The sequence below is a fragment of the Puma concolor genome, unplaced genomic scaffold, assembly GCF_028749965.1.
Source record: "Puma concolor isolate L17-30 unplaced genomic scaffold, mPumCon1.1.hap2 unalloc_scaffold_46, whole genome shotgun sequence".
Classification (NCBI taxonomy): domain Eukaryota; kingdom Metazoa; phylum Chordata; class Mammalia; order Carnivora; family Felidae; genus Puma; species Puma concolor.
The window spans coordinates 1-70,255 of record NW_028240254.1 but is presented as its reverse complement, the minus strand read 5'-3'; the positions used below and the strand labels follow the sequence as shown (position 1 = coordinate 70,255).

The 70,255-nt window shown below is 45.0% G+C and overlaps 1 protein-coding gene, 5 long non-coding RNA genes and 1 pseudogene across 20 annotated transcripts in view; 4 read left to right on the top strand and 3 right to left on the bottom strand.

Moving 5' to 3' along the window:
- LOC147571190 (uncharacterized) overlaps positions 1-1,074 on the bottom strand; it is a 5,090-nt gene extending 4,016 nt beyond the window's left edge. Inside the window, exons 1-2 of the long non-coding RNA XR_015247631.1 lie at positions 903-1,074; positions 1-615 (exon numbers count right to left, since the gene is read on the bottom strand). The exon at positions 1-615 is cut by the window's left edge and continues 3,185 nt beyond it. This is a non-coding gene — a long non-coding RNA (uncharacterized LOC147571190). The remainder of the gene's footprint in view (positions 616-902) is intronic.
- Positions 1-24,351, top strand: part of LOC147571188 (pleckstrin homology domain-containing family M member 1-like) — a 66,425-nt pseudogene extending 42,074 nt beyond the window's left edge.
- Positions 1,376-4,013, top strand: LOC147571189 (uncharacterized). Its single transcript, XR_015247633.1, has 2 exons — positions 1,376-3,128; positions 3,750-4,013. It is a non-coding gene; the product is annotated as an uncharacterized LOC147571189 (long non-coding RNA).
- A 4,054-nt stretch (positions 24,352-28,405) lies between the features above and the next one.
- On the bottom strand, positions 28,406-39,202 carry LOC147571186 (uncharacterized). 10 transcript variants are annotated; one of them, XR_015247639.1, is made up of 7 exons: positions 37,707-37,781; positions 34,574-34,617; positions 34,105-34,237; positions 33,010-33,151; positions 32,559-32,912; positions 30,206-30,633; positions 29,620-30,094 (listed from the first exon to the last, which is right to left on the bottom strand). It is a non-coding gene; the product is annotated as an uncharacterized LOC147571186 (long non-coding RNA). The 10 variants fall into 10 exon arrangements; XR_015247643.1 differs by lacking the exon at positions 29,620-30,094 and adding an exon at positions 28,406-29,185 and having other exon boundaries at positions 32,559-33,151; XR_015247638.1 differs by lacking the exon at positions 37,707-37,781 and adding an exon at positions 38,856-39,202 and having other exon boundaries at positions 32,559-33,151.
- Positions 33,139-36,533, top strand: LOC147571187 (uncharacterized). 2 transcript variants are annotated; one of them, XR_015247644.1, is made up of 2 exons: positions 33,139-33,311; positions 36,153-36,533. It is a non-coding gene; the product is annotated as an uncharacterized LOC147571187 (long non-coding RNA). The 2 variants fall into 2 exon arrangements; XR_015247645.1 differs by lacking the exon at positions 33,139-33,311 and adding an exon at positions 34,606-34,795.
- On the top strand, positions 37,827-70,249 carry LOC147571184 (pleckstrin homology domain-containing family M member 1-like). 5 transcript variants are annotated; one of them, XM_086696550.1, is made up of 8 exons: positions 37,856-37,944; positions 39,629-39,796; positions 40,376-40,518; positions 43,686-43,774; positions 47,008-47,255; positions 48,991-49,617; positions 56,082-56,493; positions 69,081-70,249. In XM_086696550.1, the coding sequence occupies exons 4-8, from the start codon at positions 43,727-43,729 to the stop codon at positions 69,138-69,140; spliced, it is 1,395 nt and encodes a 464-aa protein (XP_086552676.1). In that variant the 5' UTR covers positions 37,856-37,944; positions 39,629-39,796; positions 40,376-40,518; positions 43,686-43,726; the 3' UTR covers positions 69,141-70,249. The 5 variants fall into 5 exon arrangements, with proteins under 5 accessions (XP_086552675.1, XP_086552679.1, XP_086552676.1 ...); XM_086696553.1 differs by lacking the exons at positions 39,629-39,796; positions 40,376-40,518 and adding an exon at positions 68,609-68,793 and having other exon boundaries at positions 37,828-37,944; XM_086696551.1 differs by lacking the exon at positions 40,376-40,518.
- Positions 65,684-66,876, bottom strand: LOC147571185 (uncharacterized). The gene is made up of 2 exons (XR_015247627.1): positions 66,573-66,876; positions 65,684-65,947 (listed from the first exon to the last, which is right to left on the bottom strand). It is a non-coding gene; the product is annotated as an uncharacterized LOC147571185 (long non-coding RNA).
- Positions 70,250-70,255: the final 6 nt, after the last annotated feature.

Sequence of the window (70,255 nt, the reverse complement as noted above, 5' to 3'; positions counted from 1 at the left end):
GACTCGGAGACGTTCGTTACTTAAGTCCCTTCACCAGGAAGTGACAGCCAGAATTCAGACCTAGGTCTGCCTGATTCCAGGGCCCTTGCTTCTTGGGCTGGTCCTCACTGCCAGAAACTCCTCTTCAAGGCTATTCTCAGAACTTTAATTAAAACATAGGCTCACCATTTCAGATTCTTTAGGCTTCGCCCCTCCCCCCGCCCAACCCCTGAGAAAGGATTTACGTGATGCCCTTAGATGTCTTGCATTGAGGAGCTTCCCATGGGGAGTCACGTTCTCATGGCTCATGGACCTATGTAGATGAATAAAGGAAAGGGGTTATTCTATCCCCAGGTACTTCAAACAGACTGGAATAGGGTCTAGATCACTCCACTTATCTCTTCAACTGCTTTCCTCCAACGAGCCAGTTTTCCCTCCATGCCTTGGGATTCCAGCGTAGAGAGTTTGGAGTTTGTCCTATTTGAAATTTATTTTCACTGCCTGCTTTGGACATTTTTTCAGCTAAAGCTGTTAGGATTTCAGTACATTCAGGACAGTGGTGACAAGCTTCAGTCCTCAAGTCTTCTCTGTCTCCTCAGTTAATAGAAAGGAAACGTAGCCCATCTGTCTGGACCTCTGTAGAAGAATTTGGAGAAAAAAAAAATAACACGTAAGAAATGTTCCCTTATTTTGTGAGCTACCTTTAGTCTGTCCCGTTGCTCTGCAACAGAAAGCTTTTGCAAAAATACTTGAGTTTTCCTCTTCAAATAAGATACAGTTTTTTAAAAAACAAAAGAATATCTAGAACAGTATTTCTTCAACTTTGATTATGAGACAGTCTTTGAGGATAACTGTTGTTATGTTTGACTCCCATAAAGATAAGCCCACGAATATCCAAAAGCCAATAGACTGAGTCAGCACACCTTTTATCTGTAAGATGAGGGAATTGAACGGAAATGGAGATGATCTCTAGTGCAATGTCCACCGTTCGTTCGTATCGCAGTCTGTGGAAAAACAATTGCTGTCGGTCCAGCAGAGGTAACCTGTCGGGTCAGTTCTCATTCTCCCCTTGGCTCAGGCACAATAGCTCCATGAAGAAAAGGCAGCACTAAAGACAGGAGGAAATAGGATAATTTGGAGTGGCCTGTATTTTGTTTTCACTACAGATAAACACGGGGCATTCATCTCAGCAGGAGGGCTGCCTGGGTAAGAGGAAGCACTGAGCCGATGGGTATAAGGCCATGGGTGAGCTACCAGGAAAGAGGGGGGGACAGTGGGGGTAGAGCACTGAGATAGTTGGGGGGAAGGATAACGAACTACTAAATTGTTTTGGCTGCATAACTCTTCATAGTCTTTCTTAATAGGGAGCCGGGGGTGGGCGCGGGGTGGAGGGGGGAGGGGAGCAGTGGGCAGGGGAAGACACACACGTGGAAGAGCTTACTTGCACAGAGCCCACCAGTAAGCTTGTAGGTATGAATGCCATTGTTATTGTTTCAAAGCCAAAGGACATTCAGAGCCTCAAGGTTGAGGAACTGTGTTTAACCAGACATGTGACACTCACGTTCTTTCTCTTCATAACATTGTCTGACTGGATATTAACTAGTGTTACACAAACCCGACATGTTAATGGGCCTGAAAAAACGTAGAAGAATGGGCTGGAATAGGAAGAATAGGGGAGTTTCCAAGGCAGGAACAAAAACGCATGGCTCCCAGCCGCACCGCTAACTCCCTCTGACCTCCGTTGTGGAAGAGTTTGAATCTTCGCTCCCCTTTTCTCCACCTACTAACATGTTTATCTTCTGGCAACTGGTTCTCTATTTATCACAACGTGGTTCTTTTTTTTTTTTTTTTTTTCAAATTGAGATATAGAATATGCATAATAGAATATGCAACGTTATAAAGTATATAGTGCAATGGTATACTTTGATAGACAGTAATCACTGCTAATTCCAGAACATTGTCATCACCCCCCTCAAAAGAAATACCATACCCATCAGCCTTTACTCCCCATTCTCCCCTCCCCCCAGGCCCCTGGCAACAACTAATTTACCTTCTGCCCCTATGGATTTGCCTATTCTGGACATTTCATCGAAATGTGTGTCTAGTTTCTTTCACATAGCTTGTTGGCTTCAAGATTTATCCGGTTGTAGCATGTTTCAGTACTTCATTCTTTTTTTTAATGTTTATTTATTTTTGAAAGAGAGCGCCCACACAAGCGGGGAAGGGGCAGAGGGAGAGGGGGACAGAGGATCCAAAACCACAGAGCCTGATGTAGAGCTCGAACTCATGAACTGTGAGATGACGACCTGAGCCAAAGTCAGATGCTTAACCGACTGAGCCACCCAGGTGCTCCAATCACATTTTGTTCATCCATTCATGAGTTATTGGACATTTGGATTATTTTGACTTTTTGGCTCTTATGAATAATGCTGCTATGAGTATTCATGTGCAAGTTTTTGTGTGGTCATATGTTTTTAATTCTCTTGGGTACGTACCTAAGAGTGGAATTGCTGGGTCATGTAGTAACTCTATATTTAACCCTTTTGAGGAACTGCCAAACTGTTTTCCACAGTGACTGCACCATCTTACATTCCCACCAATGTATGAAGATTCTGGTTTCCCCAAATCTTGCTACCACTTATCATTGTCTCTCTGTTCGATCATAGCCATCTTAGTGAGTGTAGAGTAGTATCTCATTGTAGCTTTGATTTCTATTTCCCTAATGACCTAAGACATTGAGCATCTTTTCATGTGCTTATTGGCCATTCATGTATTTTCTTTGGCGAAATGTCTCTTCAAATCCTTTACCCATTTAAACATTAGATTATTTGTCTTTTTCCTGAGTTTTAAGAGTTCTTTATATATTCTGGATATTCTGGATACTAGACTTGTATCAGACATATGATAGTTTTGGGTTGTTTTTTTATTTTTAAATAAAGTCCAGCTTACCTATTTTTCCTTTGGTTTGTTGTGCTTTTTGTGTCATGTCTAAGAAACTGTTGCCTAAATCCAAGGTCATAAAGATTTCTCTCCTGAGAGTTTTATAGCTTGAGCTCTTCCATTTAGGTCTTTGACTCATTTTGAGTTAATATTTATATATGGTGTGAAGTGTAGGAATCCAACTCCATTATTTTGTATGGGGATATACGGTTGTCCCAGCATCATTTGAAAACACTAGTCTTCCCACATTGAATGGTGTTGGCACCCTTGTTGAAAATCAGTGGGCCATAAATGTGAGGATTTATTCCTGGACTGTCAGTTCTGTTCCATCAGCTTACATGTCTGTTCTTATGCCAGTACCACACCGTGATTACTGTAGTTTTGAAGTAGGTTTTGAAACCAGGGCGTGTGAGTCTCCCCATTTGGTTGTTCTTTGTCAAAATCGTTTTGGAGCCCCTGGGTAGCTCAGTTGGTTAAGTGGCCGGCTCTTGATTTCAGCTCAGGTCATGACCTCACGGTTTGTGAGATGGAACCCCGTGTTGCCATCTGCACTGACAGCATGGAGCCTGCTTGGGATGCTCCCTCTCTTTCTCCCTCTGCCCCTCCCCTGCTCACACTTTTCCCCACTCACACTCGCTCATGTTTGCTCTTCTGCACGGGTGTGTATGCTCGCTGTCTCTCAAAATGAATAGATAAACTTTTTTTTTTTTTAAAGATCATTTTGGGCTATTCTCGGTCCCTTGAATTGACATACAGATTTTAGAATTAGCTTGCCAATATTTGGAAAGAAGTCAGTTGGGGTTTTGATAGGGATTATACTGAAACCACAGTTCAATCTGGGGTATAGTGCCATTTTAACAATATTTTCCTCTGATCCGTGAACATGGCATATCTTTACATTTATTTCAATCTTCTTTAATTTCTTTCAACAACGTTTTGTGGTTTTTAGTGTGATTCTTGCACTTCTTTGGTTAAATGTTTTCCTAAGTATTTTATTCTTTTGAGTACTGTTATACATGGAATTGTTTTCTTAATTTCATTTTTGGAATAGTCATTGCTGATGTATAGAAATAAAGCTAATTTTTACATATCGATCTTGTGTCCTGTAACCTTGCTGAACTCATTTATTAGTGCTAAGGTTTTTTTTCTACATTCCCAGGAATATGTCTTGTGGTCTTCTAGTTACCCAGGAAGATGTTGGAGCATTTCAAAGTCCCTATGGACATCTCATTTCTCAGCTTTTCCCTTTTAGGCTTTTTGTTTAGGCTATTTTTTGTCTTGTGATCAATTGCCTCACATAGCTGCCAGATTAAAACATTTATCTATAATTGTTTTCAAAAAAATGCCCCTTGGGAAGAGGCTATTTTAGCACTGTGCAGTTCTCAGTGAGGTCAAGGGCAAGGCTTTCAAGTGAAGTTTTTTAGGGACCCCACTAGACAGGTAAAACAATGACAGTTTGTTCTTTGGGAATGAGGCTTTAAGGAACTTCAGCTCCATTTTGTTCCCCTGGGATGCGGGCAATTTTTAAGGCTATCATCAGGATGGAGAGCAGAGGTTGAGGACAAGTTAAAACAACAGAGCTCACTGTTCTTATAGAAATTAGTAATTTTTTCTTTAATACATGCTCTCCGGGTTGCTGCAAGCCCATTGGTTAAAATTTCCAAAGTTCTGAGAAAGTTGATTTTGACCATTTTTGCTAGTTGTTGTTGTTGTTGTTGTTGTTGCTTTTACGGAAGGATGAATTTTCAGACGTCCTTCCTTTCTCATTTTCACTGATTCACCTGTAACAGGGCTTTAAAATCTCTAAAGTCTCAGGGCACCTGGGTGGCTCAGTTAACTGCCTGACTCTTGATTTCGGCTCAGGTCATGATCTTGCGGTCATGGGATCAAGCCCCATGTCAGGCTCTGCACTGGGCATGGAGCCTGCTTGGGATTCTCTCTCTCTCTCTTCCTCTGCCTCTCCTGCACTCATACTCTTGTACTCTCTCTCTCAAAAAATAGAATAAAAAAATAAGAAATGAAATCTCTAAAGTCTCAATGATCACAGGCTAATTAAATACTTAATCATGGGAGATGATTAGAGGAAAGGAATAAAAGTAGAAAATGTAATTCTTAGAGAAGCTCTCCCAGATGGAGAGATGAAGTTCAGCAAAGTGTTTCTATATTTAATGCTCTCAAAGTTAAGTTTAAGGTAACGGCTATTTTAAACCCCCTTTTTTTCATACAATTTAAATACAGGCTTTGGAGTCAGAACTGAGTTCAGATTCCATCTCTGCTTCTTGACTGGCTTGACAAACTGGGACAAATTATACAACCTCTCTGTACTTCAGTTTCCTCACTTGTAAAATGGGGTAATGATGTGTCTATCACATAAGGTTATTGTGAGGTTTAAATGTGAAATGCTGATCACAGATGCCCCATAGCTCAATAGTATCGGTTGTGATGATTATCCTTATAATTTTGCAAAAGTACAGTGATGATTCTTGAGCAGAGTCAACCTAAAGGCAGATTTTCTTTTCTTTCTTCCTGTTTCCTTCACTTTATTTTTGCTGTAAAGAACTGAGAAGAAAATCTACTCAGCATTTTGGAATAAAAACTTGTGTCAAGCAGTGACAAAATGTTATTTATTCAACAAGCCTTCACTAAGTAACTAGTAAATAACAAGCACTCTGTCAGGCACAGGGACAAAAATGACAATAGAGTATGGTCCCTGCCCTCAGGGAGCTGGCAGTCCAGCAGATGGATAAGGAAACGGGATCATATGCCACCTAACAAAGGCTGTCATAGGAGAATGAATACAAATGGTGGGGGTATAGCTTTCACCATTTCCTCTTAGATTAATCCCTTTGTCTTTAGCCCCCAAACTGAGGAATTGGTCCTATTTTTGTCTTTAACCGGGTGTTTTAAACTGTGGAATTTTTTACATTTCTAGAGATAAAGGAAAAGCACCTAGAATTATAGAGGACACTAGAAACAGTATTTCCTACAGAGCCTGGGCTTCCTACCAGCATAGTCACTTCTAGGGTTTTCAGCCCAAAAAGTTCTTTGGCATATCTTTGCTTTGCTGTCCACGTAAAAAAAAAAAAAAAAAAAAAAAAAATTTTTTTTCTCTTTCTGTTCTCCACTTTATCGTCCAGAGAGCTGGGTAGTTCCCAAAGGAAGAGTGCTTTACAGATTCTAAGGGTGATTTATAGGCAAAGGCAGAAAATGATTAGTTTTAACCTTCCAGTTCCATACCCCCAAAATGAACATAAACTTTCATGGTAGTCATTACTGGAAATGCAGATCATTTTAATTCCATTGCATTTTTCAGAATTATCAGCCGTAACCCTCTGTCAGCTGTTGAAGATTCCTATCTTTTTAAGTTGCCAGCATTAAAATATTTGTAAGTATTGCAACAATCTCATGGCTCATGAGATGATTTCTGATCTTTTTTGTTGTCATCAAAAGATTAAGTATTTTGCGTTTTGGTTAAAAAGTCCTAATTTAAGTTTTAACTGGGTTATTGAAATAAGCATTATTAGCAAAGAAAAAACGTATATGGGCAAGATAGCCTGCAGAGGAAGGCGTAGTAGTGAAGAACACATAAGAGACATGGGACTTGCAGATGTAGGTAGAAATACCATTTATCTCAAAGTGGAAAGTGGAGTAAGGTGTATATTAAAAGAAAAAAAGACTAATCAAGAGAGGTGGATGCAATTGAGAATGAAAATGAGGATAAGAGTAAAAAGGATTGTACTGTTGAGCACCAAGGTGATTAATTTGATGATGCACATAAAATGTCTTCATTGGGAGTTTTCTGAAATTATTGTCCATAGCAAGAAAACTCTTGAGCTGACTTGACAAAGAAGCCAGAATTGAAGTAACCACATGTTGTTAAGTATCTTTTTAGGTACAGAATTTTTATCCTTGGGTTCAAATCACGCATGTTTGGGCTTTCTCCTTCAGAGACATGGGATCAACACAGGTGTCACTTACAACAGTTGAGAGCATCCTCATGATGACCCTTGAATTTGGAAACACTGTAAGTTGATTTTTCTTATGTGTATTTTCACTTAGTTGTTGATTTAGATTTGTTTTATTGTCTTCCTAAGTCAGATTTATTGAGGTATAAAATTTACTCTTTTTAAGCGTACAGTTTGATGAGTTTTGACAAACGTGTACTTATGTAAGCACCACCACATTTGAGACGTAGACCATTCTGTCACCCCAAAAGGCCCCTATGTGCCTTTGCAGCCAATCCCCTTTTGTCACCACCAGCCCTGGCAACCACCAACCTAATTTTTGTCCCTATAGTTTTGCCTTCTCCACAGTGTCTTATAAATGAAATCATACAAGGGGCACCTGGGTGGCTCGGGCAGTTAAGCGTCCGACTTCAGCTCAGGTCATGATCTCGCGGTTCGTGAGTTCAAGCCCTGCATCGGACTCTGTCCTGACAGCTCAGAGCCTGGAGCCTGCTTCGGATTCTGTGTCTCCCTGTCTCTCTACCCCTTCCCCATTTGCCCTCCATCTCTCTCTCTCTCTCTCAAAAATAAATGAACATTAAAAAAAATAAATAAATGAAATCATACAGTATGCAGTCTTCTGTGATTGGTTCCTTTCAGCATAATCCTTTTGAGATTCATCCATGTGTTTTTTTAACTTTTTTAACGTTTATTTATTTTTGAGAAACAGAGAGCATAAGCAGGAGAGGGGGAGAGAGAGAGAGAGAGAGAGAGAGAGAGAGAGAGAGAGAGAGACAGACACACACAGAACCCGAAGCAGGCTCCAGGCTCTGTCAGCGCAGAGCCCAATACAGGGCATGAACCTGCGGAACATGAGATCATGGCCTGAGCCAAAGTCGGTCACTTATCTGACTGAGCCACCCAGGCACCCCAGAGACTCATCCATGTGTTTGCACATGTCAGTAGTTCATTTCCTTTTTATTGCCGAGTAGTATTGCAGTTGTGAGGATATACCAGTTTGTTTATGCGTTCATCAGTTAATGGGCATTTGAGTTGTTTCTAGCTTTTTGGCCTTTATGAATAAAGTTGCTTAAAACACTTACATGCAGGTCTTCGTATGAGCATATGTTTTCATTGGGGGAGGGGGGGAGGGGGTAAAATACCTAATGGCAGGATTGCTACATCATATGCTAAGTGTATATTTAACTGTTTAAGAAACTGCTTACCTGTTTTCTAAAGTGGATGTACCATTTTGCATTCCAGCCTGCAGTATATGAGATCTTCTATCTATCCTTTCTTCTAATGTCTTGATCTATTTTTCATAAGGTGAATGTTGGCCTTAAAATTGAGTTGGGAAGTAGTCCCCTCTCTTCAATTCTCTAGTACAGTTTGTGCAGAATTGGCATTATGTTTTCCTTAAATGTTTGCTAGAATTCACCAGTGAAGCCATGTGGGCTTGAAGCTTTCTTTGTGAGAAAGTGTTAAACTACAGATTTTATTTTTGTAATAGTGCTACTTAAATTACATACTTATTTTTTGGAGTAGTTCATGTCTTTCAGGGAATCTATTTCATCTTGAAGTTATTGACATAAAGTATTTTATAATGTTCCCTTATTATCCTTTTAGTATCTGTAGAATTGTAGTGATGTCATTCCTCTCATTTTTGATATTGATAATTTGTGTCTTCTCTTGTCTTTTCTTGATAAATCTGGCCAGAAGTTTATCAGTTTTACTTATCTTCTCTAAAAAGTGCCTTTTCATTACACTGACTTCTCTATTTTTGTTTTCCTTTTTAAAAATTTCTGCTTTGATCTTCATCATTCCATTTTCTCTCCTTACTCAGTGATGAATTTCCTTTTCTTTTTCTAGTTTCTTCAAAGTGGACAATGGGGGGGGGGGGGGGGGGCGCCTGGGTGGCGCAGTCGGTTAAGCGTCCGACTTCAGCCAGGTCACGATCTCGCGGTCCGTGAGTTTGAGCCCCGCGTCGGGCTCTGCGCTGATGGCTCGGAGCCTGGAGCCTGTTTCCGATTCTGTGTCTCCCTCTCTCTCTGCCCCTCCCCCGTTCATGCTCTGTCTCTCTCTGTCCCAAAAATAATAAATAAACGTTAAAAAAAAAAAAAAAAACTTAAAAAAAAAAAGTGGACACTGGGGAAGATGAATACTATATGAGCAACATCCCACATGTTGACATGTGTTTTCAGTTTCAGTCGGTACAAAATCGTTTTTAATATCCATTTTGACTTATTTGACCAATAGGGTTCCTTAGGAGTGTGTTGGTTAGTTTCTAAATATTTGGAGATTTTACAGATCTGTTAATTTGTTATTTAATTCCATTGTGGTCACAGAACAATATGTTGGATGACTGAAATCCTTTTAAATTTATTGAGGCTTGTTTTATAGCCAATGAATTCTGGTAATAGATGAGAATATGGTCTATTTTGATAAATATTATGTGCCCACTTGAAAAAAAATATGTAGTCTGCTGATTTGGTGTGGAGTATTCTATAAATGTCAACTAGGTCAAGTAGGTTGGTAGTATTTTTCAAGTCTGATGTATCATTACTCATTTTCTATATATTTTTTCTGTCAATTATTGAGAGAGGGATATTGAAATCTCCAACTATAATTGTGTACTTTTGTGTCTCTCTTTCCTATTCTCCTTAATATATTTGGAAGTTCTATTATCAGATACATAAATTTTTAAGTTATGTCTTTTCTATTAGTTGACATTTCTATCACAATGGAATAACCTCATTTATCCCTGGTAATATCTTCGCTTTGAAATTGACTTTGTCCTATAGTAAATATAGCCACTCAAGGTTTCGTTTGATTAGTGTTAGCAAAGCATAATTTCTTCCATATTTTTAACCTACTTATATCTTTGTATTGAAGATGAATCTTATAGACAGCATATAGTTGGCTTTTGCTTTTTTATCCAGTATGACAACTCTATCTTTTAATTAGGTGATTGCACCATTTATAGTTAATGTAATTATTTATAGGATTACATTTAAAGCTACTGTCTACTCTTTCTATGTATCCCATCTGTTCTTTGTTTCTTTTCTTTTTCTTTTTCTTCCTGCTCTTGGGTTGATTTAGTACGTTTTATTATTTTTTGGTGGGGGGATAAATAGTTACAACTCAGGTTTTGTTATTTTAGTAGCTGTTTAATGGTTTGTAGTGTTCATGTTTAACTTATCACAGTCTATCTTCAAATGATATGATATGATTTCATGAATAGTATAAGAACCTTACAATAAATAGTGTACTTCCATTGTTCCCCTCCTGACCTTTGTGCTATTGTTTTCATACGTTTTACTTTTAGCACACCATATTATTTTTTTTGTTTAAATAGTCAATTATCTTTTTTTATTTTTTATTTTTGAGAGAGACAGAGTGCAAGTGGGGGAGGGGCAGAGAGAGAGGGAGACACAGAATCTGAAGCAGGCTCCAGGCTCTGAGCTGTAGACACAGAGCCTGATGTGGGGCCTGAAATCACAGACTATGAGATCATGACCTGAGCTGAAGTCAGATGCTTAACTGACTGAGCCACCTGGGTGCCCCTCAATTATCTCTTTTATTGAAGTATATATAGATCATGTAATATTAAATTAGTTTCAGGTGTACAACACAGTGATCTTTTATATACATTATGAAATGCTCACCACAATAAGTATATTACAGTATTATTGACGATATTCCCTATGCTGTACTTTTCATCTGGTGACTTATTTATTTTATAACTGCAAGTTTGTACCTCTTAACCCTTTTCACTCATTTTGTCCATATCCCTAGTTTGTTCTCCATATTTACAAGTGTTTTCTCTTTTTTGTTGTTGTTTATTCATTCATTTGGTTTTTTGTTTATTTTTTGTTTATTTTTTACCTTGTTTTATATTTTATTTTTTATTTATTTATTTTTTTAATATATGAAATTTATTGTCAAATTGGTTTCCATACAACACCCAGTGCTCATCCCAAAAGGTGCCCTCCTCAATACCCATCACCCACCCTCCCCTCCCTCCCACCCCCCATCAACCCTCAGTTTGTTCTCAGTTTTTAACAGTCTCTTATGCTTTGGCTCTCTCCCACTCTAACCTCTTTTTTTTTTTTTTTCCTTCCCCTCCCCCATGGGTTTCTGTTAAGTTTCTCAGGATCCACATAAGAGTGAAATCATATGGTATCTGTCTTTCTCTGTATGGCTTATTTCACTTAGCATCACACTCTCCAGTTCCATCCACGTTGCTACAAAAGGCCATATTTCATTTTTTCTCATTGCCACGTAGTATTCCATTGTGTATATAAACCACAATTTCTTTATCCATTCATCAGTTGATGGACATTTAGGCTCTTTCCATCATTTGGCTATTGTTGAGAGTGCTGCTATAAACATTGGGGTACAAGTGCCCCTATGCATCAGTACTCCTGTGTCCCTTGGATAAATTCCTAGCAGTGCTATTGCTGGGTCATAGGGTAGGTCTATTTTTAATTTTCTGAGGAACCTCCACACTGCTTTCCAGAGCGGCTGCACCAATTTGCATTCCCACCAACAGTGCAAGAGGGTTCCCGTTTCTCCACATCCTCTCCAGCATCTACAGTCTCCCGATTTGTTCATTTTGGCCACTCTGACTGGCGTGAGGTGATATCTGAGTGTGGTTTTGATTTGTATTTCCCTGATAAGGAGCGACGTTGAACATCTTTTCATGTGCCTGTTGGCCATCCGGATGTCTTCTTTAGAGAAGTGTCTATTCATGTTTTCTGCCCATTTCTTCACTGGGTTATTTGCTTTTCGGGTGTGGAGTTTGGTGAGCTCTTTATAGATTTTGGATACTAGCCCTTTGTCCGATATGTCATTTGCAAATATCTTTTCCCATTCCGTTGGTTGCCTTTTAGTTTTGTTGGTTGTTTCCTTTGCTGTGCAGAAGCGTTTTATCTTCATAAGGTCCCAGTAATTCACTTTTGCTTTTAATTCCCTTGCCTTTGGGGATGTGTCGAGTAAGAGATTGCTACGGCTGAGGTCAGAGAGGTCTTTTCCTGCTTTCTCCTCTAAGGTTTTGATGGTTTCCTGTCTCCCATTCAGGTCCTTTATCCATTTTAAGTTTATTTTTGTGAATGGTGTGAGAAAGTGGTCTAGTTTCATTCTTCTGCATGTTGCTGTCCAGTTCTCCCAGCACCATTTGTTAAAGAGACTGTCTTTTTTCCATTGGATGTTCTTTCCTGCTTTGTCAAAGATGAGTTGGCCATACGTTTGTGGGTCTAGTTCTGGGGTTTCTATTCTATTCCATTGGTCTATGTGTCTGTTTTTGTGCCAATACCATGCTGTCTTGATGATGACAGCTTTGTAGTAGAGGCTAAAGTCTGGGATTGTGGTGCCTCCTGCTTTGGTCTTCTTCTTCAAAATTACTTTGGCTATTCGGGGCCTTTTGTGGTTCCATATGAATTTTAGGATTGCTTGTTCTAGTTTCGAGAAGAATGCTGGTGCAATTTTGATTGGGATTGCATTGAATGTGTAGATAGCTTTGGGTAGTATGGACATTTTGACAATATTTATTCTTCCAATCCATGAGCAGGGAATGTCTTTCCATTTCTTTAAATCTTCAATTACCTTCATAAGTTTCCTATAGTTTTCAGCATGCAGATCTTTTACATCTTTGGTTAGATTTATTCCTAGGTATTTTATGCTTCTTGCTGCAATTGTGAATGGGATCAGTTTCTTTATTTGTCTCTCTGTTGCTTCATTGTTAGTGTATAAGAATGCAACTGATTTCTGTACATTGATTTTGTATCCTGCAACTTTGCTGAATTCATGTATCAGTTCTAGCAGACTTTGGTGGAGTCTATCGGATTTTCCATGTATAATATCATGTCATCTGCAAAAAGCGAAAGCTTGACTTCATCTTTGCCAATTTTGATGCCTTTGATTTCCTTTTGTTGTCTGATTGCTGATGCTAGAACTTCCAGCACTATGTTAAACAACAGCGGTGAGAGTGGGCATCCCTGTCGTGTTCCTGATCTCAGGGAAAAAGCTCTAGTTTTTCCCCGTTGAGGATGATGTTAGCTGTGGGCTTTTCATAAATGGCTTTTATGATCTTTAAGTATGTTCCTTCCATCCCGACTGTCTCAAGGGTTTTTATTAAAAAAGGGTGCTGGATTTTGTCAAAGGCCTTTTCTGCATCGATTGACAGGATCATATGGTTCTTCTCTTTTTTTTTTTTTGTTAATGTGATGTATCACGTTGATTGATTTGCGAGTGTTGAACCAGCCCTGCACCCCAGGAATGAATCCCACTTGGTCATGGTGAATAATTCTTTTTATATGCCGTTGAATTCGATTTGCCAGTATCTTATTGAGAATTTTTGCATCCATATTCATCAGGGATATTGGCCTGTAGTTCTCTTTTTTTACTGGGTCTCTGTCTGGTTTAGGAATCAAAGTAATACTGGCTTCATAGAATGAGTCTGGAAGTTTTCCTTCCCCTTCTATTTTTTGGAATAGCTTGAGAAGGATAGGTATTATCTCTGCTTTAAACGTCTGGTAGAACTCCCCTGGGAAGCCATCTGGTCCTGGACTCTTATTTGTTGGGAGATTTTTGATAACCGATTCAATTTCTTTGCTGGTTATGGGTCTGTTCAAGCTTTCTATTTCCTCCTGATTGAGTTTTGGAAGAGTGTGGGTGTTTAGGAATTTGTCCATTTCTTCCAGGTTGCCCAATTTGTTGGCATATAATTTTTCATAGTATTCCCTGATAATTGTTTGTATCTCTGAGGGATTGGTTGTAATAATTCCATTTTCATTCATGATTTTATCTATTTGGGTCATCTCCCTTTTCTTTTTGAGAAGCCTGGCTAGAGGTTTGTCAATTTTGTTTATTTTTTCAAAAAACCAACTCTTGGTTTCGTTGATCTGCTCTACAGTTTTTTTAGACTCTCTATTGTTTATTTCTGCTCTGATCTTTATTATTTCTCTTCTTCTGCTGGGTTTAGGCTGCCTTCGCTGTTCTGCTTCTATTTCCTTTAGGTGTGCTGTTAGATTATGTATTTGGGATTTTTCTTGTTTCTTGAGATCGGCCTGGATTGCAATGTATTTTCCTCTCAGGACTGCCTTCGCTGCGTCCCAAAGCGTTTGGATTGTTGTATTTTCATTTTCGCTTGTTTCCATATATTTTTTACTTTCTTCTCTAATTGCCTGGCTGACCCACACATTCTTTAGTAGGGTGTTCTTTAACCTCCATGCTTTTGGAGGTTTTCCAGACTTTTTCCTGTGGTTGATTTCAAGCTTCATAGCATTGTGGTCTGAAAGTATGCATGGTATAATTTCAATTCTTGTAAACTTATGAAGGGCTGTTTTGTGACCCAGTATATGATCTATCTTGGAGAATGTTGCATGTGCACTCGAGAAGAAAGTATATTCTGTTGCTTTGGGATGCAGAGTTCTAAATATATCTGTCAAGTCCATCTGATCCAATGTCTCATTCAGGGCCCTTGTTTCTTTATTGACCATGTGTCTAGATGATCTATCCATTTCTGTAAGTGGAGTGTTAAAGTTCCCTGCAATTACCACATTCTTATCAATAAGGTTGCTTATGTTTATGAGTAATTGTTTTATATATTTGGGGGCTCCGGTATTCGGCGCATAGACATTTATAATTGTTAGCTCTTCCTGATGGATAGACCCTGTAATTATTATATAATGCCCTTCTTCATCTCTTGTTACAGCCTTTAATTTAAAGTCTAGTTTGTCTGATACAAGTATGGCTACTCCAGCTTTCTTTTGGCTTCCAGTAGCATGATAAATAGTTCTCCATCCCCTCACTCTCAATCTAAAGGTGTCCTCAGGTCTAAAATGAGTCTCTTGTAGACAGCAAATAGATGGGTCTTGTTTTTTTATCCATTCTGATACCCTATGTCTTTTGGTTGGCGCATTTAATCCATTTACATTCAGTGTTATTATAGAAAGATACGGGTTTAGAGTCATTGTGATGTCTGTATGTTTTATGCTTGTAGCGATGTCTCTGGTACTTTGTCTCACAGGGTCCCCCTTAGGATCTCTTGTAGGGCTGGTTTAGTGGTGACAAATTCCTTCAGTTTTTGTTTGTTTGGGAAGACCTTTATCTCTCCTTCTATTCTAAATGACAGACTTGCTGGATAAAGGATTCTCGGCTGCATACTTTTTCTGTTTAGCACACTGAAGATCTCGTGCCAATTCTTTCTGGCCTGCCAAGTTTCAAAAGAGAGATCAGTCACGAGTCTTATAGGTCTCCCTTTATATGTGAGGGCACGTTTATCCCTTGCTGCTTTCAGAATTTTCTCTTTATCCTTGTATTTTGCCAGTTTCACTATGATATGTCGTGCAGAAGATCGATTCAAGTTACGTCTGAAGGGAGTTCTCTGTGCCTCTTGGATTTCAATGCCTTTTTCCTTCCCCAGTTCAGGGAAGTTCTCAGTTATAATTTCTTCAAGTACCCCTTCAGCACCTTTCCCTCTCTCTTCCTCCTCTGGGATACCAATTATGCGTATATTATTTCTTTTTAGTGTATCGCTCAGTTCTCTAATTTTCCCCTCATACTCCTGGATTTTTTTATCTCTCTTTCTCTCAGCTTCCTCTTTTTCCATAACTTTATCCTCTAGTTCACCTATTCTCTCCTCTGCCTCTTCAATCCGAGCTGTCGTCGTTTCCATTTTGTTTTGCATTTCGTTTAAAGCGCTTTTCAGCTCCTCGTGACTGTTCCTTAGTCCCTTGATCTCTGTAGCAAGAGATTCTCTGCTGTCCTCCATACTGTTTGCAAGCCCAGCGATTAATTTTATGACTATTATTCTAAATTCACTTTCTGTTATATTATTTAAATCCTTTTTGATCAGTTCATTAGCTGTTGTTATTTCCTGGAGATGCTTCTGAGGGGAATTCTTCCGCTTGGTCATTTTGGGTAGTCCCTGGAGTGGTGAGGACCTGCAGGGCGCTTCCCCTGTGCTGTGGTGTATAACTGGAGTTGGTGGGCGGGGCCGCAGTCCGACCTGATGTCTGCCCCCAGCCCACCGCTGGGGCCACAGTCAGACTGGTGTGTGCCTTCTCTTCTCCTCTCCTAGGGGCGGGATTCACTGTAGGGTGGCGTGGCCCATCTGGGCTACTTGCACACTGCCAGGCTTGTGATGCTGGGGATCTGGCGTATTAGCTGGGGTGGGTAGGCGTATTAGCTGGGGTGGGCAGGAGGGGCAGGCTTAGCTCGCTTCTCCTTAGGTGATCCACTTCAGGAGGGGCCCCTCTTCTGTGGGCCTCTCATCTGCGCTTGGCTCCGGAGACTCCGTTCTGCTAATCCTCTGGCGGCTTTCTGGGTTATTTAGGCAGGTGTAGGTGGAATCTAAGTGATTAGGTCCCAAGTTTAAATGTCAAATCTTTCCAAAGAAATTGGAAACTGCCCAACCGCAGGAGAAGAGCCTAGACGAGGTTGAGAGTGTGGGGAAAAAGTTCCTGAGAGTGAACAAGGTCATCAAGGGCCCAAAGGGCATACGGAAAAGGCACTTAAAAGAACTGAGACGTCAGAACATCCAGAGGAAACAGAACGCCCAGCCGTCTGTGGAGAACATGGCCAAGGAAAGAAGGCTCAGGAGACCATCCCCAGGGGAGCTTCACGTGGCGCACAGGCCCAGCAAATTAATGGGAAGCTCCTTCAATACAGAGCCTTCGTTCGTAGAGGAGCACAAGGCAGCGGTCTCTTCTTTCCTGAAGCAATACTCTTTGGGCAGGCCTTCTGCCACCCCCGCTCTAAAATCCCCACCTGACGTGAAAAAAAAAAATCAAAAGACTTCATGTACAGCGTTTTTGTTTTAGAAGATGCAAATGCTAGAGTTAGAAATATGAAGGCTTTCGGGCCAGCCTCACACCCCAGAAAAACACACCGCTTTCATAAAAGTCGCTCCCATGTGGTCCACAGAACACCCTAGGCCAAACTGAATCGAAAGTCCAGAAAGGAAAGTTCACTCAGTAATAGACAGCTGCTTGCAAAGAGGCCTCCATCCTCTGCAGTCAGGAGCCTCATAAATTCCCCTTCACGAGAGGATTTTTCATCTCCGGGAGAACTGAGTCCTCAGAAAAATCCTTTTCCAGAATTATTTGCTCCTTCAGGAACTTACAGAGAAAACACTACTGCAGAGAACGCTACTGCCCAAAATGTTTCTGACGAAAATATTTCTACAGGAAACACTACTGTGCCAGCACAAACCCTCCCTGAATTCACAAACCGTAAGAATCTTTCCACTGCTAATTCTACTGTTACTGCAGACAACTCTATGCCGACCGTTAAACAAACCAATGATACACAATGGGAATACCACAATGCGGGCACTGGCTTGCCCCCAAAAGCCACAGGCTTCACTGTGTCAAAGGTGATCTGTTTGAAATTCCGTTAAACCAGCAGCTACAGTCCCTCATCCCCAACAATGACGTGAGAAGCCTCATTTCTCATGTTATCCGGACTTTGAAAATGGACTGCTCCGAGACCCACATGCAGCTGGCCTGTGCCAAGCTCATCTCCAGAACAGGCCTCCTGATGAAGCTTCTCAGCGAGCAGCAAGAAGTAAAGGTGTCCAAGGCAGAGTGGGATACGGACCAATGGGAAAATGAGAACTATATCAGTGAGAGCACAGAAGTCCAGAGTGAACAGAGAGGGCAGGAGTCAAGGGAGGTGAGGATAAATCCCAAAATGTGGGGTCTCGACATTTAGGTGGTTTAGGACATGGACCCAAGCACAAGGACCAGGGGCTCCTAGTCCGGGTCTTGTCTTGGCCACATAATTTTGCCTAAGGCAATGATCTGCCACTTTGCTCATTCAGGAAACAGTGCCGCTGTTCCCAGAGTAGACAAAAAGAGGACCTAACATACAAGATACATAAATTCTTGAAGAAAATGCTAATGATTAAGATTACATATCACATTAGATTTGGTATATTCCTTAAGAACCTATAAGCGATTCATCGGAAAGAATGGGGTTTTAGAGTCGTTAAAGAATAGTTAACTTTCATCCTATCTCTGTTTTCTAAAAACATTGTTCTTTCCCTTTTTTTTAGCTCACAAAAGTTCCAGGCTATGGCTATAACAACAAACTCATCTTGGCAATATCTGTGACTGTAGTAGTGATGATTTTGATCATAGTTTTCTGTCTCATTGAGGTAAGGACAACAATTAATTCAGATTCCCAGACTATATTCCTTCTTTATAATAGATTCAGAACCCACAAACTGAAAATCAAAGCCACTTTCCCACCTATCACGACCTGATATCCCTCTTCAGTCTGGAGGAAGGAGATAGGCTTTGTCCTTTCATTGCAAAGTATATTCCAGGGATTTTAAAAGGAACCCCACTGCCGGGAGACATCTGTGGATTGTAACCAAGATAACAAGCCATTAGCTTGTTCTGAGACATTAGGTCTAAGAAGGCCACAGTTGACACGATAGTAAAATTTCTTCAACTCAAAAAAATTATGTCGATTCGATGCACTCACCAGTCATCCTCCTCCTACCACTGATTTCTTTCCTCGTTGGCTAAAATGATGAGAGAGAAATAGTCTTCACCTTCATGGAGCTATCAGTCATCTCGGAAGAAAGGGCATGGCTTAGAGATAAAAGTGTCATCTTGTTGATTAATTAGATGTACCTACAGCTCTCTCCTCCACTTCGCAAGGCATTGTGTAGACAGGTTCAGTTAAAACCCTGCAGCTAAAATCCTGCATCAGGCTACTCAAAGCTTGTCATAATTACAGTTGCCTATTCCTGGAGCTTGCCTGTTTACCTTTTATTCAATTATGTATGAATTGAATATATATTCAATATATTTATTCAAATATACATATGCTTATTATATATATATATGTATATGTATATATATATATGTATATATATATATATATATACATATATATATATTGCCATCTGTCATGGCAACCCTCCATTTCAGCCAAAGCAGCCCCCCACCATCCCCTAGTCAGACCATGCCCATTCCTACTTTTGTTGGTGACTTTGCCCACTTGAAATTCCTTTATTTCACTCTGCTGGTGGAAGTCCCATGAGCCTTCAAAAGCCAACTCGAGTTCATCTTTCTTCACAAAGCCTTCCCCGAATACTGTAATACTCCTGGACCTAGTCCTTCTGTGAGATTGTCACCATTTCTTAGGGTCTACAGTGACGCATTCCCCTCCCCTGATAACAAAAATATGCTAAACAGTTTGTTAAAAGGCAGCTCCTCAAGAGAGAAATATCAAGGTCATGGATCAGAGCAGAGATATGTAAGGCTTCCTGGTCTCTCAGACTCGAGTAAAGCCTGACTGGATGTATTAACTGCTAAGGAGAAACATGTCTGTCTTCTGGAGGGTTGGTCAGTAGTAAAGGCATAGAAATGGTGAGGAAGAGACCAACATGGGCAGTGCCCACCTAGCCTTGCCTAAGAGTAGAGATGGCACCTCAGGCAGCAGATGAGAGTCAGGCCCACCAGCTGGGCTGTGCCCGCGGGGCAGATGGATGGATCTAGCTACCTCAGTCCTTTCCATTAAACACTGGATTCAGCTAATTACTTTTCTTCCACTTCTCTTCTCACCAAATAGCCTTCTGATTATACTTCAGCGTGCCACAGAGGCCTGTCTCCACAGGAGGTAATGCCCAATCATGTAGACACAGATGCCCTATCTATGGAACGGATGTTTTCCTTATTGTCAAGTCTTGACCTGACATTCTGATTTTGATCAATCCTGTGACATTGGTGAGGTGATATTGCCTCCATGTAGAAAGAAGTGCGTTCTCTCTTGATGAGATCAGGGTCTGATTTCTCAGCCTAAGAGCCTAGGAACTAGCGTGGGGTCAGCTTACCATGACCTCTGGGAAGAGAAATCATTGGCCATTGTCCAGTCAGTACTCTGCATCTTGAGGTGGCCTGCAGCCTTTTGCTTTTGGGGAAGTTCTATAAACTCCTATTGCTGTTTTAAATTCCTATGTGGTTTAACCTTGTGTGTATATTTTTTTATGTGGTTTCATTATTTCCTCTCCCTACTTAGATGATACACTTTTTGAGGTCAGAGACCATGCAGTTTTTTTCCTGTAGTGGACAATAATGATGTTCAAAGGAAGAGATGAGGCATTGTGTCAATTTCACAAGGAGGAATAATGCAACCTAATATTTATGTGAAGTAGCCTACAGAGTCCAGCAATAGACAGATCCGTGGGTGACTAGGACTTTTGAAATGTTACCTTTTAGAGGCGCCTGGGTGGCTCAGTTGGTTAAGCGTCCTACTTTGGCTCAGGTCATAATTTCATGGTTCAGGAGTTCGAGCCCTGTGTTGGGCTCTGTGCTGACAGCTCAGAACCTGGAGCCTGCTCTGGATTCTGTGTGTGTCTCTCTCTCTCTTTGCCCCTCTCTCACTCTTACTCTCTCTCTCTGTCACTCTCAAAAATAAATAAACATTGAAATGTTACCTTTTAGTATTCAAATCAGTGGACGAAAATAAATAAATGGTAGTAGAACAACTGCTTAATTATTTGGGAGGAAAATAACAACAGATCCCTATTTCTCACCTTAAAAAAACATATTTCAGTCAATGTAAAAAAAGAGAAACAAGAACCCGCCCAAGTATTAGAAGAAAATAGAATCAATACTTTTATGATCTTGTGGTGAGAAAAAGCTTTGTGACCTGATACCACATGCAGAAACATTTGATAGATTTGATCGTCTTGTCTGATTTATGCTTGGAATAAACCAGACATCTGATTTAATCCCCACAGTCCTGTGAGGATGATATCACCATCCTTCTTTCATACATAGAAGGGGATCAGCTTAAGGCCCCTGTGGCAAAACCCAAAGCAGAACCCAGCTGTGCCTGCAGTCAGCCTGTCTCCTATCCCACGGTTCCGTCTCCTTCACGATAAAAACACTGACAAATATTTGAAACATTGAAATTCAGTGAAAGCCCTTGAAAGGATGAATATATCTCATATGAAGAGAGTTTTATAAATCAACAGGAAGAGGACAAACAATCCAGGGGATCAAGGGGGCAAGGACTACGATGAACAGGAGGGTGTGGACAGTCCGTCACCATATCTGCCTCATGGCTTATGGGACATGGGTCTTGTTAACAAGGCCTTTTCGCCTCATGGTATAAAAACAGTCTCTGATATTTTCTTCTGTACTCTTATAATATTTGTTGTGATTTATTTATTTTTAATCTGTATGGAATCTGTGTGGTGTTTTGGTACGGTCGAGGTAGGGGATCTAACTTTTTTCCCTTACGTAAAGATCCAGTTACTTTAAAATCTTTTATTGAATGGTTCATTCTTTCTTCATGGATCTAAAATACTATTTTTATCTGGACTCTATTCTATCAATCTGGTTTTCTTTTCCTGTATCAGTATCACGCTACATACTTAACTGCAGTTGCTCCGTAAGAATGTATTTTAATGTCTGCTCTGTGATCTTCTTTTTCATACAGTTTGTAGCTATGCTTGCACATTTTCTCTACCAAATGTCAGCTGGCCAGTTTTTGTTTAAAAAACTGTCTTGGGATTTGAATGGGATTGCCTTGACTTTGTAGGTTAATTTGAAGGGAACTGACATCTTTACACTATTCTGGGAAAATAGTGTCTCACATCATGTATTCGTTTCTTCTTAATGTCCTTCAGAAGAGCTTTAGTGTTTTCATCTCATAGGTCTTACCCATTCTTTGCTAAGTTTATTCCTAGGTACTTTATGCCTTTTTATTGATCATTGTAAATGGGATAATTCTTCCGTTTTTTGATTAATTATTTATGGAACATAGGAAAGTCATTGAGGTTTACATGTTGATCTCTTGATTTTATATCTAGCCATCTTACTGAATTCTCATATTTCTTCCAATAAAATTTTAGTTGATTCTCTTGGGCCTTTTAGTTTGTCTGTAATTTCGTATGCAAATACGTCTTAGTTCTTCCTTTCCACGACTCCATTTTTTCCCAGTGCATCAGTTAGGACCTCCTCAACACCAATGAATAGAAGCAGTGATAACACACATCCTACTCTTGTCCTTGACTTTAAAACAGTGCTGCTGTTTAGGTTTCTGGTAGACACTTTTCTTTTCCTCCTCCCAAGAATTTTTATTAGGAATTATCTGTCGAATGTTATCTGAGACAGTCAGTAAAACGTATTACCAGCTGCACACAAGTTAGGTGTTATTGAAGAGTCAAAGGACTATTAAACAAATTCCTGTCCTAGGAAAAGTTATCCTCTCACTGGGTAGAGAAGACCTAAAATGCAAAGGAATGAATAAAGATTTGGAGGGAGTGGTTATTGTGATGGGTAACTGTGATCATGTTCTCTTCCAAAACAGATTCATTCTCATAGAGCAGCAGCCAAGGAAGGTAAAGAAGGAAGCTCAAGGTAAATATTAGTCTGGCAATCGTTACAGTAGAATTTTAGAACTAGATTTTCAAACTCATCTATTTCAATCCCCTTGTTTTACAGCCAGGAAATCACCAAAGGCAGAAAGAATACATATTTGGCCTAATGCTTTGCCTGGATCCAGCAAAGTTAGCTGCCCAGCCAAACCCGAGTTAGAATGGGACTGGCACAGAGCACCTGCTCACTAGACCTTTAAAGAAAGATCGTGGGGGGACGGGGGTGGAAATGTTCAGACCCGTTGCTGCTGGCGGTGGGCATCGGGCCTGGCCACAGACCTTCTCAGAGGCTCTGGAGAAGGGATAGGGAGGGCCAAAAGTCGTGGGGTGAAGGGGCTAGTCTTCAAGCATGATGGAAGGTGGAATACATGAGTCCGTCCTATAGAGTGGGGGGGAGACTTCCTTCTTCCTCCTTCTGGTTTTCGAGGCCCCGCTCTCCATTCCCTTTATCCAGACCCAATAGAATTTGAACTGGGAGAGACCTTAGATAATCATTTATCTCTTCCTTTTATAATAATGAGATGGAGAAGGAGAAAAGGAAGATGTCTTGCCGGACGGTTGTATCACTAGTACCACTAGAACCAGAAAGAAGATGGTTCCTTTCCAGTTGGGCATGTCTCTGACTACACTGTTCTTGGGCTGTGAACTGCATTTTATGTCACAACTCAGTGCACACATACCGTATAGACATAAGTCCCTTCTAAAACAAACTTACCATACACTCTGATTCTTTCTGTTCTGTTTGAGTTTATTATTTATTTGGGGGGGGGGGGGAGCAGAGAGAGGGAGAGAGAGAGAGAGAGAGGGAGAGAGAATCCCAAGCAGGTTCTACACTATCAGCACAGAGCCAGACACAGGGCTCAATGTCACAATCTGTGAGATCATCACTTGAGGCAAAATCAAGACTTGGGCTGCTCACCTGACTGAGCCACCCAGGTACCCCCTATTCCGTTTGTATGCAAAAAGAGTATTTTGTGTTTTAGCGCTAGCCGTGTGTTTTAAGGTGATTTCACGACCCACTCCCTCATCTGCCTGCAGTGTGACAGTCAGTGAGCTAGATAACTGCTGGTTGGACTCAGGCATTCACTCGGTGCGATTCATCTCGTAAGGTAAAGCAGCTAGGAAAATGGAAACACCTCCCCACCCGCCAGCAAATGATGCCTGGGAGGCTAAGCCTGGCGGGGACGGATGTAAAATGCTTCTGGAGAGAGTTAGGTGCTTCTGCCGTGTGGTCACCCAGTTTGTTGACTGCACAAGGGCACTTGGCCAAGGGCCAGAAGGGGAGCAGGGTGAAAATCCTGCCTATACTTCATGTCAAGTTACATGCAAAGGTCTCCCAGGGACACTGTGGGGCCATTATGGACAGACACAGGACAATTCTGAAAGCCCAGCATGTATGGAATTATTTCTGAGATCCCAGGTCTGTGTTGATTTTGCTTGCTAATAAGACTGGAGAAATACATTGTGAGAGGCATGGAAAATGGTACGAATCACTAATTGTCTGTGTGTGTGTTTCCTTCAAGGGGCTTCTTTGGATCTCTGCTGCGTAAGAGATGCTCAAAGGAAAGTGACAGTCAGGTAAATCTGAGGAGGATAAAGTACCGTGGCTGGAGAAGGCAGGGGAAACGGACCTAACATTGTCCTTTCTGTTTTCTAGGAGGGCTTTTTCTGGAGAAGGCGGCCACTTTGGCTTAGGGACATGTACAGACCTCTCAATGCCACACGCAAGAAAAACATGGCACAGAAGCTACACGACAAGGATTCTTCTCATTAAGATGAGATTTTCCACATGGAACTAGGGTACGTGATTGGGGAAGATTTTCTCTAAAATGAGGCAATTATGAAGAGTTGAATTGTTCCTTTCGAGAGTCAAAGCCTTGGCATTCTTCTCCTTTTCCCAGGGAGGCTGGCAAAGCCACAGCAGAGAAGGCCACAGATTCCACTACTGAAGAGCTGGGTGACGAGAGTGAGACACTATGTGAGGTTGTCACAGAGTGAACGCCGTCCTGCCTCAGGCCACCTACAAAGTTTACTTTCCGATACTCGCTTCTCAGCATTGCTTATAAAATACTTTTTCTTCTCATATTGAAATGTATAAATCCATAACCAATTCTAGCCACGTGGTAAGGAAGTAAAACGTAAACAGTTCAGAATTTATCTACAGACAACAGGGGCCACGGGCGAGAGAAGCAGGACTGAAGCCAGAGTCCCTCGTGGTAGCCAGGATTTCCGCAAGACACAAATGGGCAAAGTAGGGTGAATGGGGCGTCTTTCCCTCATTTCCCTGATACAGTCAGTCTCTGGAAACCGGACAACGTATCTTCAAGGGGCTTAGACTATTAAGTTCATTCACAGCTTATTCTGGTGCTCTCTCCCCTGGCTCACCAAATACCAGTTACTCACAACGCGCTTGACCCCCTGCCCGTAGAGGATCATCTCTTTCTGGCCCCTCCGTGAGGTCTTTGGGGTTGCCAGAGTATTTGGATCGCTGAGCCTACCTCCACTGTCGGGCTGAGGCCTGTCTGTCTTCCCAAGAGCTCAAACTCAGACACAAAATGTGTAGCGGGAAGTAGGGTGTTCCTCAACCTTACAAGCTAGTAGACAATTCCCATTGGGTTTTTGTGTTTGTTTTCTTTAAAAAAAAAAAAAGTCCCCACCCTCAGAGAGCTAGCAGGGAGATGCTGGAGGGTTAGAGTAAAGAATGTGTGAGAGCAGTAATCACCCAGGACTGCCCTGCTCAGGCCTTTATTTCAGAAAACTTATTGGTGGGGGCACTTCCTGTTCACCTGTACCACACTAGCCTCTGCTGACCCCACTGAGGGTCGGATGCGTGCGGCTGGGCTCTCTCCAGTTCAGCCCAGCACCGCACCTACCACTGCTTTCCTACCCAGCTCGGATCAGGGCTGCACGATTCCAAGAGATAATGCAGCACAACGTGCAGAAGACGCAAACATCCCTCCACTTCTGCAGAGGAGGGCGTTAACCAGTCACATTTGGGATGTTGGGAGGAGTCGGGGTGCCTGGGTGGCTCCGTCCGTTGAGCATCCGACTTTGGCTCAGGTCATGACCTCATGGTGTGGGAGTTTGAGCCCTGCATTGGGCTCTCTGCTGTCAGCACAGAGCCCACTTCAGATCCTCCGTCTCCCTTTCTCTCTGTCCCTCCCCCCAGCTCACACACTGTCTCTCAAAAATAGATAAACATTAAAAATAATGAAGTCATCTATACTTTCTGAGTAAATGAATGACAGATTTTAGAAAAAGGACGTCAGAGTCAAAATACAGTAGTGAATAAAAGAAATCCTGAACGAACAAGGTTTGATCATCTCTTTTCTTAATGTCTGTTTATTTTGAAAGAGAGCAAGGGGGGAGGGGCAGAGAGAGAGGGAGAGAAAGAGCCCCAAGCGGGCTCCGTGCTCAGTGTGGAACCCGATGCGAGGGACTCGATCTTACGACCGTGAGATCACAGCCTGAGCTGAAATCAAGAGTCGGATGCTTAACCGACTGAGCCACCCAGGCGCCCCTGACAATCTCTTTACATGCCCCCAAATAAATGCTGGTGGCTTAGCGATAGGTGATGGAATATGGCACCAACCGCTGGCCACCAACAGAGTCCCCCGAGGGGACAGTAGGACTGGGGCACAGCCCAGCAGATTTGGCAGGGTTGGTAGGAACGGTTCCAAGCGGAGTGATTGGCCCATCAGTGCCTCTTCGGCTCTATTAGTTTGCTGCTGCTGGGCAAGGACACCTGTTCTCCGGGTGCCTGCTCCCGTTCCCCCAGCGTTTTAGTGAGAATGGCCCCCAAGTGTCTGTCTCGGTGTGGTGACTTCAGTGAGCCAACAAATAACTGTGTTGAAAGCACAAGACTAGAGAGTAACAGTAATCGGAAGCAGCGGCAGCAGCTAGTTCACTATTTGCTTACTTGGTGTCAAGGCCTGGGTTGGGCGTGTTGCAGTCTTAATTTCGCCCAACAGTCCGTGAAAACATACTTTATTATCCCCATCTGGCAGATAAGGGGACAGGGCTTAAAGGATGTAGGTAACCTGTTCAGGTGCCCAAAGCCGCAAATCCAAAACTGCCAGGTAGGGGTTTAATCCAGGCCTGTTAACTCCAAAGCCTGCTGACGGTTATACTGCCCTGCTGCAGGGTGCAGGGGTACAGAGACGTCTAAGCCATGGTTACCATCAAAGAATCAATAATTAGAACGATGAGGATGGTGGCAGCTACTGTTTGTTGAGCACCTGCTTTGAGCCAGGCGCAGTACCAGGCCCTGTAGTCACTCTTAGGTCACAAGGGCAGAAATTCCTCATGCCAGCCCAAACTCCTTAATGAGCTGGGTGGAGCGGGGGCTGGTGGTGACTTTTTGAATAAGAGAGGTGGACACAGAGACAGAGCTGACGAGAAACCAAGAAGACCCATCTGTGCATAGTTGGGCTTCCCAAAGTGTGGGCCGGGATTCCAGGCAACTCCATTCTCCTATTTTGGAATATTTCCATTAGCGCAAATGTGGTTCATAGAGTGAAGCTTAGAAAATGTTGTTTCTATAACACTACCTCAAATTTGCACAATACTTATTAGTCTCAAATGCCACCCTGCCATATTTCTTTTAATTTTTTTTTTAATTTTTTTTTTCAACGTTTATTTATTTTTGGGACAGAGAGAGACAGAGCATGAACGGGGGAGGGGCAGAGAGAGGGAGACACAGAATCGGAAACAGACTCCAGGCTCTGAGCCATCAGCCCAGAGCCCGACGCAGGGCTCGAACTCACGGACCACGAGATCGTGACCTGGCTGAAGTCGGACGCCCAACCGACTGCGCCACCCAGGCGCCCCTCTTTTAATTTTTTTAATGTTTATTTTTGAGAGAAAGAGAGAGAGCGCGTGCGGGCAGAGAGAGAGGGAGACACAGAATGTGAAGCAGGCTCCAGGCTCTGAGCTGTCAGCACAGAGCCCGATGCGGGGCTCGAACCCATGAACCACGAGATTATGACCCTCTCTGCCACTCCTCCACTCGCACTCTATGTCTCTGTCTCTTGCTCTCTCCAAAATAAACATTTAAAAAAATTTTTTTTAAACAACAATAAGCATTTATTCCTCAAAAAACATCTTTTTTAATGTTTATTTTGAAGAGAGAACAAGAGAGAGAGTACAAGCAGGGGAGGGGCAGAGAGGGAGACATAGGATCTGAAGCAGGCTCCAGGCTCTGAGCTGTCAGCACAGAGCCCAATGCGGGGCCCGAAGCCATGAATGGTGAGACCATGACCTGAGCCAAAGTCAGACAGACGCTCAACCAACTGAGCCACCCAGGCTCCCCATTCCTCAAAAGTTTTGAGTCAAATTTTTGGGAATAGCTTGGGCACTTCTGCCCCTGGGTCTTTGGTGAGATTCTCAAGATACCACAGGGCTGCAGTCACCTGAAGGCTTGACTGAGTCGGAAGGGTCCACTTCCAAGGTGGTTCACTCACTTAACATGGCTGTCAAGGGGGTTGGAGGGAGGCCTCAGATCCTTGCCATATGAGCCTGCCCACATGCTGTTTGACTGAATGTCCTCACAGCATGATGGCTGGGTACCTCCAGAGTGAGTGAGCTGAGAAAGAGAGACAGAAATGACAGAAGGTAGCCTTCCTATGACCTCACCTCAGACGGCACAGAGCAGCATTTAGCAGTGACTTAGTCACTAAATCCAGTTCCCATTCAAGGGGTGGGAATTTAGACCCCACCTTTTAAAGAGAGAAGAGTCGGGGTGCCTGGGTGGCTCAGTTGGTTAAGCGTCTGGCTTCAACTCAGGTCACGATCTCGCGGTCCATGAGTTCGAGCCCCGCGTCAGGCTCTGGGCTGATGGCTCAGAGCCTGGAGCCTGCTTCGGATTCTGTGTCTCCCTCTCTCTCTGCCCCTCCCCCGTTCATGCTCTGTCTCTGTCTCAAAAATAAATAAACGTTAAAAAAAAATTAAAATAAAGAGAAGAGTCAAAGAATTTGTGAACATATTTTATTTTTTATTTTTTTCCAGCACTCATTCAGTAGATCTTTATATTTTTTCAATATATGAAATTTATTGTCAAATTGGTTTCCATACAACACCCAGTGCTCATCCCAAAAGGTGCCCTCCTCGATACCCATCACCCACCCTCCCCTCCCTCCCACCCCCCGTCAACCCTCAGTTTTGTGAACATATTTTAAAACTACCATAGCCAGGAAAACAAACCATTCTAGATATTTCAAACACACACACACGCAAAGGTTATACAAGCAATTGGTGCTCACCACTGGTGGGGCTCGCGGTGGTGAAGGTCAGGGCCAGGGGGGAATCGCACCACTAGCTCTCAGGTTACTTTACCACAGTTGCTTTCCATAGATTCAAAGTTGCTGCTGCCACTCAGTCAGGAAACTTCGGGAAGCCACTGCTGGGGTCACTACAGCCCCATGGCCCCAAGCCTGACTGGTGGGGAGTATGGACTCCAACATTCAGCCTGCATGTCTGCTGCTGCAGAGGAGAAAAGCATGGCTTCCGCCTCCTTCCCGCCTTCTAAATCTCACACAGGTACGCTTTATTGGCAGAATTCTGTTGCCGAGGGAATCTGTGAACTATGGTTCGTGGGTTTCCAGGACCTGCAAAGAAGGGGCTAGAAATGGGTGTCAAGAGCCAACCAACATTATCCAGCAAACCCCTCCTGATGGGTGGGTGTTCAAAGGCTTTGTAAAAGGGGGGTGGTGTCCACATGGAGTAACCTGGTGGTCGTGTTTCTAAGTCAGAAACCCTGAAAGGTGTCATTCTAGCTGGGCAGCAGGTGAGGTGCTGGATGCTGACGACATACACTCATTCCCAGAGGTGACTGGAGAAGCGCCTGGAGTTGATTCTTAGTTTCATCTCTGGAACGTTCTCACTGGAATTAAAGCTGGATGGACTATTGGCAATGCGGTATCTGAGAAAACATAGCCCCCATTCAAAAGGGCTGCCAGAGAAAAGATCTCCACAGGGAAACATGATTTCTCAAAATATAGCCTTTGGACCTCTATACGCAAACATCCCTGGGATGCTTACTTAAAAAGCTGATCCTGAAAATAATTTAATTTCAAAGGCTGTTGGGGCACCTGGCTGGTTCAGTCAGTTGAGCGACCGACTTCGGCTCAGGTCATGATCTCACGGTTCTTGGGTTTGAGCCCCACGTCGGGCTCTGTGCTGACAGCTCGGAGCCTGGAGCCCGCTTTGGAGTCTGTGTCTTCCTCGCTCTCTGCCCCTCCCCCACCCCCCTGCTTGCACCCTGCCTCTCTCTCAAAACAAAATATTAAAAAAAAAAAATTAAAAGGCTGATCCCGCACACCTCCCCTGATGAAGATAAACAAAAGCAGACACTACTTAAAGTAATCCAGACAGAGTTCAGTCAGTAACATAGTATTGCAGTGCCGTAGGGGAAAGGGTTCATCGTGAGCAGGCACCCAACTGGGAGTATTACAGAGGTGATGGGGTATTTCACAGGGAGAATGAGGGACTAGGGAAGGGAATGAGTGGGGGCTCTATAATCAGAAGTGAAAGATGACAAAAAGCAGGAAGGGACGCTGGCCCATAGGAGACCCATCTGGCTTTGCTGACACTTCTCAGAGTTAAGCTCCTGCCCTCTCACAGAAGCTGGGAGACAGGGGCCCGATCTTCAGGCGTCGGCTGGACTAAGCAGCCAATCCTTTAGACAGCCGGGAGTTTTGCAGGCAGGCACTTTAAGGGAGGCTAGAGTCCTACTAGGGATGCGGCCACGAGCTGCCAGCAACCATGCCCGTGGTTGTTCAAGTCTTCACAGGCCAAGCAAGGTTGAATCAAGAAGAGGGCTCGGAGGAGCCTGGCGAGCATTTGGAGAAAGAATCTGTCACCCTCCGAACCCACATGCCCACCCCTCCTGAGCCCATCCCCCAAACAGAGGGACCACTTCGACAGGCCTTTTTATGCTCACCAAACTACTGAAGTAGGACAAGGCGGACGGGGAGGTGGGGGAAGCAGAGGTTCTCCGGCTTCTTCAGGGCTGGAGGTCAGCAGGGATCTGCGAGCGGGAGACGAAGGGCAGAGCAGATTGAGGATGACCAGGAGGCTCCACTGGATTCTTAACCTGGGAGTCCCGACTGGTCATGCTGGCGGGCTCCTGCCCCCACGGAGGTCAGGGCCTCTCAGTCCTGAGGAGCACCAGGCACGACCAGCTCTGGCTCCTGTGGTCCTGGTGGGGGTATGTTGTTGAGACCTGGGGGATGGCGTGGAGCACCAGCTGGGGGGCGGGAGCACACTCATTCAAGAAGAAGAAAAGTCCCGAGGCCCGAAGCAGAGGCAGGAATGGTGCTTAGGCTGCCTGTGTTCCAGGGCAGTGGCAGAGAGCGGTCTGGCGCCACCCTGTGGAGGAAATGAAGATTTCAACAGTACAAAGGCCTCATCTGGATGAGGGCTACACCCCAGGGTGGTAGAGCAGGAAAACAGAAGGAGCCTGGCTCCCTGACATAAGAGCCACCGAACCAGCCCCAGATCCAGTACTTAACCGGATTATCATATGAGAGATCAAGAAGCTGCTTCTTAAAAAAATTTCTTTTCAATGTTGACTCATTTTTGAGAGACAGAGACAGAGCATGAGCGGGGGAGGGGCAGAGAGAGAGGGAGACACAGAATGTGAAGCAGGCTCCAGGCTCCGAGCCGTCCGCACACAGCCCGACCCAGGGCTCGAACCCATGAACGGCAAGATCATGACCTGAGCCGAAGTCAGACACCTGACCGACTGAGCCACCCGGGTGCCCCCAAGAAGCTGTTTTTTTTTTGTTTTTTTTTTTTTCAACGTTTATTTATTTTTGGGACAGAGAGAGACAGAGCATGAACGGGGGAGGGGCAGAGAGAGAGGGAGACACAGAATCGGAAACAGGCTCCAGGCTCCAGGCTCTGAGCCATCAGCCCAGAGCCCGACGCGGGGCTCGAACTCACGGACCGCGAGATCGTGACCTGGCTGAAGTCGGACGCTTAACCGACTGCGCCACCCAGGCGCCCCAAGCTGTTTTTTAATTTAACCCACTGTTGGGGCGCCTGGATGGCTCAGTCGGTTAGGTGTCCGACTTCAGCTCAGGTCAGGATCTCACCGTTTGTGGGTTCAAGCCCCACATCGGGCTCTGTGCTGACAGCTCAGAGCCTGGAGCCCGCTTCGGACTCTGTGTCTCCCTCTCTCTCTGCCCTTCCCCCACTCAATCTCTGTCTCTATCTCAAAAAGAAATAAACACTTAAAACCAAAAAGAATTAAAGGGCGCCTGGGTGGCTCAGTCGGTTAAGCATCCAACTTCAGCTCAGGTCATGATCTCGCGGTTCGTGAGTTTGAGTCCCACGTCGGGTTCTGTGCTGTCAGCCTGTCAGCGCAGAGCCCGCTTTGGATCCTCTGCCCCACTCTCTCTGCCCCTCCCCCGCCTGCACTCCCCCCCCCCGAAAAAAAGGATTAAAAAAAAAAGAATTAAAAAAAATTCACTTAACCCACTGTTGTGTCGGGTCTCTACTGCAGCAGCTGAACCTGTACGTAACCTGATAACGGAGGGAGTCCATGTATCTGTTATCTTTTGCCACAACAGTGCTAACTAATAAACCATCCTCAAAACTCAGGAGGCTGGGAAACCGATTCTCACAGGTTGGCCGTTACCGCTGTACTTTAATGCCCTGCTGGCTGGATCGGCGCGGCTTCTCGCTGCTGGTCCTGTCTCCCTGCGTTGCTGCCGGGACCCAGGCTGAAGAGGCAGCGGCTACCCAAGAGAAGCGGAAGAGAGCAAGCACTCTTGCTCTCTTCGAGCCTAAGCACGGAGCCTCTTCGAGCCTAAGCACGGAACCAGCCCCAAGCCCCAAGCCAGGGATGGGAAAGTACACTGTGGCCACGAGGAGACACAGCAGGAGCGGGGTTGCGGGGAGGGCCCATAATTCTCTCTCCCAGAATGTGACAGAGTCGTGGGTTAGAGGCTACGACACGGTGGCCCTGCTCTTCTAGGCGTCACCTACGAATGGCGCGGAGTGAAAGATAGCGTCCGTCCATGTGAAGACTCAACCGCAGTTCTCTGTTAGGTCAGGAGCCCTGACAAGACAAGAATCACATCTCCTTCCTCTTCCCAACGCCTAGTGCCAGACCCTGCCCTCAGGGCTGACTCGGGGATATTACTGGGTGAATCTGAGACCATTTCTTCACTCTCTGCATAGGATTCCTTATGTAATACAGACTGACCTCCTAAAGGTCAGCACACAGTGCTATGTGTTTGCCCCCAAAGCTGCAAAGGGACCGTGCCATTGGGAACTGAGATGTGTACCTAGGTCTGTCTACACCGCATCCTGGATCCACTGCCTCCCAGAGGGACCTCCAGAAGAAAGGACTTCTACAAGTTTAATATCGCAGACTCCACACTCCAAAGGAGAACCGCTTGAAGAGAGCCATGGTTGACGCTAAGGAATGCCACCATCACCACAGAATTCCAGGCACCGGGCATGTGGGTAGAAAGTATATTTTAGGGCAGTGACTCATGGTAAGTCGTTTCCTCCAGACCCTAAAACGGACTATTCCACGTCAAGCTGTCTCAGGCTCAGGCTGATAACAGGGCAGCCACAGGGGACCTAATGGGAGCTGCGTTGTCACGGTCCAAGTCTGTACACACCGCTTGTATAACCTGCCCAAGTTCGCAAAGACAATGTATCAGTCGCCGCTCTTTATGCTCCAAGTGAAAGAAATCCAACTAAAATATGCTTAAACCAAAAATGTCATACAGTGTATCGGCTCACATAACCGGGAAGCCTAAGATCTTAAAGCTGGCCGCATCTAGCGCTCAAACGTCATTCTCTCCGCAGCTGTCCCTCAGTTGTGCTTTCCTCCATGATGGCTTCAGACTTCAGGATGCATGCCCCAAGACTGCAAAGATAGTCGTTAGTAACTCCAACTCTCCACTGAGGTTGAGCAAGCCTCATAAAGGAAAGCCAGTCTTCAAAAAGCCTCTGATTGGTCTGCTTGGACCCTGTATCTGGTAGGAGGAGACCCTGATTGGCCAGCCATGGCCACGTGCACCTGCAAGGTGGGCCTTAAACCAGTACTTAAGTCTCTGCTAGGGCACAGGAACTGAATAGAAAGTCAAGAGAGGGGTTGTCTCACGGCAAGTTGAGGGGGTGAGGTGACAAATGGAAGACCAGACATTGAGGCTAGATTGAACTAACCCTAAGCCTAAACTTTGAACAGGCTTTCACACGTTCATAGATGCTATTGCGAGTAAAACACAAATTCACTTAAGAGCAGGAGTGCCTTCATAGTAACTTTTGGTCTTTCTGTATTTTTTGTCCCAATTAATAGATATCGAAAGGATACCTACGATCACGAGCAGGTCCAAAGACCATTCTATTTTTTAATATTAGAAAGGGATTCTTAACTGCAGATTAAGAGAGAGAGTGAAGAAAGCAAGAAGAGAAGGGAGCCAGGAAAAGCCCAGCCCAGGAAGCAGCGAAGGAAGGTTCCAGGACAGCAGCGTAGGACAGGTCAAGGAGGTAGCCGAGGGGAATGGCACTAACTGTCATGCCAGAGCACTGGAGCGGAGTGGAGGAGTGATCGTGGCGGGCAGCACAGAAAGAGAAGGAGAAGAAATTAAACCCCGGGGGGTCGGGGGACAGAAACGAGTGCCATCGGACTACATGAGTAAGCTCTGCGGTGAACAATACTTGCCTAGTCACAATTCTGCAACCACTGTCACTCGTGGGGCAAGAGTGACAAAAGTAAACCCCAAGAATGGAATGGGTGGGGGGTGTTAAAGACCTAACTCCTTGCCTGTGTTGCCAGGACGTCCACAGACAGTGTCTAAAATGCATGAATCAGAGCACCTGGGTGGCTCAGTCGGTTGAGCGTCTGACGTCAGCTCAGGTCACGATTTCACGGTTCTTGGGTTCGAGCCCCGCATCGGGCTTTGTGTTGACGGTGCAGAGCCTGCTTGGGATTCTCTCTCTCCTTCTCTCTCTTTCAAAAAAAAAAATTTTTTTTTTAAATCTTTTAAATGGAAGAATTAAGAGCTAGAAACACAAGACAGGTGGAGATAAGCACCCGAAGACCCAGCGAGAGGTAAGGAGGACCGAGGACTGGTGAGCTGGCCCAGGAGGGTGGGGATGGTCGAGGCAAGAGGCTGCTGCGGGTCATTCTGTTTCCTCACCATTTCATTTCGTACTATTTGAACTGTAAACTACGTGTGATAACATTTGGGAGGCTTACAGAGTCCATTCTTTTGTCAACTGCACCTCAAAGCTGTATTTGTGTCCAACTTCATTGAGATAGAATTGACAAATCATTTTTACGAACCCTTTAAATCCATTTCTTCAAGTAGAGTGGGAGGAACCAGCTTCCTGCAACAGAAGCCATGAGAACATTACCTATTCCGGTTTCAAAAGAAATGGTGGCATTAGTCCTACTTAGATGATTTCGGTCAGAGACCAAGTAAGGATACATCTGGGGTTCCAACAAGAGAGGCTCTCACTCCAGTGCTCAAAGACCAGTTAGAAAACGGAGATCTGACTGGACTGGGTAGGTACAAATTAGCCAAAACTGTAATAATAATAATAATAATAATAATAATAATAATAATATAGCTAGTTATCCTCAAGTGCTTACTTCAGACCAGAAACCGTCCTGAGGATATTATCTTCTTTAATCCTCACGGCAACTGATATTTTCCCCAATTTACAGATGAGGAACTGAGGCTCAGATAGTTTGGGGAACTTCCCGGAAGTCACACACTCTGGCCCCTCTGCCTGAGGCGAAGGGGCCTCAGAGTGTTGTGATTTACTTCTCTTTTCTAACCACCAATCAAACTTAGAAGTTTCTATCTCTGGTGCCATCTCGAGGGGCCTATGAAAACCACTGACTGTGGCAGTGGTCTCAGGCCCACACTTGCTGGGTTGTGCTGGGCCCCGCGCTGTCTTAGGGAAGGCCTAGAAAACGGTATGGGGTAGAGCCGGTATTCAAACCTAAGCATTCCTGGCTCCAAAGCCCACTTGCTCGGCCACTGAATTATGCTAGTTCTCCAGCTAGAATCAGAGCTGGGTGAGGATCCCACCCGTAGTAATTATGAGTTGTATGGCCTTGGGCCCCCAAGTTCCTTAACCTCTCTTAAGCCTGTTTTATCATCTATGCCATGGGCATAACAATGGTGCTTACCTTCAGGGTGGTTGCTAAGGATAAATCAAAATTCCTATCTGGCAACTAGGAGCCTCTGTTTTCCACACCTGTTAAATCCCTTGCCCTTCAGCTCCTAGGTTAAAGAGAGATCCTCACATTTTCTCACCCTTCAGATCCACGGGTGGGAGGGCAAGAGACAGAAAAGGTCTGGGCCAAGGCTAAATGCTTGGGCCTCATCCCAGAGTGACTCTCCAGGGCAGGGGCGGGGTTCAGGAATCGACACCTTAGACCCCCGAGAAGTTCAGATGCCTGCAGTTCTCCTGCCTGGCTTTGAATGACTATGCCTAGTGCTTGACTCTGACAGACCAGTGCCTTTGTGAGCGTCTGAGCCCTTCCTGCGCTGGCCTCCAGCTCTGTCTGTGCCTCCTCCCTTTCCCCATTGCCCAATCTGTCTTTATCTCCCCCTTCCATTCTGATCCCCCTCCTCTTACTCTGGCCTTACTTCCTAGCTTCCTCTCCACCTCTCCGTGCACCCTCCCCTGAGCTCAGTCTGCATTCCTACCCACCAGCCGTTTCTCTACCAGTCTCTTCGCCGGCATCGGCATCGCCCTTTCCTGTGTCCACCCGGAAGGCTCAGATAAAAGGTGCTTCCGCCAGGATAACCTTCCAGGCCTCTTCTCTGGCACCATGGCACTTTGCATGTACCTTTATTATTGCTCAAATAACAGGGTAATGGGAGATTTTTTTTTTTTTCCGGCCTCAGACTACCTGGTGGACTCGTGGCCCATGAATGGTGGAAACGTGCGCCAGAGTAAGATGGAGAGAGGAAGACAAGCCCGTCGACTTTGCAGAGGGGCCGAGAGGCCTGAGAAGTAAGAGAAGACCAGGAGACGGGGGCTCCTGAAAAGATAGACAAGAGATTACCATGCGGGGTTCCCACAGCTTTTGCAGACAGCGGCTGCGTACAAATTCATTGGAAGAACTGAGGAATGTTGCTGGCTCCATCTGGGGGAGGGCATGCTTGTATCAAGACACTGATGCTCTTGATGTGCTATAATTATAACCAGAAACACTATCCTTTTGCCCAGGAAGCTGGATTTCCTAGTAAATTCCTTACTTTCCAAGTTGTTTAATGCTAAGATAATGCTTTGCTTCTGTGTCCTTATTTATTTATTTTTAATGTTTATTTACTTTTGAGAGGGAGAGCACATGCGAGGGAGGGGCAGAGAGAGAGAGAGAGAGAGAGAGAGAGAGAGAGAATCCCAAGCAGGCTCTGCACGGTCAGCGCAGAGCCCAATGCAGGGCTGGAACTCACAACTGTGAGATTGTGACCTGAGCCGAAGTCAGACACTTAACCGACCGAGCCACCCCGGCATCCCTCCGTGTCCTTATTTCTAACTTTCTGTTCAACTGTTAACCATACTAAATGTACTCAGATTCATCTAGTCTAAAATCGAGGAGAGGTGGTTCTCGCTCCTAGAGAGAGAATTATTGAAGGGGCAACCCGCACACACTCAGGTGCCACATCTTCAACAGCTGGTTTTATAAATGGAAACAGGCACTGGGACCCCTTCTTCTCCCCTTCCCAGAAAGGCTGATGGAGAGCCTGGCCCAGATCAGTGGAGCTTTCTTCCAAGAACTGTCCCGTTCCCAGACCAGCCCTGTAGACACCCCCAAAGTCCCCCTGAACCTGCAGATAGCAGTACCTCTCCACCCCACTACTCACCCCACACTCAGGCCCTAAGATCCCATTTGACCTAAGCCTGCAGGTATGAAGTGTCCAAAGCACAAGACATCTCTCCCCACCCCCACCAACACACACTCTTGACCTTCTGTTCCGAGTCCATGTGAAAGAGAAATATCAACTCTACCAAGTAAAGGAAACAAACAACTTGCTGGCTAGATGAGAATAACCAGAACCTTAAGCTTCATGCCTGGGGGCTGACGGGTACCTAAAGGTGCTCCCTTGGTGACAGCGGTGATCAAAACCTGTATGCTTTTCCTGAGAACCACCAGGCGGGAAGCACCTACTGCACTGATGCCCTCAGGGAGGCAAAACTAGGGTAGACGTTATTGGTCCGATTTTACAAGTGGGAACCTTCCGGGCAGGAGGCCAACAGACAGCCTCAATGGTAGATAGTGCTGTGCCCAGGCAAGGTCATGAACCCAGAAGGCGGCCGGGATCTAGTGAGACGCAGACACTTCTGGGGGCGGGCAGTAGGACACGTTCCGCCCGACACTGGTGGGCTACCCCGGTGGCCTCGCCTCTTCGTGCGCATCTCGGGTCGCAGAGTCCCCAGCCTCCCAGATCACTCACCTGCTCCGGGGCTGGTGACTTGGGCTTTCCCGAGCGGTGGCCCCGCCCCGAGGCTCCGCCGGCCCTGCGATTGGCTCCGCGGTCCGGGGGCGGGGCCGGACGCCGAACCAACGTGATGGCGTCCGGCGCCGCGAGCGCCGTTTCCTGTTGTCGCTGGCCGGGAGGCCGCAGCGCCTGGTCGGAGGCTTAGGGGCTGCCGTGGCCAGGAGTGCCCCGCGCCCCGTCCCCGCTCCCTCTGGTGAGTTAGGGGTCAGAGGGCGAGGAGGGTGAGAAGGGACGGCGGGGCCGAGACGAGAACGGGCGATGGGTCACCAGCCCTGTCCGTGATCGCAAACCCTTGGTTGCTTTGAAACTGTCCTGCTTCAGAGCCTTTTCCCTTCCCCGCCTGAGCCCCGCACCCTACCCCACTCGGACCCGAGCCTTCAGCCCAAACAGCCAGTGCTGACCCGTCCCCTTCCTCTTCTTCACCCGTGACCCGAGCCCAGCCCTTACCCTCACCCCTTCACCACTGGTCTTGCGTAAGTGCAGCCACACTCGACCCCACGGCAGCCCACTTCCAACCCCTAGGACAGCCACTTCCCTCCGCCTCCCTCTGACGCATCTCATTCTCACCCCTCAACCCCTTTGGCGATCCCAGTGCTCCACGCAGACCTCCTCGAACCCCCCCTCCCCCCTCCCCGTCTTTCTGGCTTACCCCTTTTCAGGCTCAGCTTTCTTATCCCAGCCCCCCTGCTCAGCCCCCCAAGGTCTGCTCAGCCAAAACACCCACCTCCCCCCACTCATTTAATACCTACCACCACAGTAGATGCCCTATTGCGCTTACCCCCCTCTTCTTGATAACTCTGATCTCAGCCCTATCTCAAGTCTTGTATGTATCTTCTTGTCCTCGCCCACTCAACCCCTAACTTCCAAGCCCACCCCGTACTTTCTTTCCATCCCCAGCCAGCCTGAGGACACTTCATTCCTGAGTCTTTGCTAAACCACCCCCCAACTCTTGCTGCCCTAGTTCCCACCACCCCTACCCAATCTTGTTAGACTGACGTCTTCCTATCCCCGTTTCAACTCTTCATCCCAACTCTGCGCCCATTCTTCCCTTGATGTGGTCCCCATTTGATCTGAGAACCTAGTGCAGTCCCCTGCCGACCCCACCTGCTTTCTCAGAGCCAGGCACTTGCCGAACACCTCAATTGATGCAGGGCCTCAGATGGTAAGTAAGTGTGGAGGAGTAGAGATCCTTCTCCCGTGGGTCAAGTGCTTTTCCTGGATGTCAGGTCCCCTGTAGCTGTCCTTAAGGATTGTGTTCCTGGCATCCATATTACATCACTCGCGTTGGCTGCTGGAATGGTAGGTATCATCCAAATACCTGGAAGGTGAGGGACAGCTACTCATTCAGCTGGGGCAGTGGGAGCTTATCACTTCCTTTTGGGTGATGATCTGGAGAAACTCCAGGGGTTCCACTGTGTGGGGTTGGCTGTGGTCACAGAATCATGTCCATGTGTATTGCCCTGCCGCTTAGAAAGGACCCTCACCCAGTGCCCCTCCTGGCCAGAACTGGTTGTAGATTAGTCCCGCTACCGAATGTGCCAGAGGTGACGTTACATGTTGTGAAGAGTAGAGATGAGTGGATCCTGGGGACGCCGAGGCCTCCGTGGAGGCTGTTGAATTGCTTCCTCTTTTGGCAGGTGCTGGAGCATTGAGTTTTGACCATTTTGATTACCCATGAACACAGAGAGTCAAGTTATCTCAGAGTAGCTAGACATTCTTGAGGCACCCAGGCTCCATTGTTAACATTTATAATCTCCTGGGATTTGGGGGTGCACCTCCCCTCTAAGTTCTGGTGACCAAACTCCGAAGGATTGGCCATTTGACAGCCATTGTAAAGGACCCCAAAGAAGACCCATTGTCTTTGCTTGCATTTGTAGTCTCACGCCTTCGAGAATCGGATGGCCTTTGACCTTCAATGTCCCCTTCCGTGAAGGTGTGATCTCTGAAGGGTTTCAGCCTGTTGGCAGCTTGGTGTAATGGAAGGAGTTCCACAGTGACCCCACCACTGAAAAGTTGTATACCTCAACCTCTTACGGTCTGCAACGGTCTGAGCCTTTTTATTTTACTCATCTGTTCATTCAGCAAGTATTTCTTGAGCACCACCCTGTGCCGTGCACTGTTTGAAGCATTAGAAATACAATGGTGAATGAGTCAGGCAAAGGTCCTGCTTTCATTCACTCAGAGTTTGGTCCTTGCCAGAATCTTAAGGGACCTGGGACAAGAATATGGGAGAGATGGGTGTTGTTGGATGGAAGGAGGGAGGGAGGAAAGAAAGATACCCAGTGTTCCTAGACTTCACATTTCTGGCCTCCCCCACTAGCCTTTGGACTGGGAATCACGAGCTAGAAGTTGCTTGCCCTCCAGCTGATATTCAGTTGCTTTGCTGCCCTACCCCCCCCCCCCCACACACACACCCATCCCACCCCCCACAGGGCTCTTGTCTAGAAATCCGACTTTCTTCAGGTAGAAGGAGGTGCTGTTTACTCAGCACTCACATGTCTGAAGTATCCGCTGTCTTTCTGAATCAGAAGATAACTTTGTCATTTGTTTCCAACTGAAAACCCTGACTCATCACCTGGTAGAGCAGCTGGAGGGCTTAAACACCGGCCTGTTGTCGTGCATAGCCAGGTGCAGGATCGGAGTCAGGCCGTAGAGACGAGGCTGTCGCGGATGGCGGGGAAGTCTCTCAGAAGAGGAGGTTGCTGTTTACTGATGAACGGAGTGTTTCGAAAGTGGTGAAGCCAGGTTATCCATTTCTTCTTTTAATGTAAGTCTCATCTGAGTCCTTCTCCTCTTTTCGTTCTTCCTTAGTCTCCTGAGGAAGTGAAATTGGATGTTTATAGAAGGCCAGGCAGTATCACGAAGAGAATCAACCACAACGATTCCTTCCTGTGTGTTGGAACGTTTGAGGAGGGACAGCTCGGAAACCTGGCTGCCATGGAAAGGACCTGTGGTCAGCTAGGTGGGGCCACAGATCTGATGGGCAAGATTGTTTCTTGTCAGTGTTAGGCCTTCTTTGATAAGGTGGAGCTTCTGAAGAGTCTGTGAATAATAAGTTTGCCTGAAACTCTTTGAACCAAGGACCTGGGACAGTATGAACTGGCGAAAGGCACAGAGCTTGGAATGAGAAAATTCTGTCCCTCACCTGAGGCGTGTTTCTACTGAGCCTCAGTTTTCTCTTCTGTGAATGAGGGATAATCATCCTTCTCTCACAGGATTGTTTTAAGAATTAAATGAGGATAGAGAATGAGATCCTGTGCCAGAGTGAACCGATACCGAGGGGCAGAGGTAGACGAAGGGTGGCTTAGGAGTTTCCTAAAGGCACACGGCACTCACCTTTTCTGCTCAACTGTATCAGGGATGTTTGAACTCTCTACTTGCTCTCTTTATTCTGGGTCTCCTGAAGACCCACCCCTCTTTTGTTTGCTTCTTGGTGTCAGTGAAGACAGTTCTGAGGATAGAAAGTGAAACCAGTCCCATAGCATGGTAGATGGGGGTCTGGCCCACCCAAGGAGCCTGCTGGAGTGCTGACCTAGCAGTCAGGAGACCCAGAGCCCAGAGATCTCACATCGTAGATGGTCGTGGTCCTGCCTCTGAGCCATTGCCTGCCTTCCTGAGGCGTTCTAGCACCGACAGGCCTATGTAGGGAGCTTTGGTTTCCTGCAAAGAAAGATGTGCCCGGAACTTTGGCCTGACCCCCACGTCTCAGTTCTGTTTTGTGAATTGTCAAGTGGCCATTCTTCTAGGTTTCTCTGCACGGTTGTCCTTTTGTGACGTTCCTGACACTGTTTTAGGTCCCAGTTGTCTCTTGTCTGGCCCTGCTCTGACCTCAGTGTCAGTTTACTTTGTTTTTTCAGCAGATCCTGACTTGGCCAGGACACCCACTTAATGATAAGCCTCCCTCCCTCCAGTGAATATTATTTTCAGTTAATTAGTTGATGAGGCCTCAATGGTCCTCCTCTTCAGATTGCTGAGGCCCAAGCCTTGAGGCCGGCTGAGGGAAGGGCAGTTTTAGGGCTTGAGGCTCTGTCTAGAAGGGCAGGCCCCCGGAATTACCAAAGGGGATTGGATGCCAGGGTCTCAAAGCCAGAGAGCCTGAACTTGGCCTGCAGGGCTGCGTAGGGTAGCCTTGAAGAAACCCAGCCTCTAGGATCAGGCACGGTTTCAGGACCGACTCTGTAGTACGTCCCCTTCTCCCGGTGCCCTGGTGGCCAGAGCATGGAGCTGGTCTCCAGCAAAGGGTCCTGAGGATTCCCGGTGGGTAGGAGCTGGGAAAGTGGTGGAGGGAGAGACAGTGTGATGGGCTGTGGCCAGGGGCTAGTGTTCCTCCTGTCAGTCTGTTGTGCGCTGACCAGAGCTGGTTTCGTGGGGCCCGTCCTCCACACACCTGTCTCCCTTTGCATGTCCTTACTTAGGAAGGTCGGCGCTGGGTCCTGTTCACCCTCTGCCGGATCCAGAGGCCAGGGGTGAATCAGAGCGTCTTTCATCATTTAGGGCCACCCTGCCGTTCTCCATGCCTCGCTGTTCGCCTGTAAACCTTTCCTGCCAGACTCAACCCGATGCTCCCTTGCATCCCGCCACCTGGGCCCCCGGCCGAAGAGCCCTCCTCCCAAGACTCCCCTGCCCCCTCCCCAGCCACCCCTTAGCCCTAGCTCACACCTGCCTCTTCCAGAAGGGTGGATGTCATCCTGGCCGAAGGTGGTAGAGCCCGCCACTGATCAGCCCTGGGATCTTGGGAAGTTCCTTGACCTGGGTCAGCTTTGATTTCGTATCTGTTAGATCTGGATAATAAAAGAGCTCGCCTAGGGTGGTTCCAAGGAATGAATGAAGCAATGTGTGTAAACAGTACAAAATCCATTCAGCATGCCTCCATTTGATAACTTCTTTGGGCCATCGGTTTTTGAGAACAGAGACAGCGATGACCTGTTTTTTGGTGTCCCTCCATGCTCGGCAGTGTGGTCACTAGAGATCTGTTTAGATGGGAATGTGCCTACCCAATCCTGGTCCGTCCAAGTGGCTGGGGCGGTCCAGGCGAGCCAACAGCCCCCCCCCCCGAGGCTCAGGTTGAGGCCCCCCCCACCCCCGACCTAAGCCACCCCCGGGGGGTGGGGGGGAGCCAGTGCCCTGAGGGATTTACCTGTGTACTGACTTCAGGTAGTTGAGCGGACTCATTCAGACAGTGGCCTTTGCCTGTAAGGCTTGGCCACATCCAACCGGGGTAATAGACACCATTTATCCTTAGTACCGTCAGGCCCTGTGCTGGGCATTTTCCACATTCATAACCTCCATTTGAGACGTCTGCCGTGGTGCCCCACCTAGCATGCCTAAGTGGTTAGTGGCAAATCGAGATTCGAACCCGTGTTGTTTCCCTTAGGCGTGTCCCTGTGCTGCTCCAGCTGGACCCTCGTGCCTGGAGGGGAAGCAGCTATGTAGCAAGAGGCCCTCCCTTTGGAAACTTCCTTCGGTTGTGCTTGTCCCCGCCGAGCTGGCAGACATGGGGCTGGCACAGGAGTCAGAGGCTCCGAATGTGAATTGTGAGCCCCTGCTTCCTGGTCCATGTGGGCTCTTGGCACCTCCAGCGGCAGCATCCCCCTCGCACCCTTAGTTCTGTATCCAAATCAGCCCTTCATTCCCTGCTTTTTTGTGCCAGCGTGTGGTGTGGCATACAGAGGCCTTTCCATGCCCTGATTAGGGTGGACCCACCCATGGCACATAGGATTCCCCACCTCCTGAGATCCGAGCCCTCAGATTTCTTCTCTTCCCTTGTTTCCTTCCTTAAAATCCACTCTTGGCTTTTACTTTTGAATTCAGAGGCCTTTGCATTGCAGTTTGAGGAAGATGGGCTGACCCGCTGCCTGCTGGGGGAGGGGGAGAATTGGCTGCGGGTGGGGAGCTGGAACCTGCTCATCTGGCCGCCGCCGTCTGTCTCTGCAGGTGTCATGTGATTCTCCGAGGGAGCTGCAGTGTGAGCGGAAATGCTCTCGGTGGTGGAGAATGGACTGGACCCCCGGGCTGCCATCCCGGTAGGCAGTCGGAGAGGCTCAAGGGTGGGGAAGGGGGCACGGGACAGCCATGTCGTTGGTTTTCCTCACTTTGAAATGAATGAGTACTGTCTGGAAAGCGAGGCCTCGGGTTGAGAAAGAGTTATAGCAGAAGCAGGCTCTGAGGAGATCCTGCCCTTTCTAGAACATCTTCTTGGTGATGGAATGGGAATTGATAAAAAACGACGGATTTTAATACGGGCTGCCTAAAGACCAAGGATTTCTCAAAGGAAGTCATACATATGGGGCGCCTGGGTGGCTCACACGGTTAAGCGTCATGATCGTAAGCGGCTCATGGTCTTACAGTTTGTGAGGTCAAGCCCTGCATTGGGCGCTCTGCTGTCAGAGCAGAGCCTGCTTTGGATCCTCGGTCCGCTCTGTCTCTGCCCCCTCCCCCACAGGCACATACACGTATGCACATTCTCTCTCTCTCTCTCTCAAAAATAAGTAAACATTAAAAGAAGGGGCAGCTGGGTGGCTCAGTCGGTTGAGCATCCGACTTCGGCTCAGGTCATGATCTCACGGCTCATGGGTTGGAGCCCCGCATCGGGCTCTGTGCTGCCAGCTCAGTGCCTGGAGGTTGCTTCATATTCTGGGTCTCCCTCTCTCTCTCTCTGCCCTCTCCCTCTCATGCTGTCTCTCTCTGTCTCTCAAAAATAAATAAACATTAAAAAAAAAGAAAAGAAAAGAAGGCATTAGGGTGGCCTGGGTGGCTCAGACGGTTGAGCGTCCATTTGGCTCAGGTCATGATCTCACGATTTGGGAGTTTGCTGTCACCACCTAGCCCACTTTGAATCCTCTGTCCCCCTCTCTCTTTGCCTCTCTCTCTCTCTCTCTCTCTCTCAAGTCAAATAAGCAAACAATGAAAGAAGTATATGACCCATAAGTCATATGAAAAGATGTCTAACATCAAAAGACTGCATACTGTATGACTTCATTTACACAAAATGTCCAGAATTGGCAAATCCATAAAGACAGAAAGTAGATTAGTAGTTGCTAGGGGTCGAGGGAGAGGGGACTAGAGAGGAGTGACTGCTCATGGGCACAGTGTTCCTTTTTGAGAGAATGAAAATGTCCTAAAATTAGGTAGTGGCTGTAGTTTCACTATTCTGTGAATATACCAAAAATCACTGAACTGAATAGTTTAAATGAGTGAATTTTATGCAATGTAAATTGTGTCTCATTAAAGCTGTTATAAAGAAAAAAGGAACAGGGGCGCCTGGGTGGCGCAGTCGGTTGAGCGTCCGACTTCGGCTCAGGTCATGATCTCACGGTCCATGAGTTCGAGCCCCGCGTCGGGCTCTGTGCTGACAGCTCAGAGCCTGGAGCCTGCTTCGGGTTCTGTGTCTCCCTCTCTCTCTGACCCTCCCCCGTTCATGCTCTGTCTCTCTCTGTCTCAAAAATACATAAACATTAAAAAAAATTTTTTTTTTAAAGAAAAAAAGAACATTCAAGTTTTCTAAGAACATTAACATGAACTGTTTGGGCTAAGATAAAAATAAAACAGTAAAATATTTATCCATAATCCTATCAGCTAACAGTTCAAACCAGGTTTTCTGTATTCCCTCCCAATCCTTTTCCAAAACATAGGTATTTTGACATGCTTATATTATGACAGAACTGTCTTTATCTTTCCAAAGGATTTTACATATATGTATTTTATAATTGATTTATGTAACAGACCTTAACGGAATACTTACATGTGTCAGGAACCAGGCCAAGTGTTGAGGATGCAAGAATGAAAAAAAAAAGCAAGTCCTGCCCTCAGAGTAATCCCCCCCCCACCCCCCAACTCCTGTGCTGTAGGTCAGGAAGTATTCGTTCCGTTTAACAGATGAGGAAATTAAGCTCAGTGAGGTTAAGTGAAATGTCTGCAGTGACCCAGCTGTTGACCAACAGAGCTGAGACTAACATCTGCCTCTGACTGCCAGGTCAAGGATCTTTCCTTTTTTCTTTCTTTCTTTTTAAAGTTTATTTATTTATTTTAGGGGCGCCTGGGTGGCTCAGTCAGTTAAGCGTCCTGTTTCGGCTCAGGTCATGATCTCACGGCTCGTGGGTTCGAGCCCTGCATCAGGCTCTGTGCTGACAGCTCAGAGCCTGGAGCCTGCTTCGGATTCTGTGTCTTCCTCTCTCTCTGCCCCTCCCCCCCTCATACTTTGTCTGTCTCTCTCTCTGTCTCTCTCTCTCAAAAATAAACATTAAAAAGATATTTTTAAATAAATAACGTTTATTTTATTTATTTTGAAAGGGAGAGTGAGCATGAGCAGAGGAGGGGCAGAGGAGGGGCAGAGAGGGGGAGAGAGAGAGAGAGAGAGAGAGAGAGAGAGAGAGAGAGAGAGAGAGAGAGAATCTCAAGCAGGCTCCACACTGTCAGCACAGAGCCAGATACGGAGCTCAAACTCAGAAACCGTGAGATCACGACCTGAGCTGAAATCAAGAGTCAGATGCTTAACTGACTGAGCCACCCAGGTGCCCCTAGGATCTTTCGTAATGTGGACCATGCTCCTGTTTTCTTGGTGTTTTTATGGTTCTAAAGTGGCACTTGTAGCCTCTTCATGGAATCGTAGACCCCTAAACAAGGTGGAAAGCTTCACCCCTGCCCTAGATGGATCACCCAGGCTCCCACACCTGTAACTATGATGGAGCCGGTATTTAAACACAAGATTTCTATGGCTATCAAATCACTGAAGTTCGGTTTAAAAAGCAAAACAAAAGAAAAACATACAACTATCTTTGCAAAAAAATAACTATCTCTGGGGGGTATAAGTACATAATTTTCCTTTTCTCCTCTATGCTTTGTCTCTGTTTTCTTTCTTTCTTTTTTTAAAATTTTTTTCCAACGTTTATCTATTTTTGAGAGAAAGAGAGAGAGCGCGTGTGTGCGTGTGCAAGTGGGGGAGGGGCAGAGAGAGAGGGAGACACAGAATCCAAAGCAGGCTCCAGGCTCTGAGCTGGCAGCACAGAGCCCGACGTGGGGCTCGAACCCATGAACCGTGAGATCAGGACCTGAGCCGAAGTCGGACGCTCAACCGACTGAGCCACCCAGGCACCCATCTTTGTTTTCTATGATTAGCTTGTGCTAGTTTTGCTGTATACACACCCACAGGTAGACGTGAGGCGTGTGTGGGTGTGCGTGTATTTGGTGATAAGCACTTCCCTTCCAGGGGTCACCGCAGGATCTTCTAAAGGCCTGTGTTATGTCTGACACTGACTAGGTCATCAAGAAGAAGCTAGTGGGATCTGTGAAGGCGTTGCAGAAGCAGTACGTGTCCTCGGACACAGTGGTCACTAGCGAAGACGGAGATGCCAGCACCATGTGCAGTGCCCTGGAGGCTGTATTTATCCACGGACTGCATGCCAAGCACATCCGAGCCGAGGCCGGAGGGAAAAGGAAGAAGAGCGCCCACCAGAAGCCTCTGCCTCAGCCTGTCTTCTGGCCCCTCCTGAAAGCTGTCACCCACAAGTGAGATCAGCAGGGGAGGCTTTGCTTTGGGGAGGAGCTTCAGTGTGGGTGACCCTGGGCTCTCCCTCTACAGCTCTATGGGAAGGCAGCAGAGATGCTCTGTGTTCTAGAATGGAGATGGGTGAGATAGGGGTTATTGTTAGACCAAGCCTCAAGAGCCCCTCAGCGCACAGGCAATGGCCTGGGGCTGCTCAGGCCCCTGGCTGGTCGCCTTTAGCAGGAGCCGCTTTTTTGCCACACCGTGGCAAAGTTAGGTAGTTGGAACAGAGAATGTGTGGCCTGCAAAGCCTAAAATCTTTACTAAGTGGCCCTTGACAGAAGAGGTTTGCTGACCCTGCCTTGGAATGTTTGAACATCTCTATGCTAAGTATTATATCCTAAGAGGCTGTGGCATTTTTTAAAGCAGTGGAATCCAGATCATCTGAATATCCACCCTGGGACGTTTGCCTCTGCGGCCCTGGCCCTAACTGCCTGGGCTTTGGAGCAAGCAGCTGCTGGCACGTTGCCTCTAAGGGCTATTAAATGCCACCTGCAGCCTGAAGGTGCCTTGTCGGTCTGTATCTTCCTTTTCCTGCTGACTGCCACCGCCCTATCTCAGGTTCTTACCTCATTCCCAGGTGGCAGTGGCTTTCTAATTGTCCCCCTTATCTCATTCTGTCTGTCCTTAGGTCAGGCAGCTGGTCCACATTTATTGAGCTTAAGCTAACCCGAGCTCATTCCCTGAGCCCTGTGGAGCACGCACTCCTATGGGCGAGACGTGCTCAGGGCACTGTGATGGTCAGAGGAAGGGCATTTACATCAGACCAAGGGTTCGGGAACTGAGTTTGGTACCTGATCTTATCCCGAGCAGCCCACCCAGAAGTCTGCGTGACTGCGGTCGAGTCATTTCCCGGTGTAAAAACTCTCAGGCTCCCCAGTGCTAGCCTGGAGTCCCATTCACTTCGTTGGGGCCCCAGAATCTGTATCCTGACCAGGTTCCCAGGTGATTCTGACGCACAGCCAGGTGTGGGGACCCTTGCCCCACTTTGCCTCACCGGTTGGATGCTCGAGACCCTGCATCACCTGACTTTGCAACCCAATCAGCCGCTCCTCCTCCTCCCCGTGCTGTAACGGGAGTGCTCACCACTCCTGTTACACAGCTGCTGCTTCCCTACCCTTGGTGCCTTTTTGCTGTCAGTCCTTGGTGCCTAAGGTTCCCCTTCCATCTTTGCCGCTTGAAATCCCTCAAGGCCCAGCTCAATGCCTTGCCTATCCCTAATCCCTATGCCTAATCCCTCAATGCCTTGCCTAAGGCATTGTTCTTACTGCAACCTGGAAGTGATTGCCTTCCCCCCACCCCAGCTCTACTGACAACAGGGTTCACCTCCGTGTGCCCTTGAAAGGTAGTAACCTGGACTGAGGGCAGGACCATGTCTGTATCCTGTATCTTCACGGCTCCAAAGACCTGGCACTTAGGGGCTCATCAGATGTATGCCGGATGAGCAGGTGATGTCAAGGGCGCCTGGGGAGTTGTAACAAAAATGGCAATTATCCTGCATGACAGTAACCTCGAAAAAGTGGGGTGTTGTAGCTAAATATTTCTCAATTCCTTGTAGAACACTGCTATCTGAGATTTTTTTCCCAAGCCTGTATATACTTGCAGTCATTATTACTGGCTCCTGCTCACCAGTGGATAAAACAATCCTCCGTGATCTGAAATCATTTCTTGAAACAAGCCTGTCCTCTCCACCCGCAGACACATCGTCTCGGAATTGGAGCACCTGATCTTTGTCAGCACGGACGTGGGCCGCTGCCGGGCCTGGCTGAGGCTGGCCCTCAATGACGGCCTGATGGAGTGCTACCTGAAGCTGCTCCTCCAGGAGCCCGCCCGCCTGTGCGAGTACTATCAGCCCGCAGCCCTGCTTCGAGACGCCGAGGAGGGCCAGTTCCTCCTCAGCTTCCTGCAGGGACTGACGTCCTTATCCTTCGAGCTCTCCTACAAGTCCGCCATCTTAAACGAGTGGACGCTTACCCCACTGGCTCTCTCTGGGCTTTGCCCGCTCTCTGAGCTCGACCCCCTCACCACCTCTGGGACACAACTACAGCGGAAAGAGTCTCTGGATTCAATTTCCCATTCCTCAGGCTCGGAGGACATCGAAGTCCAGCACTCAGGCCATAAGATCCGACGGAACCGGAAGCTCACGGCCTCCTCCCTCAGCCTGGACACCGCCAGTTCATCCCAGCTGTCTTGCAGCCTAAACTCTGATAGCTGCCCACTCCAAGTGAATGGCTCCAAGAGTCCAGATCGTTCCGAGGAGCCCATGTCCTACGACTCCGATCTGGGGACAGCAAATGCCGATGACTCAGACCCGTCTCTGCAAGAGTGAGTGTCCTCCCCCCACTCCTTCTCCTCCCCCTGCCTTCCTTCCTTCCTTCTCCTCTTCCTCTTTCTCTCCCTTCCTATGGCATGTGATTGCCTGTCACTGAGCATTGAGCTCTCTAAGGGCATAAAGGAAAAGAGGACCGTGGCTCTTCCTCAGGGACTGGAGTTGCCGGGACTTATAACTGGAGGCAACATGGGGCAGCGAGGAGAATGGATTCAGGGAGGGCTCAGAGCTGAATCAGGCTCCGGCTCTGCCCCTGGCTGATCTTCGACAAGTTACCTAATTTGTCTGAGGCTTCGTGTAAAATATTATTGCCTCTAGGGCGGAAACTAACGGTTCGGAGTTAGATGTACGACTTCCAAAAGACGCAGTGAAGCCCAGCGCGTCAGGGTGCTCCGCTGCGACCTCCCAGAAGGCCTCTGAAGGACACAGACCCTGAATGAGGCCTGGAGGAGGTGGTGCACAAAAGGGGCCAAGCAAGTGAGTGGAGGAAGAGCACAGGGAGCAATGAACTTGACTAGAGAAGGGACCCTGGGCAGAGCTATCTCTTTAAAAGAACTTTTTTCTATTTGAGTATTGTTGACGCACGGTGTTATATTAGTCTCAGGTGTACAACGTAGTGAGTCACCATCTCTCTATGTTAACCATGCTCACCACAGCAGAGCCTTCTTCGTTCAGGCCCTTTTGAAACATTCGTTTTTTAATAGATTTATTTTTATGGTAAGAAAAAAAAGTCTACCTACAGTGAAACGTCTTTTCCACCTTTGTAACCATAATTATTAATTCCTTACATCTTTCTTTTTCTTTTTTTTAAAGTTTATTTATTTTTGAGAGAATGAGCAGGGGAGGGGCAGTGAGAAAGGGGGACGGAGGATCTGAAGCAGATTCTGTGCTGACAGCAGAGAGCCCAACGTGGGGCTCGAACTCACAAACTGTGAGATCATGAGCTAGGCTGAAGTCAGACATTTAACTGACCGAGCCACCCAGGCACCCCCTTTACATGTCTTTTTCTGATGTTTCTAAATGCATCTAACAGATATGAAAAGACTTTTTAAATGTCTTTTATATTTCTTATCTCTGCCCCATCCCCACAAAGCTATTATAAATATACTGTTTGATACCTTGTCTCAGAAGAGATCAGAATTTTTGTTTTGGAGCTTCATATCAGTTTCTTCAGTTTTTTTTTTTTTTTCCCCTGTGACATGTGTTTCCATTGTATGAATCTACCTTAGTTTATTTGGCCAGCCCTGTATTTACTGGACACTGGAGTTCACTCTTTCTATAAATAACCGTGTGTATGTGATCTTTTAAGTCTATGCAACTATCTCTGTTCAGTAAAGTCCCAGAAACAGAATTGCTGAGGCAAAGGATAAATGAATCTACAATTTTCATAGATAACCGCCTGTTTACACTCTGTCAGGAATGTACCTGTGCCCTCTCGGCCTTGTAGGCAGAAGGTATTATCAAACTTTTGGATATTTGCTCATCTAATAGGTAGAACATGATAAACTTTTTTTTCAAGTTTATTTATTTGTTTTGAGAGAGAGAGAGAGAGAGAGAGCAAGCGAGCATGAGTTGGGGAAGGGCAGGGAGAGAGAGGGGGAGAGAGAGAATCCCAAGCAGGCCCCTCGCTGTCAGTGCAGAGCGTGATGCAGAGCTTGATCCCAGGAACTGTGAGATCATGACCCGAGCCAAAATCAAGAGTCGGACGCTTAACTGACTGAGCCACCCAGGCGCCCCGAAAATGGTAAATTTTTATTAAGCGCTTCCTTCAGCCAGACCCATGTTCCCTCAGCCAGTGTCTAGGATCTTCTTTTCTACTCCTGTGTGCCCCTACCTTCTTGGTTCATTCAAGTCTTTACAGGTTTCCCAGCTGCTGTGGGAAGAACACCAGATTGGGTGCCGGTACGGACTGGCTTGTAGCAGGATCCGGCCTCAAGCCCTGTTCTACCAGTCACAAGTCCAGTAACGGCAGGCCAAGCGTTGGCTCTGTGAGGTTGTTTCTTCATCTGTAAAGTGGAGGCTCCCTCATAGGGATTCTCTGGCTGAGAATCAGATCAGATGCCTGGGGGCGAATTACGGCTGAAGCAGCTTCTGAGCAACAGAGCACATTAGCTAGAACTTTCAAACATCAAACAAGAATTTAGGTAGAACATCCTGGAAGGGAGCAATCCCCGCTCTATCGGCTGGGCCCATGGCGTGACTTAAGTTCACTCACCTGTCTGAACCCTTCCTTGTGTCTCCTCCTCCCACAGGCCAGCCCGCCGGCCCTCTGTCTGTCATGTGCCCTGCTTTTATCTTTCGTGAGTCTTGTGATTGGAAAATTCCAGCTTAAGGCCGTTGAATCAGTGACCATCCACCCTGTGTGGGAAGCGTCATCCTGGGCATTGTGGGAGAAGTCAAGGGAAGAGGGTCAGGATGTACAGACCAGCGCGGGGCAGTGGCGTGCGGAACCAGCAAACACAGAGCACACAGATGCACAAACACACATCCAGCACCGTCACTCTGAGTGCTGGGCTTGAAGTTATCTTCGCACGTCCACACACACCAGCTCTTAGAGGGTGTGTCTGAGGGTGAAGAGTCACATCAGCAGTTAAGAGTTCGCTTATTTTTGTCATATTACTTAAATATTTGTTTACGTGGATTTTTTAAAGTTGATTTATTTTGAGAGAGAGAGAGAACAGGCGTTCTATCAAAATAAATGTTAAAAAAAGTTTTTTAAAATCATCTACAAGTTAAACATAAAGTACAAAAGATGTAACATTCCAAGGAAATGTATTAACTTAATGTTTTCTGGAAACCAAACTGCAGTTTGCTTTGTGAATAGAGGATTGATGGCCTGAATAGCTTCTTTTGTGTTGGTTGGGTCTGAATTACAGTGATCGCTGAGAAGCACAGCTAGGGGCCGGTGGTTAGGAGTGTGGACTCAGGAGCCAGACTGCTGGAGTCTTCCATTAACCAGCTTTGCGACCCCGGGCAAGATACTCAACCTTTCTGACCTTGATGTCCTCATCTGCAAGACGGGGATAAGAATGCTAGGAAGTGAGTTAAGGTATGCAAAGCGCTTAGAGCAGTGCCAATCACAGGGTGAGTGCTCCATAGGCGGTGTCATCATCATTTTACTACTGGGGGTCCCCGTGATGTCAGTTCTCGCGCTACTTGTCTGTGTATACACGGCTGCAGATCTGTGCTTGGTGATATTTGTCAGAGGTCGTTATCATGAGGCCTTCTCTTGGGGGAAATGATTCTTCGCACATGCGGCCCCCTCCTGTACTTTCATGAGCACCCCTGACCGCCAGGTGGTGCCGTGGACCCCAACGCGCTAGTCCACGCGCTCAGGAAAAGCGCAGGCTCAGAATCGCTTGGCGGGGGCACTTTATGGGGTGGTCATGCCGATTCTCCAGCCCATGCTTTTATTCCACACCTACGCCTCTGTGTACGCGCAATATACGTATGTGTATAATACGTATATGTTTCCAGACTGTCTTCTAAATGAAAGCACAAACTTCTAGAATTTTTCAACAGGCAGTTTTTGAAAAACGCTGCCCTGAGCTGGACAGAAGTGGAAGGACCGGAGCGGTGTCACCGTTTCAGCCCTATGTTGGTTGCATTTTCTTCAAAAGTTTTGAAAATTCTCTTTCTTTCACTTTTCCTTCAAAACCTCATCTCTAGCACTTTTTCCCACTTGATGTGCATGTCTCTTATTCTCTCTGGGTCCTGCCGACCAGCTCTGATCCTGGTGAGACTCCTGTGAACTTGATTTCATCCTGACCGTGGTGTTGATTTGGTGGAAACTCTAATTTATCACACAAGCTTCTTGCTGTCGGGTGGTGTTTCTTTATTCCCACACCCAGTCCACTCCATCATTAAAATGTGTCTTACAGACGAGGGGTCATTTATAATTGATAACCATTTCGGTAATGCTGGTGAATCTTTCCGTAATTCTCTTTCCTTACATTTTTATAGCCATGTGTGTAGAGGCTAAGCAGTCTTGCCAGTGGCGATAAGAACAACCAATGACAAATTGAGGTTAATGTTTATTGAGTACTTACTTTGTGCCAGACACTCTATAAGCATTTTACCTATATGATCTCATTCAGCCTTGAACACAGTCATAGGTGGGTGCTGTTACCGTGCCGGTTTTACGGGTAAAGGAATGAAGTCCGTGAACTTTAGGAACCTATTGTGGGGCCACAGCAGTGTGCCAACCAAAGCCAACCAACATCACCCTTTAAGGAAACCCCTTACCCACTAGCTATGGATTTACCTATTCTGGACATTTAATACCAACGGAATCATACACTATGTGGCTTTTTGTGACCTCCTTCCTTCACTTAGTAGGTTTTCAGGGTTCATCCGTGTTGTAGCATGGGTCATGGCTGAATCATATTCCATTGTGTGAATACACCACAATTTGTTTTATCTTTTCAGTTAGTGGACATTTGTTCTATTCCTACTTTTTGGCTACTGTGAATAATATTGCTGTGAACACTCGTGTACAGGTTTTTGTGCAGACATTGTCTTTTCATTCTCTTGGGTATATACCCATGAGTTGAATTGCTGACTCATATGGTAACTCTATGTTTAACTTTTAAGGAACTACCAAACTGTTCTCCACAGAGGCTGCACCACTTCACATTTCCGCCAGCAGCGTGTAGGAGTTCCATTTTCTCTACACCTTTGCCAACACTTGTTATTCTCTGTCTTTTTAATTTTTAAAAAATTTTTAATGTTTCTTATTTTAGAGAGAGACAGAGAGAGAGAGAGAGACAGAGCATGAGTTGGGGAGAGGCAGAAAGAGAGGGAGACACAGAATCTGAAGCAGTCTCCAGGCTCCAAGCTGTCGGCACAGAGCCCGACACAGGGCTCGAACCCACGAACCGTGAGATCATGACCTGAGCCGAAGTCGGATGCTTAACTGATTGAACCACCCAGGTGCCCCTCTCTCTTTTTTATTATAGGCATCTTGGTAGGCATAAAGTAGTATCTTATTACGGTTTTGATTTGTATTTCACTCCCGTCTAATGATATCGAGCATCTTTTCATGTACTTTCCATTTGTATACCTTTAGAGAAGTGTCTCTGTAAACCTTTGCCCATTTTTCAGTCAGATTATTTGTTCTAATATTATTGAATTGTAAGAGCTCTCTATATTCTGGATACTAGACCCTTATCAGATATGTGATAATCCTTGGATATAAGATATGCAGATTTTTTTCCTGTTCTATGGGTTATCTTTTTACTTTCTTGATAGTATCCTTTTGAAGCCCAAAAGCTTTTAGTGTTGATAAAGTCCAGCGTACCTATTTTTTATTGTTTACTTATTTGTTGGCTGTCATATAAGAAACCATTGCCTGATCCAAAGATGTATACCTGTTTCCTTCTAAGAGTTTTATAGTTTTAGCTCTTACTTTTAGGTCTTTGATCCATTTTGAGTTCATTGTTTATATGGTATGAGGTAGGGGTCCAACTTTCTTCTTTTGCATGGGACTGTTCGCTTATCCCAGCACCATTTGTTGAAAAGACTATTCTTTCCCCACTGAAATGTCTTGGGCTGCAGATCAGTTGCCCATAAATGTATGGGTTGTTCACCAATGTTTGACTAGCATGTCTTGAAATGTTGTTTGGGGTTATGATGTAGATAAGAGCACACAGCTCAGCCAGAAGACATTAAGGTAGAAACTTGAGTTCTAAAATCCTTATGGAAATGAGCCCACATTAAGGGGAGTTTGGCACGTCTTCTGACCCAGTGTAAACCATTAGGGCAGATATGGGCAATCTCTTGGGCCCCGGGTAGCTTTGTTGTTGTAGGAATCTGTATTCACCCGTGACATACTCTATTGGTTCATAAACAAAGGAGGAGACAGCAAATAGTTCTAGTTCAGAAACAGAATGTGGATTCTCAGAAGCCTCAGGAGAAGGGGAGCAGCCACTAGCCAGTGCACATTTTAGAAGGCCCAGAGTAGTTTTCATGTGCGTGCGTGTGTGTGTGTGTGTATGTAAAGACAGTAACACTGGCTCCCTGTAGTCCCTGAAGCACCACTGAAGGGCAGGAAGAGGCAGTACCATTGGAAGAGTGAGCAGGTGCACACCCCATGTATACTTGCGTGCACACTCCTGCACCCCGTGTACACTGATCTCCGGCAGCAGGTCCTGGGAACAGGAGGCATCTGGGACCCCACATACGGCCCAGCTCTGGTGGACCAGCGCTTGCACCGGAGATCCCGGGCCCCGCAGTTCCCTTGGCCGCCCACTCTACCTCAGTCCCAGCTGGGGAGAAACTTTGTGAGGCGTGTCAGAGGAAGGCTTGTGTGTAAGCAGAGGAGCACGGTGGGTGGATGACGAGGATGTTTTGTTTTGGAAATCCCCAGACAGCAGTTTTGCCTTCTTACCGCCGTCCCAATAGCCTTGGGCATTCTAGCTGACAGCTTGTCACACAGGTTTCTCTGTTTAAAAACTTCCAGGGTATTGTCGGAATTCAGCAAAGCCCAGGTAAACTCTGTGCCAACCAATGGACTGAGCGGACTGAGTGGAGAAATGGAGATTCCCACGGGGCGGGCCTCACTCCCCCTCCCCGGCCTGGAGGCCAGCATCCCTTTTGATGTGCCCGCAGAGCCCCTCCCGCCCCAAGCATCCTCTGGGACTCAAGATGGGGACCGCAAGCAGGAGCCGCCTCCCCAGGCACCTGGCACCCTGGGCTTGCTGCAGTTGGGCACTGCCAAAGCTGTCCCCTCGGTGAGCATTTTAGACCAGAGGCCTTCCAGTCCCGTGGGAGAGGCGGCGGCCAGAGCATTCAGCCCGGGGAGCGGCCAGCAGAAGTCTGTGGAGGATGACGGAGCTGCACGGAGCCTTGGGGTGTCCTCACCCACCAGCCCGGTGAGTGATACAAGCTTTTCGGGGAGAGGTCTTGGGGAAATGTCTCAGAGCTGGTGCAGGGTCTCCCCAGCTAGCCACCCCGAGTGGTCTCTGCCTTGTCTCCATTAGCCCCTCATATCTGTCACGGCGGACGTGAGCCAGGCACGGTGCCAGTCCCTTCCCATGGGTCTCTCTTGTCCTCTCACATTGACCCCGTAGAGAAGATAATTCTCATCTGATCATAGACCCTGCGCATAACCACTGCCACTTATCAGCTCAAGGCCTCGGGCGAGGCCCTTTGCCTCACTGAGCCTTGGTTTCCTCCTCAGCTCTTGTTATTATTAAATTCAGATTTGCTAAAATACCAGACTTTGAGAATACTCATCTTGCAATATGAGCCAGGTTAGAACTGCACCATCCCCTATGGTAACCACTAGCCACACGTGGCTGTTGAATGAGCGTGTAAAATGTGGTTAGCTCAAACTGAGATAAGCTCTGTGAAATAAACACTGGATCTTGAAGGCTTCGTCTGAAAAAAAAAGAAGGTGAAATACTCAATCATTTATCGATTATGTGTTACAATGAAAATATGTTTGATGTTGGGTTAAATATAAAAGTTAATTACACGTGTTTCTTTTTACATTTTTTTTTTAATTTTTTTTCAACACTTACTTATTTTTGGGACAGAGAGAGACAGAGCATGAACGGGGGAGGGGCAGAGAGAGAGGGAGACACAGAATCGGAAACAGGCTCCAGGCTCTGAGCCATCAGCCCAGAGCCCGACGCGGGGCTCGAACTCCCGGACCGCGAGATCGTGACCTGGCTGAAGTCGGACACCTAACTGACTGCGCCACCCAGGCGCCCCTCTTTTTACATTTTAAAAACGTGGCTAGTAAAACATTTAAAATGATACATGTGGCTGGAATTCTGTTTCTGTTGGGCAGTGCAGCTCTAGAATGGGCCGGTCTCCTTTGTTGATAACCCCGAGGGAAGCCAGCCCTGGGAATCTCCTGCACAGAGCCATGGGTCAGAGGCTTGAGAACCATCGGCCCAGTGAAGCGGTTGTCAAAGCTGTGGACCTGAGCTCTTTGCCATTTCACATTTGTCCTTTAGGATGAATAGCCAGGGTAGGAAGTTGTATGCACGTGTGCATGCAGACATACAGAACCCCAGGTTTATCCCAGCTGTTGTCTGGGGTCACGTTAGGATATAGTCTTGCTTTTTCAGCTCCATCCGTGCATTAATTAATTAATAGGGGCACCTGGGTGGCTCAGTTGGTTAAGTATCTGACTTGGCTCAGATCATGATCTTACAGTTCGTGAGTTTGAGCCCCGTGTCAGGCTCTGTGCTGACAGCTTGGAGCCTGGAGCCTGTTTCAGATGCTGTGTCTCCCTCTCTCTCTCTGCCCCTCCCCTGCTTGCACTCTGTCTCTCTCTCTCAAAAATAAACATAAACAAACAAACAAACAAACATTTTTTTAAATGAATTATTGGGACCTCATCAAGATAAAAACCTTCTGGGGCACCTGGGTGTCTCAGTCGGTTAAGCTTCTGACTTCAGCTCAGGTCATAATCTCGCGGTTTGTGAGTTCGAGCTCCGCATTGACTCTCTGTTGACAGTGCGGAGCCTACTCAGATCCTCTGTCTCCCTCACTCTCTGCCCCTACCCCACTCTTGTGCTCTCTCTCTCAAAAATAAACATCCATTAAAAAAAGATAAAAAGCTGTACAGCAAAGGAAACAATCAACAAAATTAAAAGGCAACTGATGAAATGGGAGAACATATTTGCAAATGACATAATCTGATAAAGGGCTAGTATCCAAAATATATAAAGGACTCAACACCCAAAAAAATCAAATACATAATCCAGTTAAGAAAAGGGCAGAAGACATGAATAGATAGTTTTTCAAAGAAGACATCCAGAAGGCTAACAGACACATGAAAAGATGCTCAATAGCACTCATCATCAAGGAAATACAAATCAAAATCACAATGATATACCACTTCACATGTGTCAGAATGGCTAAAATTAATAACTCAGGAAACAACAGATGTGGAGAAAGGGGAACCCTTCTGCACTGCTGGTGGGAATGCAAACTGCTGTAGCCACTCTGGAAAACAGTATGGAGGTTTTTAAAAAGTTAAAAATAGAACTACCCTACAACCTAGCAATTGTACTACTAGGCATTTAACCAAAGGATACAAAAATGCTGATTTGAAGGGGCACATGCACCCAATGTTTATAGCAGCGCTATCAACAATAGCCAAAGTATGGAAAGAGCCCAAATGTCCATTGATGGATGAATGGATGAAAGATGTGGTATATATATACAATGGAGTATTACTTGGCAATCAAAAAGAATGAAATCTTGCCGTTTGCAACTACATGGATGGAACTGGAGGGTATTATGCTAAGTGAAATTAGTCAGTGAAAGACAAAAATCACATCACTTCACTCATATGAGGACTTTCAGAGACAAAACAGATGAACATAGGGAAGGGAAACAAAAATAATCTAAAAACAGGGAGGGGGACAAAACAGAAGAGACTCATAAATATGGAAAACAAACTGGGTTACTGGAGGGGTTGTGGGAGGGGGGATGGGCTAAATGGGTAAGGGTCACTAAGGAATCTACTCCTGAAATCATTGTTGCACTATATGCTAACTAATTTGGATGTAAATTTTAAAAAATAAAAATAAAACAAGGTAAAAAATAAACAAAAAATAAACAAAAAACCAAATGAATGAATAAACAACAACAAAAAAGAGAAAACACTTGTAAATATGGAGAACAAACTGGGGATATGGACAAAATGAGTGAAAAGGGTTAAGAGGTACAAACTTGCAATTATAAAATAAATAAGTCACCAGATGAAAAGTACAGCATAGGGAATATAGTCAATAATACTGTAATATACTTATTGTGGTGAGCATTTCATAATGTATATAATGGATCACTGTGTTGTGAGCATTTCATAATGTATATAAAAGATCACTGTGTTGTACACCTGAAACTAATTTAATATTACATGATCTATATATACTTCAATAAAAGAGATAATTGAGGGGCACCCGGGTGGCTCAGTCAGTTAAGCATCTGACTTCAGCTCAGGTCATGATCTCATAGTCTGTGATTTCAGGCCCCACATCAGGCTCTGTGTCTACAGTTCAGAGCCTGGAGTCTGCTTCAGATTCTGTGTCTCCCTCTCTCTCTGCCCCTCCCCCACTTGCACTCTGTCTCTCTCAAAAATAAAAAAATAAAAAAAGATAATTGACTATTTAAACAAAAAAAATAATATGGTGTGCTAAAAGTAAAATGTATGAAAACAACAGCACAAAGGTCAGGAGGGGAACAATGGAAGTACACTATTTATTATAAGGTTCTTATACTATTCATGAAATCATATCATATCATTTGAAGATAGACTGTGATAAGTTAAACATGAACACTACAAACCATTAAACAGCTACTAAAATAACAAAACCTGAGTTGTAACTATTTATCCCCCCACCAAAAAATAATAAAACGTACTAAATCAACCCAAGAGCAGGAAGAAAAAGAAAAAGAAACAAAGAACAGATGGGATACATAGAAAAGAGTAGACAGTAGCTTTAAATGTAATCCTATAAATAATTACATTAACTATAAATGGTGCAATCACCTAATTAAAAGATAGAGTTGTCATACTGGATAAAAAAGCAAAAGCCAACTATATGCTGTCTATAAGATTCATCTTCAATACAAAGATATAAGTAGGTTAAAAATATGGAAGAAATTATGCTTTGCTAACACTAATGAAATGAAACCTTGAGTGGCTATATTTACTATAGGACAAAGTCAATTTCAAAGCGAAGATATTACCAGGGATAAATGAGGTTATTCCATTGTGATAGAAATGTCAACTAATAGAAAAGACATAACTTAAAAATTTATGTATCTGATAATAGAACTTCCAAATATATTAAGGAGAATAGGAAAGAGGGACACATAAGTACACAATTATAGTTGGAGATTTCAATATCCCCTCTCTCAATAATTGACAGAAAAAATATATAGAAAATGAGTAATGATACATCAGACTTGAAAAATACTACCAACCTACTTGACCTAGTTGACATTTATAGAATACTCCACACCAAATCAGCAGACTACATATTTTTTTCAAGTGGGCACATAATATTTATCAAAATAGACCATATTCTCATCTATTACCAGAATTCATTGGCTATAAAACAAGCCTCAATAAATTTAAAAGGATTTCAGTCATCCAACATATTGTTCTGTGACCACAATGGAATTAAATAACAAATTAACAGATCTGTAAAATCTCCAAATATTTAGAAACTAACCAATACACTCCTAAGGAACCCTATTGGTCAAATAAGTCAAAATGGATATTAAAAACTATTTTGTACCGACTGAAACTGAAAACACATGTCAACATGTGGGATGTTGCTCATATAGTATTCATCTTCCCCAGTGTCCACTTTTAAGAAACTAGAAAAAGAAAAGGAAATTCATCACTGAGTAAGGAGAGAAAATGGAATGATAAAGATCAAAGCAGAAATTTTTAAAAAGGAAAACAAAAATAGAGAAGTCAGTGTAATGAAAAGGCACTTTTTAGAGAAGATAAGTAAAACTGATAAACTTCTGGCCAGATTTATCAAGAAAAGACAAGAGAAGACACAAGTTATCAATATCAAAAATGAGAGGAATGACATCACTACAATTCTACAGATACTAAAAGGATAATAAGGGAATATTATAAAATACTTTATGTCAACAACTGCAAGATGAAATAGATTCCCCGAAAGACATGAACTACTCCAAAAAATAAGTATGTAATTTAAGTAGCACTATTACAAAAATAAAATCTGTAGTTTAACACTTTCTCACAAAGAAAGCTTCAAGCCCACATGGCTTCACTGGTGAATTCTAGCAAACATTTAAGGAAAACATAATGCCAATTCTGCACAAACTGTACTAGAGAATTGAAGAGAGGGGACTACTTCCCAACTCAATTTTAAGGCCAACATTCACCTTATGAAAAATAGATCAAGACATTAGAAGAAAGGATAGATAGAAGATCTCATATACTGCTGGCTGGAATGCAAAATGGTACATCCACTTTAGAAAACAGGTAAGCAGTTTCTTAAACAGTTAAATATACACTTAGCATATGATGTAGCAATCCTGCCATTAGGTATTTTACCCCCTCCCCCCCTCCCCCAATGAAAACATATGCTCATACGAAGACCTGCATGTAAGTGTTTTAAGCAACTTTATTCATAAAGGCCAAAAAGCTAGAAACAACTCAAATGCCCATTAACTGATGAACGCATAAACAAACTGGTATATCCTCACAACTGCAATACTACTCGGCAATAAAAAGGAAATGAACTACTGACATGTGCAAACACATGGATGAGTCTCTGGGGTGCCTGGGTGGCTCAGTCAGATAAGTGACCGACTTTGGCTCAGGCCGTGATCTCATGTTCCGCAGGTTCATGCCCTATATTGGGCTCTACGCTGACAGAGCCTGGAGCCTGCTTCGGGTTCTGTGTCTCTCTCTCTCTCTCTCTCTCTCTCTCTCTCTCTCTCTCTCTGCCCCTCTCCTGCTTATGCTCTCTGTTTCTCAAAAATAAATAAACGTTAAAAAGTTAAAAAAACACATGGATGAATCTCAAAAGGATTATGCTGAAAGGAACCAATCACAGAAGACTGCATACTGTATGATTTCATTTATTTATTTTTTTAAATGTTCATTTATTTTTGAGAGAGAGAGAGAGATGGAGGGCAAATGGGGAAGGGGTAGAGAGACAGGGAGACACAGAATCCGAAGCAGGCTCCAGGCTCTGAGCTGTCAGGACAGAGTCCGATGCAGGGCTTGAACTCACGAACCGCGAGATCATGACCTGAGCTGAAGTCGGACGCTTAACTGCCCGAGCCACCCAGGTGCCCCTTGTATGATTTCATTTATAAGACACTGTGGAGAAGGCAAAACTATAGGGACAAAAATTAGGTTGGTGGTTGCCAGGGCTGGTGGTGACAAAAGGGGATTGGCTGCAAAGGCACATAGGGGCCTTTTGGGGTGACAGAAATGGTCTACGTCTCAAATGTGGTGGTGCTTACATAACTACACGTTTGTCAAAACTCATCAAACTGTACGCTTAAAAAGAGTAAATTTTATACCTCAATAAATCTGACTTAAGAAGACAATAAAACAAATCTAAATCAACAACTAAGTGAAAATACACATAAGAAAAATCAACTTACAGTGTTTCCAAATTCAAGGGTCATCATGAGGATGCTCTCAACTGTTGTAAGTGACACCTGTGTTGATCCCATGTCTCTGAAGGAGAAAGCCCAAACATGCGTGATTTGAACCCAAGGATAAAAATTCTGTACCTAAAAAGATACTTAACAACATGTGGTTACTTCAATTCTGGCTTCTTTGTCAAGTCAGCTCAAGAGTTTTCTTGCTATGGACAATAATTTCAGAAAACTCCCAATGAAGACATTTTATGTGCATCATCAAATTAATCACCTTGGTGCTCAACAGTACAATCCTTTTTACTCTTATCCTCATTTTCATTCTCAATTGCATCCACCTCTCTTGATTAGTCTTTTTTTCTTTTAATATACACCTTACTCCACTTTCCACTTTGAGATAAATGGTATTTCTACCTACATCTGCAAGTCCCATGTCTCTTATGTGTTCTTCAATACTATTCCTTCCTCTGCAGGCTATCTTGCCCATATACGTTTTTTCTTTGCTAATAATGCTTATTTCAATAACCGAGTTAAAACTTAAATTAGGACTTTTTCCCAAAACGCAAAATACTTAATCTTTTGATGACAACAAAAAAGATCAGAAATCATCTCATGAGCCATGAGATTGTTGCAATACTTACAAATATTTTAATGCTGGCAACTTAAAAAGATAGGAATCTTCAACAGCTGACAGAGGGTTACGACTGATAATTCTGAAAAATGCAATGGAATTAAAATGATCTGCATTTCCAGTAATGACTACCACGAACGTTTATGTTCATTTTGGGGGTATGGAACTGGAAGGTTAAAACTAATCATTTTCTGCCTTTGCCTATAAATCACCCTTACATTCTGTAAAGCACTCTTCCTTTGGGAACTACCCAGCTCTCTGGACGATAAAGTGGAGAACAGAAAGAGAAAAAAAAATTTTTTTTTTTTTTTTTTTTTTTTTTTTTTTTTTTTTTTTTTACGTGGACAGCAAAGCCAAGATATGCCAAAGAACTTTTTGGGCTGAAAACCCTAGAAGTGACTATGCTGGTAGGAAGCCCAGGCTCTGTAGGAAATACTGTTTCTAGTGTCCTCTATAATTCTAGGTGCTTTTCCTTTATCTCTAGAAATGTAAAAAATTCCACAGTTTAAAACACCCGGTTAAAGACAAAAATAGGACCAATTCCTCAGTTTGGGGGCCAAAGACAAAGGGATTAATTTAAGAGGAAATGGTGAAAGCTATACCCCCACCATGTGTATTCTCCTATGACAGCCTTTGTTAGGTGGCATATGATCCCGTTTCCTTATCCATCTCCTGGACTGCCAGCTCCCTGAGGGCAGGGACCATACTCTATTGTCATTTTTGTCCCTGTGCCTGACAGAGTGCTTGTTATTTACTAGTTACTTAGTGAAGGCTTGTTGAATAAATAACATTTTGTCACTGCTTGACACAAGTTTTTATTCCAAAATGCTGAGTAGATTTTCTTCTCAGTTCTTTACAGCAAAAATAAAGTGAAGGAAACAGGAAGAAAGAAAAGAAAATCTGCCTTTAGGTTGACTCTGCTCAAGAATCATCACTGTACTTTTGCAAAATTATAAGGATAATCATCACAACCAATACTATTGAGCTATGGGGCATCTGTGATCAGCATTTCACATTTAAACCTCACAATAACCTTATGTGATAGATACATCATTACCCCATTTTACAAGTGAGGAAACTGAAGTACAGAGAGGTTGTATAATTTGTCCCAGTTTGTCCAGCCAGTCAAGAAGCAGAGATGGAATCTGAACTCAGTTCTGACTCCAAAGCCTGTATTTAAATTGTATGGAAAAAAGGGGGTTTAAAATAGCCGTTACCTTAAACTTAACTTTGAGAGCATTAAATATAGAAACACTTTGCTGAACTTCATCTCTCCATCTGGGAGAGCTTCTCTAAGAATTACATTTTCTATTTTTATTCCTTTCCTCTAATCATCTCCCATGATTAAGTATTTAATTAGCCTGTGATCATTGAGACTTTACAGATTTCATTTCTTATTTTTTTATTCTATTTTTTGAGAGAGAGAGTACAAGAGTATGAGTGAAGGGAGGCAGAGGAAGAGAGAGAGAGAGAATCCCAAGCAGGCTCCATGCCCCGTGCAGAGCCTGACATGGGGCTTGATCCCATGACCGCAAGATCATGACCTGAGCCGAAATCAAGAGTCAGGCAGTTAACTGAGCCACCCAGGTGCCCTGAGACTTTAGAGATTTTAAAGCCCTGTTACAGGTGAATCAGTGAAAATGAGAGAGGAAGGACGTCTGAAAATTCATCCTTCCGTAAAAGCAACAACAACAACAACAACTAGCAAAAATGGTCAAAATCAACTTTCTCAGAACTTTGGAAATTTTAACCAATGGGCTTGCAGCAACCCGGAGAGCATGTATTAAAGAAAAAATTACTAATTTCTATAAGAACAGTGAGCTCTGTTGTTTTAACTTGTCCTCAACCTCTGCTCTCCATCCTGATGAGAACCTTAAAAATTGCCCACATCCCAGGGGAACAAAATGGAGCTGAAGTTCCTTAAAGCCTCATTCCCAAAGAACAAACTGTCATTGTTTTACCTGTCTAGTGGGGTCCCTAAAAAACTTCACTTGAAAGCCTTGCCCTTGACCTCACTGAGAACTGCACAGTGCTAAAATAGCCTCTTCCCAAGGGGCCTTTTTTGAAAACAATTATAGATAAATGTTTTAATCTGGCAGCTATGTGAGGCAATTGATCACAAGACAAAAAATAGCCTAAACAAAAAGCCTAAAAGGGAAAAGCTGAGAAATGAGATGTCCATAGGGACTTTGAAATGCTCCAACATCTTCCTGGGTAACTAGAAGACCACAAGACATATTCCTGGGAATGTAGAAAAAAAACCTTAGCACTAATAAATGAGTTCAGCAAGGTTACAGGACACAAGATCGATATGTAAAAATTAGCTTTATTTCTATACATCAGCAATGACTATTCCAAAAATGAAATTAAGAAAACAATTCCATGTATAACAGTACTCAAAAGAATAAAATACTTAGGAAAACATTTAACCAAAGAAGTGCAAGAATCACACTAAAAACCACAAAACGTTGTTGAAAGAAATTAAAGAAGATTGAAATAAACGTAAAGATATGCCATGTTCACGGATCAGAAGAAAATATTGTTAAAATGGCACTATACCCCAGATTGAACTGTGGTTTCAGTATAATCCCTATCAAAACCCCAACTGACTTCTTTCCAAATATTGGCAAGCTAATTCTAAAATCTGTATGTCAATTCAAGGGACCGAGAATAGCCCAAAATGATCTTTAAAAAAAAAAAAAAAAAGTTTATCTATTCATTTTGAGAGACAGCGAGCATACACACCCGTGCAGAAGAGCAAACATGAGCGAGTGTGAGTGGGGAAAAGTGTGAGCAGGGGAGGGGCAGAGGGAGAAGGAGAGGGAGCATCCCAAGCAGGCTCCATGCTGTCAGTGCAGATGGCAACACGGGGTTCCATCTCACAAACTGTGAGGTCATGACCTGAGCTGAAATCAAGAGCCGGCCACTTAACCAACTGAGCTACCCAGGGGCTCCAAAACGATTTTGACAAAGAACAACCAAATGGGGAGACTCACACGCCCTGGTTTCAAAACCTACTTCAAAACTACAGTAATCACGGTGTGGTACTGGCATAAGAACAGACATGTAAGCTGATGGAACAGAACTGACAGTCCAGGAATAAATCCTCACATTTATGGCCCACTGATTTTCAACAAGGGTGCCAACACCATTCAATGTGGGAAGACTAGTGTTTTCAAATGATGCTGGGACAACCGTATATCCCCATACAAAATAATGGAGTTGGATTCCTACACTTCACACCATATATAAATATTAACTCAAAATGAGTCAAAGACCTAAATGGAAGAGCTCAAGCTATAAAACTCTCAGGAGAGAAATCTTTATGACCTTGGATTTAGGCAACAGTTTCTTAGACATGACACAAAAAGCACAACAAACCAAAGGAAAAATAGGTAAGCTGGACTTTATTTAAAAATAAAAAAACAACCCAAAACTATCATATGTCTGATACAAGTCTAGTATCCAGAATATCCAGAATATATAAAGAACTCTTAAAACTCAGAAAAAGACAAATAATCAAATGTTTAAATGGGTAAAGGATTTGAAGAGACATTTCGCCAAAGAAAATACATGAATGGCCAATAAGCACATGAAAAGATGCTCAATGTCTTAGGTCATTAGGGAAATAGAAATCAAAGCTACAATGAGATACTACTCTACACTCACTAAGATGGCTATGATCGAACAGAGAGACAATGATAAGTGGTAGCAAGATTTGGGGAAACCAGAATCTTCATACATTGGTGGGAATGTAAGATGGTGTAGTCACTGTGGAAAACAGTTTGGCAGTTCCTCAAAAGGGTTAAATATAGAGTTACTACATGACCCAGCAATTCCACTCTTAGGTACGTACCCAAGAGAATTAAAAACATATGACCACACAAAAACTTGTACATGAATACTCATAGCAGCATTATTCATAAGAGCCAAAAAGTCAAAATAATCCAAATGTCCAATAACTCACGAATGGATGAACAAAATGTGATTGGAGCACCTGGGTGGCTCAGTCGGTTAAGCATCTGACTTTGGCTCAGGTCGTCATCTCACAGTTCATGAGTTCGAGCTCTACATCAGGCTCTGTGGTTTTGGATCCTCTGTCCCCCTCTCCCTCTGCCCCTTCCCCGCTTGTGTGTGCGCTCTCTTTCAAAAATAAATAAACATTAAAAAAAGAATGAAGTACTGAAACATGCTACAACCGGATAAATCTTGAAGCCAACAAGCTATGTGAAAGAAACTAGACACACATTTCGATGAAATGTCCAGAATAGGCAAATCCATAGGGGCAGAAGGTAAATTAGTTGTTGCCAGGGGCCTGGGGGGAGGGGAGAATGGGGAGTAAAGGCTGATGGGTATGGTATTTCTTTTGAGGGGGGTGATGACAATGTTCTGGAATTAGCAGTGATTACTGTCTATCAAAGTATACCATTGCACTATATACTTTATAACGTTGCATATTCTATTATGCGGACTATATCTCAATTTGAAAAAAAAAAAAAAAAAAAGAACCACGTTGTGATAAATAGAGAACCAGTTGCCAGAAGATAAACATGTTAGTAGGTGGAGAAAAGGGGAGCGAAGATTCAAACTCTTCCACAACGGAGGTCAGAGGGAGTTAGCGGTGCGGCTGGGAGCCATGCGTTTTTGTTCCTGCCTTGGAAACTCCCCTATTCTTCCTATTCCAGCCCATTCTTCTACGTTTTTTCAGGCCCATTAACATGTCGGGTTTGTGTAACACTAGTTAATATCCAGTCAGACAATGTTATGAAGAGAAAGAACGTGAGTGTCACATGTCTGGTTAAACACAGTTCCTCAACCTTGAGGCTCTGAATGTCCTTTGGCTTTGAAACAATAACAATGGCATTCATACCTACAAGCTTACTGGTGGGCTCTGTGCAAGTAAGCTCTTCCACGTGTGTGTCTTCCCCTGCCCACTGCTCCCCCCCCGCTCCACCCCGCGCCCACCCCCGGCTCCCTATTAAGAAAGACTATGAAGAGTTATGCAGCCAAAACAATTTAGTAGTTCGTTATCCTTCCCCCCAACTATCTCAGTGCTCTACCCCCACTGTCCCCCCCTCTTTCCTGGTAGCTCACCCATGGCCTTATACCCATCGGCTCAGTGCTTCCTCTTACCCAGGCAGCCCTCCTGCTGAGATGAATGCCCCGTGTTTATCTGTAGTGAAAACAAAATACAGGCCACTCCAAATTATCCTATTTCCTCCTGTCTTTAGTGCTGCCTTTTCTTCATGGAGCTATTGTGCCTGAGCCAAGGGGAGAATGAGAACTGACCCGACAGGTTACCTCTGCTGGACCGACAGCAATTGTTTTTCCACAGACTGCGATACGAACGAACGGTGGACATTGCACTAGAGATCATCTCCATTTCCGTTCAATTCCCTCATCTTACAGATAAAAGGTGTGCTGACTCAGTCTATTGGCTTTTGGATATTCGTGGGCTTATCTTTATGGGAGTCAAACATAACAACAGTTATCCTCAAAGACTGTCTCATAATCAAAGTTGAAGAAATACTGTTCTAGGTATTCTTTTGTTTTTTAAAAAACTGTATCTTATTTGAAGAGGAAAACTCAAGTATTTTTGCAAAAGCTTTCTGTTGCAGAGCAACGGGACAGACTAAAGGTAGCTCACAAAATAAGGGAACATTTCTTACGTGTTATTTTTTTTTTCTCCAAATTCTTCTACAGAGGTCCAGACAGATGGGCTACGTTTCCTTTCTATTAACTGAGGAGACAGAGAAGACTTGAGGACTGAAGCTTGTCACCACTGTCCTGAATGTACTGAAATCCTAACAGCTTTAGCTGAAAAAATGTCCAAAGCAGGCAGTGAAAATAAATTTCAAATAGGACAAACTCCAAACTCTCTACGCTGGAATCCCAAGGCATGGAGGGAAAACTGGCTCGTTGGAGGAAAGCAGTTGAAGAGATAAGTGGAGTGATCTAGACCCTATTCCAGTCTGTTTGAAGTACCTGGGGATAGAATAACCCCTTTCCTTTATTCATCTACATAGGTCCATGAGCCATGAGAACGTGACTCCCCATGGGAAGCTCCTCAATGCAAGACATCTAAGGGCATCACGTAAATCCTTTCTCAGGGGTTGGGCGGGGGGAGGGGCGAAGCCTAAAGAATCTGAAATGGTGAGCCTATGTTTTAATTAAAGTTCTGAGAATAGCCTTGAAGAGGAGTTTCTGGCAGTGAGGACCAGCCCAAGAAGCAAGGGCCCTGGAATCAGGCAGACCTAGGTCTGAATTCTGGCTGTCACTTCCTGGTGAAGGGACTTAAGTAACGAACGTCTCCGAGTCCTTTTAGCAGCATTTACCTCATAAGGCAACTTGAGGATTAAAGGAAAGAGCATGTGCAAAGCACCTAGCATAAGGCTGGGCACAGAGTGGGTGCCTAGCAGTGACGATGTGATAGTTGCACCAGGCGGTGAGCAGGAAGCCTGGGGATGCCCATAGGTGGCATGGCCAGGAACTCCAGAAGCATAGGGAAAAGGAGCTCCCTGCTCGAAAGGTCCTATTCCAGTGAGAAGCTGACTCCAAGGGACGACGCCCAAAAGGCCAGTTGTCATTCAGGTCCTACCTAGTGCCAGGGAATGCGGAATTGTATTACTCGCGAAGCTTCTGAAGTGTTTCTGTCACTTATTGACAGTGTGAACCTAGGCAAGTCACCCGATGTCTCTGAGTTTCAAGTTCCTCATCCCCAAAATGAGGATAATACTACCTGTGTCACAAGAGTTGCTGGAAAAACGAAAATGAAGTGCCGTGTGAGGGGCCACGTCCGGAGCACTTCCCACGTGCCAGGCTCTATTCTAAGAGTTTAAGACACATTGTCTTACTTGCAGCACAAGCGAAAGGTCTTA

Bases quoted from the DNA above. Each gene is read 5' to 3' on its own strand.
- LOC147571184 (XM_086696549.1), top strand. From the start codon at position 43,727: ATGCTCTCGGTGGTGGAGAATGGACTGGACCCCCGGGCTGCCATCCCG. The intron at 43,775-47,007 runs GTAGGCAGTCGG...GACACTGACTAG, and splicing joins ACCCCCGGGCTGCCATCCCG to GTCATCAAGAAGAAGCTAGT. The intron at 47,256-48,990 runs GTGAGATCAGCA...CTCCACCCGCAG, and splicing joins CTGAAAGCTGTCACCCACAA to ACACATCGTCTCGGAATTGG.